This window comes from Miscanthus floridulus, chromosome 5 (assembly GCF_019320115.1).
Source record: "Miscanthus floridulus cultivar M001 chromosome 5, ASM1932011v1, whole genome shotgun sequence".
In the NCBI taxonomy this organism is placed as follows: domain Eukaryota; kingdom Viridiplantae; phylum Streptophyta; class Magnoliopsida; order Poales; family Poaceae; genus Miscanthus; species Miscanthus floridulus.
Window position 1 is genome coordinate 110,426,405 of NC_089584.1, and position 71,919 is coordinate 110,498,323.

Below are 71,919 nucleotides of genomic sequence, written 5' to 3' on the forward strand. Positions count from 1 at the left end.
GGAAAAAATCGACCCTCCATGACTCTTGTTAGCATGCTAGATATATGTCTGTGCGTTGCAACATGGGTCAAATTTTTTTTGAATTGAAGCTTGGTAATCGAACGTGAACGCGTGAGTTCTGATGCCTTCGTATCGGACGACGCAGATATGTGGATCTGCTCTTCGTATCAGAATCGTATAAGATGTGGACATGTAAGCTCCAAATAGAGTATAATTCATATCAGACATGGACGCGTGAGTAGGATCAGGGTTTGGTATCTCACCGTGTAGATGAGAGATTGAGATAGAGATCAACAAACAACTTCAATAGATCTAGCATGGGGGATCCAGCCCCTCTTATTTCCTCCTCTAGCTCCATTGATATCAAAAGAGGAGAAGGAAGAAAAACACATGATAATGTTAAACAATGAACTTTTGGCTTTTATAGGGAGTGTAACTTTGTTTCATAGCCTGCGTGCATTATATATACAATCTGTTGCAGGCATTCCCATCCTTCTTCTTTGGTTGTTCGTGTGCCTCTTCCCTTTATTAATAGGCGACCTACTGTATCTTTCTAGCCAAACTTATCTACAAGCTTTCTGAGAAATTGCAGAAGTGCAGGGGAGCTATAACCTATAAGACACGCTCACTACTTCAGCGGTCCTTTTCAGCGAATGAACGGTGTTATCATCTCGCACAAATCAGTATAAGCATTGGTATAGGCTAAATTTCAGCGAAACGAATAAGATATGCTTTTCAAATGCACTTCGAATTTTTTTTTACTTACTCCTACTTTCTCGCGACCATCGGTGTCTAACTGGCCGGCCTGAGTGATATATGGATCACTTCCGTACCAGTATTGACCGTGCTGCAACATAGGAGTATTTCGCCAGCGCCGGCGCCTAATATAAACTTCTGCCCAAAACCCGCTCCCAAAAAAGCATCAGGAGGAAACGTACGTGTAAGTGTGTAACCAACCCAAAAGGAACGGATGGTGGGCACTCCTGCGAGTACATGCTGTTTCGTTGCTTTTAACAAAGACTCCTCCTCTCATTGGGCCGCTCTGGGCGATGCAGTGATGATCATATGCAAAAGGCTGCCAGACCTCGGCTCGGCTTAAGAAATCTGCAGGGACAGTGCAGTAAAAGCAAATCCGAAAAGTACTTTAGAGAAAGCCTTGTTCCGGGAAAAAAAGGAACTTCAGTGAAAGTCCACCAACTAATGGCAACTTCAAAAGGCTGTGGCCATATTACCTTTTGGCTCGGAAAGTGAGTTGAAGCATAGATTCTCTACAACAAGCAGCACACATGAACCGTGACTCTCGCCGTTCTGGTGAAACGCGGCTACTACACGCCTGCAGCTTTTCGTCACTGAAGCCTGGTGAAGGAGCTTTTCATGCCAGCATTCATTTCAATCATTCATCGGTGTACAGTGTCGCAACCATGCAGTACTACAATTTAAACCTTTTCACACTCTCCTTCTGTCCTACTCCCTCTATTTAAAAAAAATACAGTTAAAACTTGTACCGTCAAACAAGCTCAAATTTAACCAAATATATAATAAATAATATTAATATTTATGTCTTCAAATAAAATTATCTAGTAATAGATACTAACTATTAATTAGCTAATTATTAGCAGAGGCTATTTGGAACCACCTCTAATATATTGGTAATTGCTAATAGGTGGTTGGCACATCATCTATTAGCAATCTCAAAGTTGCTAGTGCAACTAGCTAATAGTTACTAGTTAGGGCCTGTTTGAGACCGCTCCACGAGCTTTACTCCACAAGCTCCATGAAAAATCTGGAGTTTGTAGAGCACTCTTTAGGTGCTCTCATAACTCCACCTTTTTTGACTGAAACAAAGTTGTGCGGAGTTGAACTTGTTTAACTGAACGTAGAACGAGGCTAAAAAATGTGAAGTGGAGCAGTCCCAAACACCGCTTATGGTCCTGTTTGCACCTACTACTATTAATTTTAGTTACTAATTATTAACATCAATAGGTTCAAAAACACCCTTAAACTAGTCTCCTGGTTAGAATAAAGCAAAAGAGCGAGCACGTCAGTGCCCTTTCCCTGTCCCTCTTCTTTCTTTCTTTTTTCTAGGTTCCTCCATCCCACTTCCACCGTATCCAAGCATGTGCCACTATTTTACCCAAAAGTCCATGGATGCCCATCCAACCTTTTGGTCTTCTTTAAGCTTTTGGAATAAGGCCTGTTTGGTTCTCTAATGCATGGACTAAAAGTTTAGTCCACTTTAGTCTATGAACTAAAAGTGGACTAAAGTGGTGTTTGGTTTCTTGAACTAAAATGGACTAAAGTGGAGAGAGAGAGAGAGAGCAATAAATGAGAGGCATGGGTGTCCCCAACATCTTTTAGTCCATTTTAGTCCAGTTTTGTGGACTAAAGGACTAAATGATTTTAGTCCACTTTTAGTCCAAGTGTTTGGCTGTTTAGTCAAACTAAAATGCAGATTTTAGTCCAAAATATTTTAGTCCATGGGAACCAAACACCCCCTAATTTCAATGCAGGGTGCATGTTTAGCTCCGGGATTGTCCACGACTTATCTATCATCTTATCATCAGGGCATGTGTGATGCATCAATTTTTCTTCCTTTGGTACTTTCTTATTAGCTCCTAGCTAAGAAACTTTTTTCCTTCTAAAATGGCTCCATTTAACTAATTGAATGTGTCAACGAAGTCTAGCGTTAATTCTCATGAGAAACACTAGAGAAAATGACAAATCCTAAAAGTTTTTTTTTAAAAATCGAAAAATCTAACCATCATTTCGATAGACTCTAACTATCGTTGATAATAATAGCCACCATGTCTATTTTGATTTTCTAAAATTTACTCACCTCTGCTCCAAATCTATAGCCAAATTACCGGCCCATGCCATTATAAAACATAATACATATAAACTAACCACATAAATTATCCATCATGCCATTATGATAGATAATTTTAGTAATCCTCACAATTTGCATATGAATTACCACTTTATACCATTATGAAACGTAGACTAAAGTATCCCCTCAAAGTAAATTTTAAAGTATATCTAAGTACTAACATATGCTAATATGAAAATAGTTAAGTAACCATAAATTATGATTATACGTGTTTCTAAATTACCCACTTCTATTACTATCAATTTTTTTTAAAGCTAACTTAAACCATATATACATGTTGTAACTCAAACATTATGACATAGATGTATTAATAGTACAAATGTAAGCACTACTTTTTTTTAAAAAAAAATATGACACACATAATCTTTGATAAGAAGATTCGATATCTTGAGCAATGGAGGTGGTTAATAGGCCCAAGATGGCTATTGCCTCCGTGCATGGTTTTAAGTATCCAAACATATTCAGTTCCATTTCCACAAAGTCCTGCAAAAGAATACTATGTCTGGTTTATATATGCTTCCGTCTAACTAAAATGTAAAGCCTATGTATTCCATTTTGGCCAGAACGTTGGCTTCAAGTGTCAACGCGAACGCGACTTGTTTACTAAGAAACCGACCTACTAAGAAAATGCAAAGGCACCTTCCACACTTTCCAATGGATGGCTGCCTTTACGACATAAAACAATCCAAAACAAGAATCTATATTTTTTTTCTTTATCGTGGAAAGAGAGAAGCTTTTGCCATGCATTTTGCACTACCTTTGGCCCTATAAAAACGGCAGTGTAGTTTTTTTTTTTTTTTGGTGAGGACAAAAGAAGGTGTTGCTTAGGTTGGAAATAAAAAGCCAAACCATGTTGCCTGTTTCTTGTTACTCCAAAAGGCAAAAGCGATGCTATAGGATTTTGCACTTTGGTTATCGAGAAGAATAAAACAGCGGCCAAGGCGGAACAAGTGAACAACCCCTGAACCCCAACGCTTAAACCTTTCAAATCTTCTTTTTCTTTCAACCATGGACTTGTTCCTTGCGTTCAAAAACCTTGAACTAAACTTGTGTGATGCAGTTGGTAGATTATTGTGTAAATGGAGTTAGATGCTAACATTCTCTTTTTAGGAACGCCCCGTCTGTGCAAGCTTCAGCTTGTATGTAAGACTAGACTAGAATCCACAACCCGAAGTTAAAAGACATGCTGCTAATTTTTGCAAACAATTCAACAGGTCACAAATGTAACAGTACTAGTACTTGTTTTGATCAGTCGCACATGCATGTCATCATTTTGGACCACGCTGGAAGACATAACAGTTTCAATAACTCTCGGTGCTTCGCTCTCATCCAGCAGTCAGTGCACACTGATGGCTACTGTAGTGCTCAAACCTTTTCCTGAACAGCGGACTTGGGTCTTGGGCCAAGAGAAAATGTTGTTGAAATGTAGGTTCATACAGAAACAGTCGTCTACTAATGAGATCCAAATCAAACCTTGCTGTACAGTTGTACTCCTTTTGTACCGTCAGAGTCATACTGTTTAGAACATTAACGTTGTTATTCGTAGCCCGACTCAGCAATCTGCGTAGCCAGTGACATTCACTCTGTTCGCTTATGCTAAAATTTAGCTTACGCTGAAATGTTGCGAGGGAAAAACACTGTTTCATAACTGAAAAGTAGCTCAAGCAAACAGGGTGATTGATTAGACGTTAGAGAGCGCTCCCTCCATTCCAAAATAAATAACGTTTTTGACTTTTGCACTTCTCGTTTGACCGTTTGTCTTATTCAATTTTTTTTATGTAAATAATAAAATAAATAGCTAGTATTAAAGTATATCTAGTGATAGAATAAGTCATAACAAAATAAATAGTATTTATATAATTTTTTTAAATAAGACGAACTGTCGAACAAGAAAGTTAAAAAAACGTTACTGTTTTAGGGAGCGAGCATAGACAGAGCAGTACGTGCGCGGTGGGCATTTCATGCTGGCGGTCCGTCCAACAGTGCTCCCGCGCTAGCACTCGTAGTACCACTGAGCAAGCAGAGCTGTGACCCGTGAGCCTGCGTTATCTCCTCCGTCTCATGCAGTTCCAGTGGTAGAGCTTGTTTTTGTCTGGCTCCAGACAAAAACCAACTGCGGCGTGGGCGTCGTCGCCTCGGGTGCGTCCGTCCAGTCCATCGGAATCGGATCCATATCCATTGATGCGGTGCGGGCAAGGGCAAGAGAACGTGGGCGCGTCATCGCCAATAAATGGAGATCTCCGCCGCGGGTACGGCCGGGCCGGCGTCGGAGCTAGCGCGCGGAGAGCAGAGGCCAGAGGCAGAGAGCATGGCATGGCCCGGTCCGGCGGTCCCGCTGCCACTGCCACGCTCTGGCCGTCGGGTCCGGCTGCCTCTTTTTGCCGTGCAGCCGCCCGTCAGGCTCGGCGCAGAGGTAGCCTAGCGGCGGGATGAGTGAGAATCAATGAGTGAGTGAATGAATGAGGGGGACACGTAGTCAACATCTGAGGCTGCCGCGGATACGGTACAGTGCAGTGCTCCGGAATCCGGTCGCGGCCCGTCCGTCGTCGGTCTCACGCTTCACGATGACACGCTACGGTCCATTCCGCTCGCCGGGCGGTCTGGTCTGCCTCGTCGGGTCGGCTGCGCCTGCGTGGGCGCAACAGTCCGCCCGCCCCCAGGCGGTCTGGCTGGCCTCCAGGGCATCGGCTTCCGCGATGCGCCGGTGCCGCGAGACGGGGCCGCCGGGCGCCAGGCCCAGGCTATCCATCCATCGATCCGGAGGGAGCAGAGTGGTACAGTACCTGTGTGAGAACGGTCGTCGGATCTCCTCTTCGTGTGCTGCTGTGGTTTGGCATGAATGGACTGACCTGTAGACGTGTGCATCGACGGCACGGTTTGGTCATGCTCACCGTCGGCGCCTACCTACCTCGCGCTCGCCAATGATTTGGTCATGCTCACCGCTGTCCGCCGGCCCGGGACTGTACAAGTGCGATCGAACACGAGCGAGCGAGCGAGTTATGATAGTGTAGTGTGGCAAGTACGGGCGGGAGCGCCGGGGACCCCAGAGACTTGGAGCCATGCGAGAAGGGCCCAAGAGGGCAGGCCGCATAAATTCGAGCGCAACGGAAACGCACGACATTATCATTCCTAGACTAGATACGGGCACTCCTAGAACTCAAACCGTATAGGTAAAGTACAATGATCAACTTTGGATAAAGAAGCAATGGGGCTTCTCCCTCCGTCGATCCGTTTTATATTACATAGATCACTTTGTTTTATACTAAAAGCCCAAATTTGATATTAACATCTACAGGTTTAAATAAATAATAATACGTAGTACATTATTAGCTCTAGCTGATTTCATGTTGTAGATGCTAGTGTAAGTTAGAATAGAATTAGAAAAAAAAAATGAATTATGACAAAGCCCCTGTTGCGCGTGCACGTCCACGGGCTCCGGCCCTCCGCAGCTTCCAGGGGCCGCCGCGCGTGCGTGATACACGCCGCGCGCCTGTCTAGTCTCTACAGCCTGTCCGTTAGCCCCCAGAGTACGTAGTACTATTCGACAAGATACCGCACGACAGAGAAGATACAATGATCCAAGCAATTCAGTAGACTCCTCGGCACAAATATGCCAGCAGCCCAGCACCAAGCACAGCAGAGTTATTTCACCGTAACAAACAAGCTATGATCCAAAAGCTAGTGCAGGCTCAAGCAACATGGATGTGCATACATACGAGTTCGATATAGCATAGCGTATAGTAATACTACTACTGCTAAACAGGGAATCCCCCATATCCAGGTGTGCACCCCGTCTTGTTAACCGGTTCACGCCATGATCCCCTACGACTACGATAGATACATCAACTCAGAATAAAGAAGGCACTCTGGATTCCTGTTCTTTCAGCCGGTGTTCTGCATTCCGGCAGCGATGCCCTTCATGGTCAGGATGAGGGTGTCCTCCAGTCCCGGGGCGTACTCGCTCGTGGTGTTCAGCTTCACGAGCTCCGAAGCTGGCTTGCCCATGTCCATGATGTCCTTTGACAGGTGAGGCCCCGGGTTCACCTGGAAGCCAGGGTCCCTGATGCGCTTCAGCGTGTAAGCTTGGCAAACATTCAGCGCGGTGATGTAAGAGTCGCGGATGCGCAGCCTCTGCTTCAGGTAAGGGTCGCCCTCCAGAAGGTCTTTGTGCCCAGCAACCTGAAATTCACCAGGTCACAATGCACTGGGTGAGACAAGAAAAGGATGCGGTGAATGAACATCCTATACTCCTATTGCCAGAACCATTTTCTCCTTGTTTCTCTACCAGTTTGAGCTTTATCTAAACATTCTCTGAAGTAGTTGGGCATGATGTGGCTGAATTAATCTAATTATCTACTCATCCACACGCACAATGTTCAAGCCTGGTATGCAACTCTAGCAGTCCGTAACAGATGCAAGAAGATCTTAGACAATCACCTGTAGAAGAAGTTGCTTTGTTTCTTCATAGTTGGCTCTAAGACGCTTGCCAAATGACCACAAATCCTCTGAAACTAGAAGCTTGTCATACAGAGCCGCTATACCAGGGTCACCTTTGGCAAACACCATCTCAACCAAGTCTATTGTAACCCTGAAAAATGGCCACAGATTGTACATCTCTTGAAGGGTTTGAAGATTCCGTATGTCCTTATCCAAGACATGCTTGAATGCTGCGCCAAAACCAAGCCACACTGGTAGGTGGAACCGAGTCTGCGTCCAAGCAAAGATCCAAGGGATCGCACGCAGTGATTCAATGCCTGCACTTGGCTTTCTTTTCGATGGTCTGCTTCCGATATTCATCCTACCATATTCCATCTCTGGTGTTGCCTATTTGAAAGAAAGACACAAATGCCAGGATTAGTTACACAGAAAAATTGACCTATTACCAAAAAATAATAAATTTATAGGGTACATACAAGGAGTAATGACATGACATGACAATAAAAAAAACGATAACGAAACAGTATATCAACCTTCAGGACTAGCTAGATGAAATCCCAACTAACAAAAACAAGAGTGAAATGCCAAGGACTAAATAAAAGCTAGAATTCAAATCTCATAGTGGGCATATATAAAACAATATAAAGACAAGTGAAGGTGTGTAAAAAAGGAAGGCACAAGCAAAGAAAACTGAAGACTTACAAGGCGGAAATATTCAACAAAGCGTGGTTCTTCAAATACAATTGATCGGTATTCCTTTGTGGCAACAATAGCCATTTCATCCATTAAAGCACGCCATTCTGGTTTTGGCGAAATCGGAGGATGCATACCATGTTCAAGTGTAGCAGCTGTGAAACGTTGCAGGGTTCTAAAGCACAAATGCTCCTCTCCAAAAGATTGCTCAATGACTTCACCTTGAACAGTTACCCTAAGTGATCCATGAATAGTTTCTGGAGGTTGTGACAGTATAGCAAGATGGGTAGGGCCGCCACCTCTTCCCACAGTCCCACCTCGTCCGTGAAACATAGTTAACTTAACCCCATACAACTTAGCAACATTAATGAGCTCCTCTTGAGCCTTGTACAGTTGCCAAGCAGCAGAGAAACGACCAGCATCCTTGCCAGAATCTGAATACCCGATCATCACTTCCTGCTTGCCACTGATCCTGTTTCTGTACCATTCAACAGAGAACAGCCGAGCTAAAGCTGCTGGTGCTGCCTCAAGATCTGCCAGTTTTTCAAACAATGGCACAACCCTCAGTGGTTTTTTCACATGACATTCACGCTGCAAGAGCTCGACAGCAAGAACATCTGAGGGAGCTGTTGCCATAGATATTACATATGCACCAAAGCTGTCTGAAGGAAGTTCAGCTAATACGTGTAAAGTATCTAGAACATCAGCAATCTCATCCGACTTGGGAAGGTCAGGACCAAATAACGGCCTCTTTCCATTAAGTTCCGATAGTAGCCATTCTTGGCGTTTCTCCTCTGGCCATTTACGGTATGATCCAATGCTGAGGTATTCAGTTATAGCATCCATAACATCAGTATGCCGGTCAGATTCTTGCCTGATATCAAGTCTAACAAGGGATAGTCCAAATGTAGACACTTGCCGTAAGAAGTCAAGAAGGCTTCCATCTGCAACAGAGCGATCACCACAGGCACAGAGAGATCTGTAACAGAGCTCAAGCGGCTCCAAGAACTGCAAGAGAAAAAAGATTCAATCGAGACATGAATCCATAAAACATAATATATCCCGAAACAGTTACAAAGATCCTTTATCTTGGGGATGTTTCAACCTGTTACAGTACACCATAGAATGATAGAATCCAATCTTAATATAGCACTAAAAGTGTATGGTACAGATGATTTTTTTTTTTTTATCCTAGCCAGGAACATCAAATGAACACTACTGTTTTCACTTTACATACCTGTTCAACATCGGTGAAGGTTGCTTCCTCTTGAATTTCAGAAAACCCACTAGCTAATAAATGGCGTGCTCGTTCACGTGTGTTGTAGAGTTTATCTCTGACATCACTCAGAATCACACGGTAAGGTTCACTGGGAGGAACTTGTTTCCAGAACTCTGCATCCAGGAAGAACATGTCAGCATGCATCAATATCATGTCAGCAGCTGCCAAAAATGTCATACTAAATATCACAGTCTGCATGAAAATGGCAAGAATTTGTCTTTAAACAAAATCCATAGTGATATGGTTCTCTCTCCAATATATTAAACATAGTAGACCGACAGAAACAGACATCCACGCGTCTCAGAAACAAATCCAGAGAATGAAACATGATCCAAATGCAGCCTATCTATGCAAGAAAGCACATATATCCATGCAACTCCTGATGACATAGCTGTTTCTTGATATTATATTGCTTCATGATCATATTTATTAAGTTAACTACATTAGTTTTATTGCATGTTTCAAATCCTTAATGTTTCTGATTCTTTTTTTTTGTGAGGTAACCGTTTCTGATTCTGACAGCCCAAGCCTTTTGGAATATGGATTTGCCTGCCTATTTCCCCCCCAATTGCTGACTTGGGTTAGAACCACTTAGACTAGAATCCTGATCTGCATGTCTCAGATTAGTCTTCAGCAGCATAGATTCATGCAGTTTATTGTAAACCGTGAATGAACTATCAAACTGGAACCACACTTTATGGTTATGATGAGGATCCATATTAATCATAAGCAATATGATACTCCCTCCTTCCGGAAAAGAGTGCAATTCTAGCATTACACCAAGTCAAACCATCTCAAGTTTGACTAATTTTGTGCCAAAAAAAATATCAATATTCATGATACCAAATCATAGTATACTTACTTGGTGTCATAATTATTGATACTCTTTTCTATAAACTTTGTCAAACTTTAGATTGTTTGACTAAGAGTAGAACTAGGATTGCATTCTTTTCTGGATGGAGTAAGTATATAAAACGTATAGCTATTTCATCCATTGGAAGAACAGGTTGCGACTAGTTTGGTCAAATATTTTGCAGCAAATGATAGGCAAGGATGTGTAAGATATATATGTTTAACAAAAATATCATAATATAATCTGCACCTATATAGTGTTTTGTTGTATCTTTCTTGGAGGAACGGTATAACTCATCGACCTTTACACGTAACTCATCGCTGCAGCGCCACATAGATAACTGCATGCGATAAAATTAAATCTTGTGAGACTCATATCACTACAATATTAAAAAAAAAAGTGCCCTTATTTTTACCTCAAACATCAGGTCTTCTATCTGGGCATTATACAAATTAGCAGCCATCATTCTAGCCAACAAGCATACATCCCTTGTAACCTCTGGCGTCACTCTTGGATTCCCTGTCATGGATATCAGTTCAGAGTTATATTTGCACTTCTTTCTTGTGAACTACAGTTGCATGATTCGGCATATCATCAAATATACTATCCGAAAAAAAAGGAGAGAAAAAAAAGGGAGAGAGAATGCCATGTACCATCACGATCACCACCCATCCAAGAAGAAAACTGAATGATAGGGGCATTATATGGCAACCGCTCATTTATGCCAATGTTCTTAAGAGCAGTGTCGACCCTGCGTAAGAACTTGGGTACACCCTTCCATATAGTCTCATGAAAATAACTCATTCCAGCACGCATTTCATCTTGCGGAGTAGGAGGCGCCCGCCTGATTTCATCAGTTCTAAAGGCAGCTTGAATCTGTAGGTAAGAAATGAAACAGTATATTAGAATCATATTTAGAATCATATAAATATATATATATATATATATATATATATATATATATATATATATATATTTGGTGAAGGTGACAAAGATTTCCTGATTACATAGATAGTATTATACAACACTAATATACCAAAATATCTAAGCAAATTACCTCTCTTTGAAGTGCTTCATCAAGTTCCTGTTTCTCATCTGGAGTGATGTCCTTTGCATAAAGTTGAGTTAAACAGTTTCTTATCCTGCACATTGAAAGGTGAAGAATCTAAGGCATCGAAAGGCACATATAACATATGATTCAACATGCCTCAAGAATTTTTTTTTTCTATTGCTGTTGTTTCTTAAAAGGCAGATTACCGCAAAATCATGCAAAGAAGACTTGCACATTAAAAAAGAAAAAAAAAGTGGTCAAATAAACATCAGGTTTTCTATGAAAGCGGTATGTCAGTGTGAACAAACTGCATTGCTCTGGTGCATAGTGCGTAAAGAACAAACAGAACCAACATTTCTAATATTCAATTCCATCGATTAAATCTCATCCTGAGATCTAACAGTTCAGAAAGCTTCAAGACAAACCTGCCATGCTTTTGGAGCAGTGATCTCCGGACTGACTGAGTTGGATGTGCAGTCAGGACGAGGTCAACAGTTTGATTCTTGAGAGCATCAAATACCTCCAGAGGGGACTTCTTAAGCTGATGCATAAGCCTCTTTAATGTCTCCTCGATGTCTGATTCAGTTGTTGCTGAGTTCTCATCAACAAAGTCACCCTTCTTCAGTTTTATTCTCCTGCGGTATGCAATTTGTACCTCCTCAGCCAAGTTTGCCAGGATAAGCATGTGTGAGAATGACTTGGTTATGACAATGGAGTCTCCAGGATCCAAGCTGGTCAGCACATTCCCAATCTCATCCAGCATTTTGGGGTCAAGCTTATTCTCATACTCAGCAGCTAACTCGTAACATTCTTGCACCTGTTCACGAAAAGGGAAACTTTATAGCATTTGCAAAAAATATAAATTTCCATCGAATGTAGAGTGAGTTGGTGAACAAACTGGAATTGCTGTGTAACGAATGAGCACAGAAATCAAGCCACACATCAGAATGTTAATCAAAGATTGGCTAACAGATATCCCAAAAAAAGTGGGCAAGGAGAAGGGACAGCCTGTTCGGGAGGCCGTAAACGATCGTGGATTATTTACTGCTGGCTGGTTTGGTGTGAGAGAAAAACACTGTTCCCGGCTGGAAATTTACGATCGTTTACGAGCAAGCGAACAGGCTGACTTGAGTGGAAAAAGGATAATGTAAAATAGCATATGTGATAGGACGATGGCTCGATGCATTGAAAAAGGCAGCCTTTTATCATTTTACAACAACAACAACAAAGCCTTTAAGTCCCAAACAAGTTGGGGTAGGCTAGAGTTGAAACCCAACAGAAACAATCAAGGTTCAGGCACGTGAATAGCTGTCTTCCAAGCACTCCTATCTAAGGCTAAGTCTTTGGGTATATTCCATCCTTTCAAGTCTCCTTTTATTGCCTCTACCCAAGTCAACTTCGATCTTCCTCTGCCTCTCTTCACGTTACTATCCTGACTTAGGATTCCACTACGCACCGGTGCATCTGGAGGTCTCCGTTGCACATGTCCAAACCATCTCAACCGGTGTTGGACAAGCTTTTCTTCAATTGGCGCTACCCCTAATCTCTCACGTATATCATCGTTCCGAACTCGATCCCTTCTTGTATGCCCGCAAATCCAACGCAACATACGTATTTCCGCGACACTTAGCTGTTGAATATGTCGTCTTTTCGTAGGCAGCCTTTTATCATTTTACCATACTAATTATGAATAGAAAAGGCAATAACTCTAATCTGCAAACTAGCTCGTACCAGCAACAACAATAGTTCCAAGGGCATAATAACCCAAGAGTATCAAAAGGCCATAATTATAGTGCAAGTGATCCACACATCATGATAACCCCACCAGTTTTGAACATCATGGTGATGTACCAATTTCAAAGGCTAGAAAACACAAAGTGGGAACTAGTACAGTATTGATCAGCCACTGTAGAACAAATGGGTGGAGCCCCAGTGCTACTACGATTTGTTAAATGCAGCACTAATTTCCATCGCCAGAGTGCAATACCAAAACAGATGGGAAGAACATCACCATAGAAACACACAACGGACAAGGCCCAGATGCTCTGTCTGATTTCTCCTGCTATCGCTACCCATGCATGCATGACAGTATAAACAGATTTTCAAGCATGATCGAGCTATATACCACCTAAATCAATTGCCAGCACCGAAAAGAAAGGAACAAATAGCACCACGAGCAGGAATCAATTGGAGCATTTACATACCGTCTCCCTGATGTCCTCGCCGTGCAGGTCCTGTAGGATGTCGAGGAACCGGTCGAGGAGCAGGGCGTCGTACTCGACAAGCTTGTCGTCGTCGGAGAGCTTCTGCGGGGCCAGCAGCCGCAGCTGCGCGTCGATGGACGTCGCCTTGTCCACCGCATTGCGCGCCATCTCCTTCTCTATCCCCCAAGCACTCCCCTTCCCTTCTCGCCCCCTGCAACAGAATCCACACAGATCAAAACCCAGAATTCCAACCAAAAGAGAAGAGAAACCCCCCACAAATCCCTCCAATCCCACGGATTTAGACATGTTCTTGAAGCGAGAAGACGATCCACCCAGCCCTAAACACGCGGATTCCAATAAAGCACGGAGTTTTCTCCAATGCAAAAAACAAAAAGCACGATCAAAACCCACAGCAATCAACCGCTGTGGGAGCTAGGGACTTTGCCACTCCAAGATGGACAAATGCCTAAACAAGATCTAGGAAATAGACTGCAAACCTACTGGATCGAAGGGAGAGGAGAGGAGAGGAAAGCACCTCACCTTTTTTTTTCTGGGGCGAGGCCAGGAGGCAGGGACGACGGGGCGAAAGGGGAGGGAGATCAATCAACACGACAAAAAAACGTTCCTTGATGCTATACCGGGTTTCCTGGGACGGAGCGGAGAGGGACACCGGACACACTCTCTCTCTCTGCTGTGGTTTCCTATTTATAGGACGGGACGGGACTGTCGCTTGTGCTAGATGGATTCGTCGTATATACCTTCCAACTCGGACTGTGCTGGTGAAAGCCCATCAAAGTGGAGCGTTACTCCCCTCGGCCCTCGCCCACAGATTTCATGGTGGAGGCCCGTCCAACGCCACTAGTTGGCCAACGTTCACGCAAACAGAATTAAACGAATGATTTTAGACATCCCGTAATTTTCCATTTTTGACAAAAAAAATTCCGTAACTTTTTTTTTTAAAGTTTTTTATTTTTAGAAAAAAGGAAAGTTACAAAGTTAGACGCATAACTTTTACGTATAATTTATCCATCTAACTTATACACAGGCCTATCTAACTTATACACATGACTTTAACGTGATAAAGTTACGCGTATAACTTATACATATAACTTATTACGTGACAAAATTATACATATAACTTTTATGTAAAATATTTTGTGAAACTTATTATCAACATAATTTTTTAGGAGGTAAAAAATTATACACAAAACTTTTATGTATAACTTAGATATATAAGTTTTATGGTATACGTTATATGTCATAAGTTAATACACATAGATTATAGTAGAATTATTTACCTCAAGTGTACGTACCAATGATCCATAGCAACAAATTTGTAGTAATAAGTTTTATGGTTATTAGAAAGCATCTTCTATATATGCTCAGCATAACCGAGTGCGTATCATGCGACAAGATATCATGGGCAATTCCCACGATTGTAAGACATGCTTACATGCAAGCAGAAGCCATCCGAGATAGTAACAACGCTTTGCCCGGCGCGGATATCCAAGGGTAGAACCGTTGCGTGTTGATTATTGTTGATTCGGATTCTTTTGACAACTGCTCACCACGAGAATTGATAGGTTCCTCCACTTTGGGTATTCAAAAAAAAAGGAAAGAAAAAGAAAGGAGCAACATCTGTGATTCAAGTTCCCATTTCAGATAATCAGGACGACGGATCGCCATGTGAACCTTATCGGCTTTTCCACCTCCTTCGGAAGGTGCATGGATGATTATAAGTTGCACTTAGAAAATACGCAAAGAATGGCAAACATACCAGATTCTCTTTTCTTGGCAAGATTTTCAATCAACTAACGCAAGATTTTCTTTTTCTCGGCAAGGCCGTCGCCAACACGGTGTCCAATCCCTAGCTGATCTGGAGGTGCGAGCATAAAAGAAAAATAAAAAGCATGGATTAGTCATTTACAAATATATGAAAGAGCTACTCCCTCTATACCACAAAAAGATATGTAAGACAAATTTTCTTAAATTTAACTAAGTTTGTAAAAAATATTGGTAATATTTGTATCTTCAAATAAACCTATTATAAAAATATATTGACAGCATAAGGGACTATAGCCTAATGGTTACAAGAGCTTAAGTGACAGGTGACGACCCCGCCACCGGTGCCTGTGATAACTTCGTCAATCTCAATAATTTACCGGCTCAGTCTTTGAAGATACTCATAGGGTTGTAAAAGCAATGAACAATACCCCACGCTAGTGTCATTCTTTTCAGCTCTATGCTGTATGTCGAACAGAAGCTGTAACATTAGCTTGCGACTTTATACAGTGACATTAGCTGGGCAATTGGAGACCCTAACCACGATGATAAATATGCCGTGGAGAGCCTAATGGCCGACAAGAAAAGATAAGGAAACAAGAACTAGCCCTGCTTCATCTTATATTCTGTTCGGTTGGCTAGTTCGTATCGTTGCTGGTTCGTGAAGAAGTACTGCTGATTGGTTTGTGTAAGAGAAAAATACTACTCTGGCTGAAAATTTACGATCGTTTACGACAAGCCTCAGCCAAACGAACAGACTGTCACTCCTCGAATATTTTATCTGAGGCCAGCACCACCAAGTGATAAGAAAGAATAAAACTTTCAGGTCCCCTTTTACAAAGAGTGCAGAAATGATGACAAGCGGAGTGAATTAGGCAGCGTCAGTGGAGAATGAATAAAGAACCTAAAACCCATTCATTCTCTCCATTCTACCATTCTATACAATGGTTTGGGCAAGGACTCCGTATCACGGTATATTCATGCCATGCTGCTATACATGAGCTACAGCTACAGAATGAGCCGAAGGCTTAAATACACAACATATCATGCATTTCACAAGCACGCTAACTCTCAGCTTTGCGCCAATTGCCTCTCATGGAACATTTCCCCAAGTTGTTCATAAAGGTATTTTTGCTCCTCATAGGTCAGATTTCTTATAATCTGAATGAAAAGAAGGTAGACATTGGTTAGAATGACAAAAGATAACTTGCTTAAAAAGGGGAGAATCACTCAAGATAAAGAAAATTAAGTCATAATGATCCTCACCTGATCCAAGATTATCTCAACAGAGAAGTTCTGAGGTGCAATGAATGATTGGTGGTATATGTATGCAAACACTGCCATAACCATCTGGGGAAAAAGCAAGCAGAAATTTATGATAAGCTAGTGTACAGACTGGTATTAAAGTATGGGGTTTCTTCAGCTTGGCAGGATTTTTTTTCCCAACAAGTATTTAACAAACATCAAACACATTTATACTCAATAAAAGGTAACATGTATGCATAAAAGGAGAAATACAAAAACGATCCACAGAAATGAGGTTGCTACTCCTGCCATCATTAGGCTTAGACATTTGGTTAAACTGATTGTTCTGCTCATGGTTTAGATTAGCCACAGCACAAAGCCCTCCTCTTACATTATTTCAATAGAATGAGAATGTTAAAAGCTTGCAAAACCATAGGTCAGTAGCATTTCCCTAAAGCTAAAATGTTTCTTGAGGTACTTACTTGACAATCCATTCTATCAGTAATTCCACCATGCCCAGGTATGCTATCACCAAAATCCTACATTTTTTGTAAAAAAAAAAGATATATCATTTTGAGTAAAATCATTTTATTGATGCAAACAATGAAGTGGTGTATACCTTTATTTTGAAAGCCCTCTTGAAGCCACTCGCAAAAAATCCTCCAAATGGTGCTATTATTGATGCAAATAAACCTAGGGCTAAAGCATGCCACTGCACAGGCATAATGGCTAGTTCTTTCCATGGGAACTGTTAAGAGACGCATGTAATCAAACAGAGTACAAAATCAAACATCTAGAAACTCTAGAAAGATAACACAAAACAATGATGATGCAGTAGAGTAAATATCAGTAAGAGGATATTAGCTGGTAAAATGAATCGAGCAAACCTCAATCTGCCTTTTCAGTTGAGAACAAAGGGCGTACCCAGTGCAGAGAGCTCCCTCTCTATGCGGGGTCTGGGGAAGAGTGTCAGTGGCAAGCCTTACCCTCGCCTGTGCAATGCGAGGAGACCGCGACTCGAACCCGGGACCTTCCGGTCACAGGCGGTAAGACTCTACCGCTTGCATCAGGCCCGCCCTTCTTTTTCAGTTGAGAACATCAGAGTAAAATCAACCAACTAGGAGGAACTAGGTGGCATTGCATATATGAAGAAATAAGCACCCAAGTTCGAGTTTTAAGGAATTGACCCCGGTTGGTGAGTATGTACACCTACACCTCCCACCAACTGAGTCGATTTAGTTCTTTATTAGAATTACAATTTAGAAAGAAGCTAGGGGCCTGATTATGATTATTTGACCATGGTGCAGGCATATCAAAGTAACTTCTCCATTGATCTATCATCAAGAACTAGCCTTGATCTTATCATTGATTTCAGAGAATAACCAATTAAAAAAAAGGCAAAGCATTGTCTACTACTGTTCTTAAAATCTGTGCTACTCAGAACACGTGTGTGCCACCCATCACATACAACTCACTGTCTTATTACGTTGTTTATAATAAGATGTGTAATGCGTTGCATTGCAAGATGGCTATCTTTTATCCAATTGCAAGTTATTTAAACTGTGTTCTACACAGCAACGTTAATAGAAGAGGGGTTATATCAATGACACTCTGACAGAGTAAAATATCTACAAAAACCTTCCTGTTCGCTTGGGTCCAAAAGCTTTAATTTCTAACCCTCTCTGTCAACCTCTCCCTTCCCTCGAAAAAATTAACAGAAGAGATCTATGGTCAATCATGGCTATTTTCTGACTCCATAAATATGATATGTCATCACATATAGTGGCCATATATCATGGAGACGATATACGTTATATTTGTCAAAGTATCTATCTGAATATTCTGAGTGAACACAAATGTACTAGTATATTCTACAATATGCTATATCAGAAAAGGATTGCAGAGTTAATACAGTACTTCCATCCCCTTTTTTTCAAGTTCCATATACAATAAGAACCAGCCTTTTCCACAGCAATGCGCAGAAAAATAATCTGGAAGGAAAACTTTGTTTCTTTTGGAATGACTTGTTGATTAGGGATTATAATCAACAACCATGCAAAATGTCTAAGTGCAATACGAGCTAGTATAAGGTTGAAAAGACCATACTGCAATTATTTTGAGGAACCTTTATGATTGGGAACATTGCAAAGATGCCATCTTAGAGTACAAGAAATAAAATTAAAATGAATAAATTGAGCAAAAAAAAAAAAAAATCCTCACCCAATGTGGCACCCACTCTCCCAATGAGTAATGCTCTGGCTTAAACATTGGACCAGGATCACAATAAAGCCACCCAGTGGACAGATCCTGAAATTATTTGCAAAAAAAATTAGCAACACAACAGCAACTTAGCCATACAACAATCATATTCTGAAGAAAATCTACAACCTTTCTTGGGCATGTCAACCATTGGGAACGGCCCATTACATTTGCTAACTGCCACAGAAAAAAGGAAAGTAAGCAACACATCATCTTGAACTAAAAACAAATAGCAATTCTTTTACAGACAGAAATTAATAATGGATTATTATTAAAAATCAACCCCTTAAGGGTTGTATTCAGGTGTATTCCCAGGAGAACATAAACCATGAGTAGCCAAATAAATCTTCACCTTGCAACATGTTTTAACTTGTAAGGTTGATAATGAATTGGTTTTGTCCCACAAGTCATCTTTGGATCAAAGGCAGGTCTAGATTAATTGCAATGTCACCAGGTTCATTATCAGACTGCAATAGTTCGAGTGTCTCTGACTTTCAGTGTTTCTACCTTTACCGGTTTGGTAAATATGGAGGCATGAATGCAACATTGAGTCACAGAAAATGCGCTGAGGGTTTCCTGTTTTTTCTCTACGTAATGGACAAAAAATATCAAAGGCTTCAATACATATCAAAAGCTTCTGTGAGTTCCGCAAGGGAAAAGCATTTAGTGCACGAGAAATATATGAGTACATAATTGAAGTGCAAGTGATCAATGAGAAGGGAGATCAGAGTTTTGCTGGTGACTGATAACTAACAAAACAAAAGGTGGGTGCTTAGTAACCTGTAATTCAGTAACTGACCACACGTGCATACATACAGAAAAAAACATAAGTGGGCAATACTATAACACACCAGTAGGACCAGGGAAACATTTAGTGTTAGAAGATAGAAGTAAAGCCTCTAATTTAGACATGTTCCCAAGTAGGCCTATACTCCAAGACAACGTGCCATTACACGTGCATAAAAACAAAGGCGTAAGGCTATAAACAAATGTCATCATTTAAAAAAAAATTAAACTTTGCTATAAATTATCCTGATGAGAAATCGGGAATTTAACAAAGTCTCACCAGAAACGCAGAGATGATAGTTGTCACTGATGCACCAATAAAACCTTCCCAAGTTTTCTTTGGGGACAACTTGATTAATGGTGTTCTCCCAAGAAAGAACCCAAATAAATAAGCAAAAATATCGTTGATCACAATAAGTGAAGCAGGCAAAAGAAACCTGAGTAAACATAAGATTGTAAATGCACGGAGTTCATTAATTGTAGCATAATACAAATTACTTGTGTAAGTTAAACAATCAAGACAAGTATCAACAACAACAACAACAACAACAACAACAACAAAGCCTTTAAGTCCCAAACAAGTTGGGGTAGGCTAGAGTTGAAACCCAACAGAAGCAATCAAGGTTCAGGCACGTGAATAGCTGTCTTCCAAGCACTCCTATCTAAGGCTAAGTCTTTGGGTATATTCCATCCTTTCAAGTCTCCTTTTATTGCCTCTACCCAAGTCAACTTCGGTCTTCCTCTGCCTCTCTTCACGTTACTATCCTGACTTAGGATTCCACTACGCACCGGTGCATCTGGAGGTCTCCGTTGCACATGTCCAAACCATCTCAACCGGTGTTGGACAAGCTTTTCTTCAATTGACGCTACCCCTAATCTCTCACGTATATCATCGTTCCGAACTCGATCCCTTCTTGTATGACCGCAAATCCAACGCAACATACGCATTTCCGCGACACTTAGCTGTTGAATATGTCGTCTTTTCGTAGGCCAACATTCTACACCATACAACATAGCAGGTCTAATCGCCGTCCTATAAAACTTGCCTTTTAGCTTCTGTGGTACCCTTTTGTCACATAGGACACCAGACGCTTGCCGCCACTTCATCCACCCTGCTTTGATTCTATGGCTAACATCTTCATCAATATCCCCGTCCATCTGTAGCATTGATCCTAAATATCGAAAGGTATCCTTCCTAGACACTACTTGACTTTCCAAACTAACATCTTCCTCCTCCCGAGTAGTAGTGCCGAAGTCACATCTCATATACTCAGTTTTAGTTCTACTAAGTCTAAAACCTTTGGACTCCAAAGTCTCCCGCCATAACTCCAGTTTCTGATTCACTCCTGTCCGGCTTTCATCAACTAGCACTACATCGTCCGCGAAAAGCATACACCAAGGGATGTCCCCTTGTATGTCCCTTGTGACCTCATCCATCACTAAAGCAAACAAATAAGGGCTCAAAGCTGACCCTTGATGTAGTCCTATCCTAATCGGGAAGTCATCCGTGTCTCCGTCACTTGTTCGAACTCTAGTCACAACATTGTTGTACATGTCCTTAATGAGCCCGACGTACTTCGTTGGGACTTTATGTTTGTCCAATGCCCACCACATAACATTCCTTGGTATTTTATCATAAGTCTTCTCCAAGTCAATAAAAACCATGTGTAGGTCCTTCTTCTTCTCCCTATACCGCTCCATAACTTGTCTTATTAAGAAAATGGCTTCCATGGTTGACCTTCCGGGCATGAAACCAAATTGGTTCATAGAGACCCGCGTTATTGCTCTCAAGCGATGCTCGATAACTCTCTCCCATAGCTTCATAGTATGGCTCATCAACTTAATTCCTCGGTAATTTGTACAACTTTGAATATCCCCTTTATTCTTGTAGATCGGTACCAATATACTTCTCCTCCACTCATCAGGCATCTTGTTTGATCGAAAAATATGGTTGAACAGCTTGGTTAACCATACTACAGCTATGTCCCCGAGGCATCTCCACACCTCGATTGGGATACCATCCGGTCCCATCGCCTTACCTCCTTTCATCCTTTTCAACGCATCTCTGACCTCAGATTCTTGGATTCTCCGCACAAAGCGCCTATTGGTGTCATCAAAAGAGTCATCCAACTGAAAGGTTGTGTCCATATTCTCACCATTGAACAATTTGTCAAAATACTCTTGCCATCGATGTCGGATCTCATCCTCCTTTACCAAGAGATGCTCCCTTTCATCCTTAATGCACTTAACTTGGTTGAAGTCCCGTGTCTTTCTCTCACGAACCCTAGCCATCCTATAAATGTCCTTCTCTCCTTCCTTCGTACTCAAATGTTGGTAAAGATCCTCGTACGCTCTACCCTTTGCCACACTTACAGCTCGCTTTGCAGTCTTCTTTGCCACCTTATACTTCTCTATGTTGTCCACACTCCTGTCATGGTACAAGCGTCTATACCATTCTTTCTTCTCCTTAATAGCCCTTTGGACTTCCTCGTTCCACCACCAAGTATCTTTAGCCTCACGTCCCCTTCCTTTGGTTACTCCACACACCTCTGAGGCTATCTTCCGAATGTTGGTTGCCATCTTGTCCCACATATTGTTTATGTCGTCTTCTTCCTTCCAAGAACCCCCTTTGATAACCCTTTCCCTAAATACCTCTGACGTCTCCCCTTTCAGTTTCCACCACTTTGTTCTTTCAATCTTAGCTTGTTTATCCCTACGGGCACGCATCTGAAAACGAAAATCTGCCACCAAAAGCTTATGTTGAGAAACAACACACTCCCCTGGTATCACCTTGCAATCCAAGCATGCTCGTTTGTCCTTTCTTCTTACGAGGACAAAGTCAATCTGACTACAGTGTTGTCCGCTACTGAAGGTCGCTAGATGAGATTCTCTCTTTCTAAAGAAAGTGTTGGCTATCATCAGGTCAAAAGCTACCGCGAAGTCTAGAGCTTCCTCCCCCTCTTGATTCCTACTACCATACCCAAAACCTCCATGAACTGCCTCGAAACTTGCGCTTGTAGTACCTACATGCCCATTAAGATCTCCTCCTATAAAAAGCTTCTCACTACTAGGTATAGCTCTAACCAGGCCATCTAAGTCTTCCCAGAACTGTCTCTTAGCACTCTCGTCGAGGCCTACTTGGGGGGCATACGCACTAATTACGTTCAAGACCATATCACCAACGACAAGCTTGACTAAGATAATCCTATCTCCTTGCCTTCTCACTCCCACCACACCATTCTTGAGGCTCTTATCAATCAAAACTCCTACTCCATTTCTATTCGCGACTGTCCCTGTATACCAAAGCTTGAAACCTGTATTGTCCACCTCCTTCGCCTTCTGACCCTTCCATTTAGTCTCTTGAACGCATAATATATTTACACGCCTCCTAGTCGCGGTATCAACTAATTCTCTTAACTTACCTGTAAGTGACCCTACATTCCAACTACCTAAACGGATCCTAGTTGGTTCGACTAGCTTCCTTACCCTTCGCACCCGTCGACTCTGATGCGAAGACCCTTGCTCATTTTTCACTACACCCGGACGCCGATGTAGCGCGCCACTAAGGAAGCGACGACCCGATCCTTGGTTACTTGACACCATGCCCAGATCACGACACGGCGCGTCACGGTCCACAATATATATTTACAGATATGCATCACTGATAGGGGCAGGGCAACCATAAGATATTCTGCAACATCTAAAGTGTTACTAAGTCGTCCGACGAATCGCCGTTAGTCGCAATTAGTCAAGCTTATTGGTCCATGGACCAGAAAAATACACAATTAGGCACTCCAAGGCAACTAGTGCAATTAGAAATCTGATCGTCGAATTAATCAGAGATTAATCATGATTAGTCATCTTATTAGCTCAGGGACAACGAGCCAGGAGAGAAAATTGTGAGCTCGCCAGCTGGTCTTGGGGTTAGACACTGGGATATTTTATTTTGGCCCACAAGTAAATGACCATGCTTGATGCTTGCTTTGTTTACCAATTTATGATAGTATCTCCCTGTGCAGTTTGCCGTTGTGCACTGGTGCTATAGTCTAGTAGCAGTACTTAACTACTTAACACTTATAAGGTTGGCAAATAGGCTGCTCAGCTAGCTGACTAGCCACCGACTAACCGGACCTGATCGACTAATCGGGATTAGTCAGCTGATTGGTAATACCCATATGGCTAAGAAATTAGAAAATGCTGGATGTAATTACAAGCCTTTGCTATCACACAAGCTCATACAAGCCAATACAGCCAACCGAGAGCGTGGTACCAATGTTGCTGAAGTAACAAATGCAGACTGTAAATGCTGTAAACAGGCACAAATTGTCGGACAATGGAAGTGCAAAAGTTTCCTCTTAAGTTGAGAGGCTCAAGGTTACTATACTTTTTACAGCTGTAGAAAAATAAGGCAGAATTAAGTCCAAAAATTCTAATGAATCTGTAAGTTTAGAGCAGATGAAAGACAATTGCACAGATTCCTTTTCCGGAAGACAAGAAATTTTAAGATGATGGTGGAAATACCAAATAAATACATGTAAACTGAACAAAAGTAGCTAAGCACTCCATATATCCCAAAAAGTTGAAACTCTAAACAGGTTATTCATAAAGAAACGAATCACTCACCAGAATATCCCTTCAAATATGTTTGCTACAGTGAAAGCAGACTGTGCAAAAACCGTTAAAAGTATCATGTGCGTCCAGGCATACTGTTTGAACTGATACTTGTATGTCTTTTTCTTGAGAGTCAAAATAAACCATACAAACCCTGAATCAAAGGAGCCATAAATACTAACTTTTTGCTAGATACGAACCAGAAATTCATGATAAGCAGGTTATCTTTTATTAAAGCATGACTGCCAACTAGACTGTCAACACATGCAATCAAGTTAAATTCATGATAACCAGAAATACATGATACTTCCAAGATAACGAGTATGTATGCAAGTATGTAACAGTAATCACTTACGCAGGCATGTATGATCACTTAGTCACTTAGGCAGGCATGTATGATCACTTAGTGGGGAAAAAACAGACAGACATTTGCAGACTCAAATGCCCAGTATCCATCCAGAATAAGTAAAATGAGGTGGTATGTCCAATAATAAAATCTAACGAACATAAAATTTTCATCCACTAATGTTCATATGAAGAATAGCACAAAAGCCCCAACCATTAATTCTCCCATTAAAATAAAGTGGACAACTACTGACCGAACAATAACTAGCACAATTTGCGGAAAAACATTGAATCAATTATGGGATTCCTTGAACGAAAATCTAGCATAGTAGACTATAATATGTTAAATATTATTGATAGGAAAGGATAGGATATAGTCTGTTTTGTCCCCATCCACTCCAATTTTTAGGTTGTTTTGGTAATGTCCTAAGTTAAACTTCTCTAACTTTAACAAAGTTTTTAGAAAAATATATTAACATCAGCAATACCAAATACTTGAAATATCAAGAACATTTCATGATGAATTTTACGAAACTAATTTCACTTTGTAGATGTTGGTATATTTTTCTATAAACTTGGTCAAAGTTAGAGATAATTGACTAACGAAAACAAAAGCGGCCTACATTTTGGAAGGGGGAGTATAAGACCTTTTAACGCAAGATCAAACTAGAAAAACAGAATCACTTTGAATATTCCAAATTGAATATGAAGTTTTTGTAACATATTTACTAGCGGAAATTATTGCATGTTCCATGGGATACTGAGCCTACCTGCAATATAAAGAAAATAGCAGATAAACATCTGATACTTTATTAGGCCACTGACGACCTTATAAAGCAAGTGATCTGAAGTCACTGTATTCACAAGCTGCCGACTAAGAAAGCGCCCATAAGTGTACAGCATTGCCGTGAAAAAGAAGTGCCTACAATAGGAAATAACACTCATGCATAAACGACACAAGGAAAAAATACTGTTGAAAAGCATGGCAGCTGTGAGACTGACAAATTTCTGTTTAAACTTAGTAGAATCAAAATGACCCATAGCTTACCAATTCAGCAGCCTGAACCCTGGCAGTTGTTTCTCTTCACTGGATTTTCTGAGTAGGTTGAAAAGCTCTCTTGCCATGTATATTTGAATCACAACCACCATAGCCCAGATATATAGATGACCCATATAAATAATAAAGGCAAAGCCTCCAATCATCCATACTGTAGAATATGTACGGATAAGCATTGATTTATACTTGTTCTGATCATTGAGAAGCAACGGTTGTCCATTAGCTCTATTCCCATCTGTGGTAGCCTGAAGAAAATGATCATGATTAATTAATTACGAAAAAGAGCACCTGAAACAGGCTGCTGCTCTAGCTTGAACCATGCTTCAGTGTATTAGCTGAAATATAGAGAAAGAACAGAGCGCAATAAAGAGCAAAAGGAAGAAAAAACTACTAACCTCAGTTGCATGTTTGCGACGTCTTACACGGCCTACATGAGAAGCAGAAACATCGCTAGAGCTAGTGTCCCCTTGCATCACTGGTACTCCAAAGTTACTAAAAAGAAAAAAGAAAAAAGAAAAGGCAAACAGTCAATCAGACCAGATTTGATTATAAGATGAATACGAATAGTGTAGAAATCAACACATACGGATAAATCAATGGGCATTAGAATCAATTAAAATTCCTTGGAACAGAACGCTTGATCGATGCTCTGCTAAAATCCAACGGTACACTGACTGAACACCGGGCAATCAAAATTCATTGTAACAATAAATCCGAAGAGGTCTGAAACACAGAGCGTGTGGACAGCCGGTTCAGCTGAAACTGAACCCCAGGCAGTTTCGGGAAAAAGAACACAAACCAGTACCCAAAAGGCAAACTAATTTAGATGAATTGGAGCACCAATCCCAGGAAGGAATGTTTGGATTTCGGGGACAGCAAAGGAACTAACAAAACAAGCAATCATCCATCCAACTCCAATCAATCTAGGGTTCCTCACCCCACCAGCAAGGTGGGGTGTTTTAAACGGAGGAGACGCGCAAAGGCGGGCTAAGCGCGGCCCCGCCGGCGCCGGACCAGGTTACGGGAAGAGGAATGGAGGAAGGGGATTGGTGAGGACTGAGGACTGAGGAGGGACTTCGCCGTTTAGGGCTGCCGAGGCGGGTGAGTACTTTTTCCTCGGTACAGTACAGTCTCCCGCCGCAACCCATCCTTCCTATGGGTGTGGCACGGGAAGTGCTTCGTCAAGTCTACGGGCCTTTGCCTTGTTCCCGCACCGGCGCAACAGACAAGCACGTCGCTCTCGCGATTATTAATGGCTGCGCGCAACCGCTCATCTAGAGCCATCCCAAATCGTCTCAATTAACAACCGAGGCACCCTCCAGCTAACATAATTCGACGGGTGGACAGCTGACAATTGCGTCCGTGATGACATATTCCCCCAAAGCAACGAGTCGCCGCCGGCGCAACAACACCGCCGTGAACTAACCACCTTTGGCGCCAACAATCCAGAGCAAGCACGCCATAAGCTGAAGTGCTAAACCGACGCAGGAATCCTGCTGGCGCAACGGCGAAAAGTAGCGTCGCTGGGAGACGGTGATACCTCGAGGTCACCGGAGCCGGAGCAGGGGAGTACGCAGCAGCACCGCCGCCTCGCCGGCGACGGGGGCGGCGCGCGTGGAGCGGGATTCTCTGGAGAGAGCGCTGCGTGCAGGCGTGCTTCGGGAAGGGCGGACAGGGGAAGAGAAGCCTGCGAGAGAGTCGTGGCGCTCGGTCTCCCCAGCTGCTGCTTGTATGAACTTTCTTAAGCCCCTCTTTGGCACATGGTTCTCCAGCGCGGCTTGTAAGCTATCTCCGACGACAGAACTTAAAATATAAGACAGATATAAGGTTCGATAGATATTTGGTATCTTCTTTAACGACAAGACTTAAAAGAGAATTATTTCTGTAAATATGTTTTTAGAAAAGAGGATGTCTATATTTAGGTTGTGTCTCTCAAGCGTAACATAAATAGATCTTTCGTATAGGTACTCTGCTGGAGCCTAATTTTAGATCTCTTACTACCTATTTTAGATTTAGGTGCCCATATAAGTTTTTGTTGGAGACAGTCTAAGCTATCCCAATCATGAATGTCTATTATATTCGTTAATTAAGATGTCAGTTAAACAAAAAGTTGACACGACACTCCAAGTAAACAGAGAAAATATTTTTAAAATAAAAATCATGCTTATAAAATAACAAGACATGAAGAGGTACGATGGATTGATGATAGAGAGAAGACATGTGATTACGCAAAAAATAGTAGAAACTATCCATTAAGAATATATTTCCGTCGTCCTAAATTATAAGTCATTTCAACTTTCTTGAGAGGCAAAACATCTCAAGTTTCACAAAAATTTATATAAAATATTTATGATAGCAAATAGTAAGTACCATTGGATTCTCCATTAATTATATTTTCATAGTATATGTCGACGAAATCTGGTCGACAGTCTACCGAGGAGTATACCCACGGTAGTAGATGAATTGATGGGGGTGCGCGTGATATGAACTAGATAGTAATATAAGCACTGAGACATAAGATTTAGACTGGTTCGGCCGTCAGTATGACATAATACCTACATCCTATGTTCTGGTGTATTGCGTTGAGATGTATGTCGATGTCTACCAGGGGACCTCCGCCTCTCTTTATATACTCTAAAGAGATAGGGTTACAAGGAAAGTATCATATTTGATACTATACAATATCTTGCAATGCACGTCGATCAGTACCATGCATGCCTTGATCTTGTGGGTTGGATCATCTCTGATGGTGTGACCCATGTCTTGTCTTGTGGATACCGGGGGTCATATCCCACACAGCTAGTCCCCGAGCGCCTTGTATCCTTTGAGTAACGCTGTCTTGAACAAGTCCGAGCACTTTGACGTGAAGCCAATCAGTTTAACTGATGATCCAAGCAGTGGAAGTCGAAACTGACCAGTTAAACTGATGACCTAGGTGGTGAAAGTCGTAGCCAACCTGTGTAACCGGTGACTTGAGCGGTGAAAGTCAATGCCGACCAGTTTAACTGATTAGGAGACCTCAGACTTAGCTAAGTAAGGCTTACTAGAAGGATGTAAGGGGCTCAAGATAAAATTTGAAAATTCTTTCACTTAGGAGAAGTGTAGCCACTTAGACCCCGTCAATAAGAAGGGTAAATCAAGAAATAAGCACTACATTCACCGTTAGATGAAATATAGTCATTTAGTCCCCGAGCCTGCTGGAAGATGAAGAATGAATCTTGTAGAAGGGTCAAAGAAAAGAAATCTGAAAGCTTGCCGATGTCATCTAACATGTGCGTATCTAAGACCCTAAACGTGCTGCCCAAGATCAGCACCCTGATCCGAACAGCATGGAGCAGCTTGATAGCACACCGATGAGACGTAACAAGATTCGACCACCAAGGGAGTCCTCAACTTAGCTGACGATGCTTACACGAAGAATCCGAGCACCAAGGAGTCCCCGGCGTAGCCGACGATGTCCGAGCACCGAGGAGTTCCCGTCGTAGTCGGCGATGTCCGAGCCCCGAAGAGTCCTCGGCGTAGCTGGTAAGCCTCCAACGTAGCTGATGATGAAGCACGAGCGATGAACAGTCCGATCAACTGGTCAGCGGCGAAGTGAACATTGAGTAGAAACGACCGACGAATAGTCCGATCAATTAGTCGGCAACGAAGTCCATGAACCTATCGGTTCGACTAGTTGATCGGTGGAGAAGTTCGAGCACCAAGTAGTCCGATCACCTAGACGATGATCCTGCAATACAAATATGTAGAATGGGTAGTACATGTTGTAAAAAAATATGAACTCCATAGAAGAATCAACAATGATGATAAAATAGTGTATGCAGCTCGGTGATCAGTTAGTGTAAACACTTAGTGTTATTCTGAAGATGTATTTATATTTAATATAAATCGTCCGACCAGTTAGTGTGTAGCTGGGTCTCCAGCCCTAGCTAGCCTATTAACCATAACACGGAGCGCGGAGCCCGTGTGCGTGTAGGAAGAACAAAACGTCGCTAAGGAGCCGCTGTCGACCACCCATGACACAGAGGGCAAACACTCGTGCACGTGTAGAGAGGAGCCGGAGACAGAGCCGTCTCTAGGGACATCTGAGCGTCAACATGACTGTTCGGGGATTCGCTTTAGACCTAGCTGTATGTCATCTTTAAGATGGTATACATGAAAGAAAATCGTTTGGAGAGCAAACATGGAGAAAACAGCTCGGAGAAACATTATGGCGATATACAGAGATTAGAGAATATTTAGAAAAATATTAAAGCGTGACTTAGCTTTAGACAGAACGTCTGGTCGGCGGCGTATGGCGTTATCTGGTCGGCGTTGACGAAGTTGCCCGGGACTCGAGCTTTCCAAACTATCGTTATGGCATCGGTCGCGGTTGTAATGGCGTCGTTCTTCGCGGCGATCATCATTGCGACGCGACAGGTGGTCAGAGTAAGTAATCCGAGCGGCTCACCTAGCGGCTCGCTTGGCAGCTCGGACGGGCTTGATCTCATGTTGGAGCCGTAGTCGGACGAGTACGCGGAGCTGTAGTCGAACTTGGTCAAGGGGCGAAGCGTCGATCAATCTGCTCGAAGTTCAATCCGTACGTGGGATGCATGTGCCCATGCTAGCAAGGCTAACTTAGTTGTCTTGCATGCCTTGATGTGTATGTGCTCTTGTTTGCTGGTTGAGCATGACTTGTACTTGATGTCATCTCGTATGGTGCTGCGTGGTGTCGTTGCCGATGGCATCAAATCGGGATCACATGGAGAGGCTCTGGGTCGCCGGCTTTGCTTCTTCGGTAGATGCTTGCCGATCTGATCTAGCTGGAAGGCTCGCGCGGGAAGCACGGCGAGTCCCGCTGTAGGTCGTGATCGCTGCTGCCGAAGGACGTTGTCGCAAACAACATTGATCTTGAGGTACGCTATCTAATTCGCCATGGAATCAGCACGCACACGCCCTACGGTGGGCGTCACTGTCGATGAAATCTGGTCGGCAGTCTACTGAGGGGTATACCCACGGTAGTAGATGAATCGGTGGGGGGGGGTGTGATACGAATTAGATGGTAATACAAGCACCGAGACACAAGATTTAGACAGGTTCGACTGTCCGTATAACGTAATACCTACATACTGTGTTCTGATGTATTGTATTGAGATATATGTCGATGTCCATTAGGGGACCCCTGCCTCTCCTTATATACTCTGGAGGGGTAGTGTTACAAGGAAAGTATCCTATTTGGTACTATATAATATCTTGTGGTGCACGTCGACCAGTGCCGTGCATGTCTTGATCTTATGGGCTGGGCCACCTCTGATGGTGTGGCCCATGTCTTATCTTGTGGATACCGGGGGTCATACCCCCACAATATACCTATTTGATATCATAAATATTTGTAATTCTCTCAATAATTTTGACAAAACTTTAGATGTTTTGACTCTCCAATAAAGTTGGAATGATTTCTAATTTGGAACGGAGGGAGTAGTTTCTATATAGAGTGTCTATATAGTTTTTTTAAACAAATAGTGCCCATATAAATTAATAGGCACAAAACTACTTGTAGTTCGCATTGAGACTACCCTAAAAGTGAGTTTGACAGATCAGATAATGGCCCATTTGACCTAGTTGATTTGACCAAAAAAAAATCTACCCGATTCGTCATAATTTTTTACCTATAACCCCATTCAAATTAGGAAAAAACTAAGAAATAACCTAACCAATCAAGCCACCATTTGCATCGGGTCATGCTCGGGCAAAGGATTTGATCTGACATTTTTTTCTAGAAACCTGCGAGAACTATTTTCTCCTTTCAATCACCGCGAGGACTAAATCGGCCATGTATCCGTCTCCTAGCGAGGGAACGCACATCGGGGATTGGGGCCCAAATGCTATGCTATTTCTAAGCCGAGAGGATAAGGGTATGTTTGGTAAAGAGACATAGGAATTAGTAGGAGGTAATTTAACTTTTAGTCACAATTCTTTGTTTGGTTCCTAGAGAAAATAAGAGTGGAGCTCACAATGGAAGGTGACAAATCATGATGAAAGGTGAGTATATATTTATCCTTCATTAAAAGCATAATTCTCACGTCTCTTTTACTGATTAGAGCATCTCTAAGGGTACCTAATATTTTCTTCCAAAAAACATGAAGTTTTATAACTCCTAAAAAAAGTATTGGAATGAATAAAGAAGGTCATCGCCAAGAGTTTCTAATGATCCACTCCTAAAATATAGAAGACAATTTTACATCAGGAATCCTATACTATTTCTAAATTATCCTAACCACTTTTATATATTCTCTTTCTAGTACATTTGCATCAGGAACCATTTCCTACCTTTTATTCTTTCCACACATTTCCACTTTTAGATTGGCCGACAAACACGAGCGGGGAGAGAAGATACGCGTGACTGGAAAGCGCGTAACTTTACGTGAAACAGATGGTGTTTCTCAAGATCTAAAAGATTAAGAGGATGAATTAGGAGTTGTTGGAGAGGGTTTTTTTCTCATCTTGCTAAAAATAAGGATTAGAAAAGGATTTTGAAAACTCTTGGAGATGCTCTTGTTGGTCCTCTAAACTTTTATTTCTCCCACCAAAACTTCCACTCTCACAAAACAAACAAATAAAATAACTGAAATCCTACCTAAAACTTTGTATTTTCTCATTTTAATTACCATCAACTATACCTGACATAAAAATCATGGTGGCCCGTTGTCACACAAGCAAGGGAGCCAATAAATACCGTCGTCTATGTTAGGATGTATTCCACTAGGGTATGTTCGCTTGAACTTATCAACCGGCTTATCAGCTAAAATCTACCGTATTTTTCTCTCACAATAAAACAGCTTCAGCCGGCTTTAATACCAACCGAACAGTTATGTTAACTATTTTCAACTCTGACAAATATATAGAAGAATATTAATATATATGGTGTATAATTATATTTTTACATTAATCATTGAATATATTTTTATAATAAACTTAACTACAAATATAAATATTGATAATATTTTCTACAAAACTTATGAAAATTTGACTAGTATGAAACCCTATGTGACACTCTTTTAGGGATGGAAGGAATATGTTCTATGAACACCATGTCTACTTTAGTAAACAATTCTCTACCATAATAAGCCACCAGTTATTGGTAAACTTTAAATTTCTCAAAATTAATCTTTGATTTTATTTCATATGACATCACATTATTATGAAATAAAACAGATAACTTATGTATACAATCAAGTTAACACAGGCAGGGACACTCTGGATATTTGATATTTTCTACTCATTCATTATAATGCAGAAGAAGTTGTTGTTTTCATAAATATTTTTCAGAGGGTTTCATCAGCTTAAAAAAAAGAACTGTTTTTTTTTTCCGGAGAATTCAGGGCTAAAACTATTCTTGACAAGACAGAGCCCTGCAAAACAAGGCTATAGGCTATAGCATCAATCTGGGTGGTTCGCTGTGCTTGAGAAAAACAAAGAAAGTTGGGGAGCTGGAGAATGGCGGTGGAATAAAACGGGCGGACGGCAGGAGATCAAAGTACAATTCATCAAACCAGTACATGTTCGTTAGAGGCCATGGGAAATGGCCAAAGGGCTCCTTTTGAAATGCACATATTCGTTCCCCTTGTTTTATGCTGTCGCAAAAAAAAAAAGGCTACACTGGTTGCAGAATTTGCGTTGATTTTGCTAGTGTTATGCATGTTTAGAAGCAGCGATCACATTGGCACACAGCTGCCATCGGCGCCGCTAGCCATAGGTTAGCTCCAAGGCGACCGGCAGGCTTCGAGCAGGTTGAGGGCTACTTTAGCAGCATAGAATCCCGCCGGGTTCCATGTAGTTTTCCTGGGCCAGGAAAACGCGGGGCAAGCTCCCCTAGGCCAATTCCTGGTGTCATTTGAAAGTCCACAAAACGCGGAATTGCAACCCCAATCCCTTTGATTTCCACTGGGCAGGAAGCCACGAGTCATCAGGCCGGGAGCGCTTCCCTGCCCGTTGTCTCACGAGTCGCGACGCATCACGCATCACTGATCCTCCCCTACTCCGCCTCGATTGAGACCGCCCCTTCCGCCGTCGCCACCATGGATCGTCCCCTTTGCCGTCACCTCTGCTGTGTCTCCTCTACCAGCACCTCCGCCTCCACATGGTGAATCCCAAACCTCCTCCTCCATCCGCACCTCCATGCCTCTTCTAGGGTTTCTTCTCTCTGTTCCTCTCACTGGCCCTTGTAGATCCAGGTTTGGACAACAATTGGTTGTTTGTGTTGAACTGGAGGAACAAAGCAGTTGTGTGTCGAGGGAGCAAGGGCGGTGCGTTTTAGCGGTGGCGCTCAGCGGTGAGCAGGTGAAGCAGCTGCGTGGCAGAGCAGACTGCTGTCGCCGGTGCTAACTGAACTCGAGTTCAGTCATAATCTCACTCAGTTACCCCCTCCAACCTCTCTCTTGATTTCATGTGTAAATGATTTAGTCAGCCTTAACAAAAGTTATTTCTGGTACAGTGAGCTACTATATTGGTTTAATGATCAATAGCGAATTATTAGCAGTTTGTAAGATATAAGGTCCTAAAGTATGGTAAATTTGGTACATAATTAAGAATTCAATATTCGCCTTCAGAGTTAGCAAACTGTTGTCTCTTGGCAAATTTGAATAGCTTCAAAACTATTGATCTTGGTATGTTAGTTAACCTGAACAAGGCCATTTGATACACCAAGAAGATTGATACTATAGATTTGTTCAAATTGTTTTCAGATATGAACTTCATAGTTCAAAGCTAAGTTTCAGAGATATATCAAACAACTTTCTTTAGCATTTTTGTTTGGTTCAAATTATTACTAATATTAGATCTTTGATCAGCAAGGAATACATTATTTGATAGCGCCATACACAGTTCCAATTTATAATGATAAGCAGGTGTTTCTCCTTTCCATCTAATTTCTGTTGATAATTCTTTGATTTCATAATGATAACCCTGTTTAGATTAGCATCCAGATAGCAACTCAGACCTTATAATCAATCCATTGATAAACATTCAGTCTGACATTCTTGTTGTGCAAATAATTCAGCAAAATTCTTTCCATTGAGCTTCTCTAAAAATCATCTATGGTTAGCAACATGGAACATTTGAATTGCAATGTGCGATAGCTTAAGTCATCATGGTTTTTTAAGGGCATTGACTGTTGTGTGGTGTGCACTTGATTTTCCTTTTAATTTTGAAAGTAAAAGTCAATTGCACAATTACAAAGGATGTTGCAAGCTAATTCTAGTTCTATATGCCTATGTGATTAGAATGTTAGTTCTGAACATTCTTACACTTTTTTTCTCAGTTTAGGATTTTCATTCAACATATGGTTATCATGATATGATTTTGCAACATTACTATTATGTAGTCTCTACTCTAATTTTTACTCAATGTATTTGTAGGAGTTTAACAGAGAAACAAGGTTTACATCAAGATGTTGATCCAAAAAAATTGTCTGCAAGACTGAGGAAGCTGCAAAAGTGTCAAATTTTTAATTGATTATGGCAAATAGTCTTGGATTATATTATATTTTAATTATCTATGTATTTGTATGGAGAGACCTGTGACATATTTCGTCTTGCAGAATTTTCATAAAGTGCAGAGAAATGTTGTCAAAATATATTTTTTTGGTTAAATTTGAGTTTTGCATGTTTCAGTTTTTGGTTTCAGAAAGAATCTAATGTTTTCATTTGGACAGCATGCGTAGTTTGAATGTGACCTTTTTTTAGTTTTTGAGATATTTGTTATATCCTGAGATTTTTGCCCCTTGTTTAGCATGTTTTTTTTTTATGTTACTCACTTTCTTATTCACTAGCATTTTATGTTTTTGAGATATTTGTTTTATCTAACCGTATATACTGCTGATTTGTCCAAGCCAACAGTTATAAACCAACACATGAATACGTGATTATCTCTTTGGGAAAGTTTCCAAATAGCAACGGAGAAGTTACCCGACGGAGATCGCCTTGTCCAAGAAATTCCCTTCCACCCGATCACTTCCCCGGGTTAATCCTGCCGGCTGCCAAAGTAGCCCTGATTGACGTCACTGCAGCCTCGGGCCTGTACTCCCTTTGCCACCGCTGACCATTGACCACGTGACGCGCTGGCGCTGCAGGTTTGCTCAGTCAAGCTCATGCAGTTAAATATATATTTTTCTCGTTTTTTGAAGAATAATTTTAATTAAATTTATATAAAAATATTAATATTTATGATATATAATTAATATATTAGATAAATCTTTAAATCTAATTTTTTAATAAATTTATTTAGAGATATAAATACTGTATATATTTTTTATAAATCTAGTTAAAGTTGTGACACCGAAACTTAAAATGGCAAATGATAAGGGATGAGGGAGTAGCAGTTTAGCACTCCCAGCCCGTCAGCGCGGGGCGACTACCGCCTGGGCTGTAGACCTACTGTGTTGGACCCTAGTTTCTTTACGCCCCGCCGTTTTTTTTTGTATAAGGAGGCCAAGCTTTCGTGTACACACATGGGGGACACGCTCCCACAGCTCAAAAGCGTGCCACCATTATCGGGGTGCTTAAGGAAAGTCACGCAATAACTTATGCTCTGACATTAAAAAAAACTTATGCTCTGTGCGTCGGTTCTCTCCGCTTTCGGTGTGGAGTGGAGCACGAATATATGGGCATATGGCCAATGACCGTGGGACTTGGAGGGAGACCGACGGGACGTGGGAATAATGAATAATCGAATCCATGCCATCGTTGCCCGGTTCGTTTAGCTGATAAATCATAATTGAAAGTATCGTTGACCGATTTATTGTGAGAGAAAAATATTATTTTACTAAAAAAAAAGTACAACTTATAAATCAAATGAATAGAACGATGGTTTCCTTTGTCACGTGACAAGGGCACCTTTGGTGTTCCTACGTTCCCCAGGTGCTACTTCACCTGCTGCTACATATCGTCCAACCGTTGCTGCTACTAAGCAGCAGCTCAAATGTGTGCAGCTGCAGGCTGCAACCCGAATAGCACAACCGATCAGGCTGCAATGGGAAGGCGTGGCCGGGCCGGTGGCCTGGAGAGATTCGAGACATGGGGCGGGCTCACCTAGGGCAAAAACTACCATAGTTTTTATAGATATTAATTATACCGTCACTTGAGCGTTTTAATGACGTGGCAAAATAATTATTGAGGAAAGAGAGCAAAAATCATAGAAACCAGGTCTAACTTAGAAAATACGAGAATCAAGACATGAAGGTATTTGATTGGTAGAGAATAGAGAAAAAATGTATATGATTAGATAAAAAATTATTCTGTAGAAACTATTTATTAGGACCATAGTTTTTATTTGCACTGTCTGTAAAAATTAATAGGTATAGAAACGAGTTTCTAACATTACAACTGCCCTCGCTGGTTCTCAACGTGTTGGTCTGCTTGGTAGCCAATTTTTTTTGTTTCCCACAGAGCACACGCCGTGCGCATCTGTCGGCGTCGGCGTCGGCGGCGGTGGCCGCGGCGGCGGGAGCGGCAGACACGATGGGTGCGCGCAGCAGGTCGAAACGACGGGGACGGGCGTCTGCCGGGGGCGCCGACATGATCAGCTGCCTCTGCGACGACGTGCTCGTGCGCATCCTCGAGCTGCTGCCGGACGCGCGGGACGCGGTGCGCACGGGCGCGCTCTCGCGGCGCTGGAGCGGCCTCTGGACGCGCGTCAACTCCCGCACCTTCGACTCCAGCTGGTGGAAATTCAAAAGGGCCAGCATCGGCGACAAAAGGTTCATCGACTTCGTCCACAACGCCCTTGCCCAGCGCGCCAAGACCGATGCCGCCCTCGAGCAACTGGCGATCTCGTTCGCGATCATGTCTCTGCAGACGGGAAGGCAACTAAACCGCTGATGCTGCGGTCCACTGACGCTGCGCAAGAGTGGATTTTGTACGCCATGCAAAAAACGGCGAAATCTTTCGTCCTTAAACTGCAGTTGTTACCTATATGGAATTGGTACGGCCTTGAGACCAACAGATGCAATATCTGGCAGGTGCAACCCATGATGGATCTCTTCAATCTTCCTAGTTTAGCGAAAGCTAGAGACCATGCATTGTAAACTCGAAGGCGTTAAGGCTCCAGCTCCCCGTCACTGCAGTGTTCTCCTCGCTCGTGGATCTCTCACTTCAAAACATTGAGCTCGTTGCTGGCAGTGGCCACCTCCTTGCCCGCCTCCTGTCGTCGGCGTGTTGTCCATCACTGCAGAAGCTACAGCTGAGGAAGCTTAGGCTCCCTGAACTGGATGAGCTTCTTATGTACCCTTGGAGCTGTTCATGTCAAGCCGACCAAATGCACGAGGCCCTGTGACTCTGAAACTGAAAACTTCTAGCCTCCGGATTCTTCACGTAGAGGACTACGACTATGGTCCTGTTTGCTTCGCTGATCGAAGGAGATCAGCTTCTTGCCTAATCAACCTGGCCATATCCAAGTTGACGGTGAAATGACATGCGGGGAGACTCAACACTTGTTGGAATATCCGCCCTTGCCTAATCAACCTGGCCATATCAAAGTTGACGGTGAAATGACATGCGGGGAGCCTCAACACTTGTTGGAATCTCCGCCCCTAAGCTGGTAGAGATCAGCTTCTTGCCTAATCAACCTGGCCATATCGAAGTTGACGGTGAAATGACATGCGGGGAGCCTCAAGGTTGAGTTGTGGTCGCATGGATATAAAGATGACATTAACGGCGTTAGCATTGGCCTACTCCGGTGTTGCACGTGATTCACATGTCTTGAGGTGTCTCTTCAAGTAGCAACAGTATGCATACAAAGTAGTGTTTTAAATCATCGGCCAGTAAATTTCTAGTTTACGCGTTTGACCTGGATGGCTGTGTTCGGAGGACACAAGAATTTATACTGGTTCGGGCGGAACGTCCCTACGTCCAGTCTGCTGCTGCTCGTGTTACCAGCACTTGGTTTGTAGTAGGGGTTACAAACAGGCGAGAGATGGAGAAGGTCCCAGGTCTCTGGTGAAAAGAGTGAGTCTGGTTGAGCTCTCTGTCTACTGTCGAGCGCCTAAGCCTTCAGCCGCTTAGACGTGTTGGATGTGTGAGAATGCCCCCCTCCTTTTTTCCGTGGGGCGCCCTGCTTTTCCTTTTATAGATGAAGGAGAAGATACATGTTACATCAGAGAGAGAGACGAGGAGAGGAAGGCTTTCGGATTACAACGTCTCCCATCTCTTTTACGCGGGTCCCGCTGGCCCTGTAGATGACGACGGGGGTGGCTCCACGTCACGGCCCTGTCCGTCACTGGCGTCGTACGCGGGCGTCGTCAGCCGGTCGTGGCGCTCTATCCCGCCCCAGCAGACGGTATGGCTCGCTAACGCCTCTGCTGGAGGCCGTACGGGGAGTAGGTAGCACAACACCGACATGCCTGATGCTGTTGGTGAAGTGCGTCCCCAGACGTGGCCCATCGGGGCCGCGGGTCACGTCAAGACGCGTCTGCTCCCCTTCTAGCATCAAAAGTTTGACCCTGGACTCGTACTTTTAGACCCGTAGTGGTTGGGGGCGGTGTGGACCTTCGTTGGGCGAGGCGGAGCCTACGCTCTCGGTATCGGGCGAGGCGGAGTCCGCGCCCTCGGTGTTGGACATCATAGGGCTCTCACCCAAGGAGTCGGGCGTGACGGGGCTCTCGCCTGAGGGGTTGAGCGAGACGGAGCCCGCGCCCTTGGGGTTGGGTGACCCAGATCCCGTATCCTTGAGGTCGGGCGAGACCAAGATACGCTCTTGACTATCCAAGTGAGTTAGCATTCGCGGCCAATAGCTTTCTTCTTCCGGGTATCCCTGATACTAATACCCGATAGTAGCCTCCGAGACTGCGGAGGAGTAGGATACTCCTTCGAAGGCTTTTTTGGACGGAAAGATTCTGAGGATCTTGATCTCCCTTTGTGGGCCGCGGGATGTCTTGGTATGGTCGAGATTCCTTTCCGTCGTGTTCGGACTCCTCGAGAGCATGTAGCTACGCGATTCGGGGGATCAGAGATCTCTCTTGATTCTGATTCCTCCCTAGGATCCGACCGATCCGCCATTATTATGCAACCATGTATTCGGTCTCCTTGCAAGTCCAAGTCTTGAGTCCCCACGCGCAGCAAGGGTACAGTCGAGGGGTCAGCTCGTCTTAAAGTCGTCCTCCCTCAAGCGTTTTTTGATAAAACAGAGGGGCTAAGTCGTGCCATGTTTTCCTCGATGGACGAACTATGGTGCTCAGTGAGCTATTAACGGGCAAGTTTGAGTGGGGTCTCGGCTTCCCGTTCATGGGGGGTTTGGCATGGGTCAGCTGGTGATCAACTCTAGGTTCCTGACGGCCAGTCCATGTAGTTCTCGGGTCCATTCGACCAGTCCCGAGGGCTCATTGACTTTCTTCGAAGAAAAACCATGGACCGTGCTCTATCAAGACTTGAACATGGGTCGGGATGCCCGCCATGCTCGTGCGTCTAGGTACTGGCCGCTAGCGGGCCCATCCCATTCCACCCCTCACTCTAAAGGTGCCCGGAGCGGTTGTGACCCCGTCGGTGGGCCAACCTTCGAACTCCTGGGCCTTAATGAGCCATGGGAGCGTTTTCAGCTCCGTATCCCTACTTACCTGTGGCGGTTTTCAGCCCATCGAGGGGGCAAACTGCTGTCTAGTGCGCCCTTCGAGGAGCGGGCGGGGGTGGTGTGTGCATGATTCCTAGAGAGGCGAAGTGACAGGGTGTGGCGGGCACGTTGATCTAGGCGGATGGTTCGCTTCTCGTCTCACCCCTCCTTATAAATAGTGGGCTCCTCCTTCATGTTTTGGCGCACCAAACTATAATCGTGCCTTCTCCGCCTTTTCGCCACCATTGTTCAGATCTGCTGCCTCTGCTAGTCCGCCGCCAGCGCCCTAGATCTGTAGCTTTCGCTTCTCTGCCATCGCCAAAAAGTCCTTGCTCATCCATCTTCACTTTCCATGGAGTCGTGGTACCGCTCTGATGTCACTTACGCATGAATGGAGGGCCTCGTCAAGCGCGGTCTTCTTTGTGGGTGGACTGACATGATGGAGTGGCTGGTTCTTGGCCACGAGGAGGTGTCGATGCTGCCCGATGGTTAGATCATCTCCTTCATGCCCTTCCACTAGAGCGGGCTCATGATCCCCCCTCATCTGTTCTTCCGGGGGCTGCTGCACCACTACCAGGTCGAGCTACAACTACAACACCTCAATCCCAATGGAATCTAGCACATCGTGGCCTTCATCGTGATGTATGAGGGGTACCTAGGGATCAAGCCGCACTTCGAGTTGTGGAGGTACTTCTTCACCATCTCCTTGCACAGAAAGAAGGACAGAGCCAAGGAGATCCCGGTGTCAATGGGATGCGCGGGCATCCACCTTCGGGGGCAGCGGGCGGCCGAGTACATGCCCTGCCAGTTGTCCAGATCCAACAAGGGGTGGCACATGCAGTGGTTCTACTTGAGGAACAACCCCGCTGCCTCCTTGCCAAACTTCATCAGGCGCTTGATTGAAGAGGCACCACCGACGTGGCCGTGGGGGCCACCCGATAAGGAGAAGAAAAGGACGCACGACATCCTCAAGGCCATCGTGTCGCTGAGGAGCCACAACCTTTGTGGGGTCGGCATCATTGGAGCATATCATGTGAGGAGGGTGGCGCCACTGATGGTGCGCGCCCTCCCGTTGTTCGGGATGGTGCCCGTCATGGAAATCAATGGGATGGTGCTCGCTCAGGGGCCGCTTCACAACAGCGAGATTGTGTAGCGTGTCAAGGAAGCAATGGACGAGTCCAATGCTGTGTTCCTAATCTTGAGACATCCCGTGATGTGGTCGGAGCTAGGCTTTATTGAGCTACCAGCGGATTTGGGCTTTCAGGCCTCTGTCGCGAAGCTGTCGGAGGATGCGGCCATGAGGGCGGTGAACCATCCTATAGATGAGCAGAGGAAGAAAGAAGAGGACAATAAGGAGAAGAAAAGGCAGGTGAAGGAGCGGGCAAAATTACAGCGAGGGAAGCGACACCAAGGCTCATCGGAGGAAGAAGAAGAGGATGAGGGAGGTGATGGCTCTAGGTCGCCCATCTCGTGGGATGATCTAGCCGGTGGGGATGAGGACCCACCTTCGCCGTAGGTGGGGCCCATCCCATGGCATCTCCTTGAGCATGAGGGGGAGGACTCACCCTGGAGACGGCGGGAGCGAGTTGCCCCGCTCCGCCCGGGCCTTCTATGGCGCCCCTGGAGCCAAGGGGAGCCAGTGGCTCTGTCTTGTCTGAGTCTCCTAAGCAAAGGGAGGGCTCGAAATGATAGTGCGATGAGGAGTCATAGCTAGGATCAGGCGGGGTGGCCCCAAAACATCAGCGCCCAATGGCATCAAGGTAAGCTGAGAGTTTTTCGTTCTTTTGTTTTTTGATGAATTTTTTGTCGCGAACTAACCGTCGTGCCTTCCACAATGTTGGGGCATGGGACCCTCCTAAAGCTAGCGCTGAGGAAGACTCTCACCCTTCAGCGGGCGTGCCAGGACCCGTCTAGTGCCACACCGAAGAGTGGCGGGAGCGTGGCCGGGGCGACCACAGGGTCGATCGGGGAGGCGCAGCTGTCGACCGTGTCTATGGGAGGGCAGGCAGCAAAAAGCGTGTCTGAGGCACCCATGGCAAGAGCAAGGCCATCGGACGTGGCTGTGATGCCACAGGCGAAGACAGTGTGGCTAGAGCTGTCATCTACACTGGCGGGTGCGTTGATGATGGGGCAACCAGGGCTGTCGTTTGGGTAGACGGTGACACCCATGGTGGGACGGATGGAGGAGGCCACGCCTGGTGCACCCTCGGTAGGCACAACCATGGGGCATGCTTCATCATCCAAGTCGCCCGCCCGCCCACCCCCTTTACTGCTGGAGGGCCCACTCTAGAGGAGTTGCCATCGCGAGAGGGGTCGGCGCTACCTAGGGTCAGCGCATTAGCATCTTAGCCTCTAGTCTGGGTTGGCGGTGACCCTCACACATGGGGAGGACCCCAGATCAGGTGGGCTGACCATCATGACCCTAGGGCGACGCTCTTCACCCTCGATGATGTCATGGAGAAGAGGGAGTGGGGGAGCGTCCACACGGAGGTGGTGATCGCGGTGCATGCCCTAACCACCACGCTGAGTTCGCTGCAAGCTATCATCGCTCTGGTTGGCTAGGTATAGTGCATCAGTGTTTCCAACATTCATCTTTCCTTTTCTTGCCTCTTAACTCGTACCCTTTTCACAGGTTCTCATGGACCGTAGCCAGGAGAAGTCTGTGTTCCTTCGCCATGAGAAGGGCGTTTGGGATCGCCTTATAGTGGAGGAGCAACTGCGAGCCACTGGGGAGTGGCTACATGAGGAACTAGCCATCCAGCTCACTGCCGCTTGTTAAGAAGTGGTCGAACTTGCCCCCATTTGCCAGGAGTTGGCCGACCTCCAGATCAAGTACATGGAGCCTCATGATGATGCCCACAAAGTTGGGGAGAAGCTCCTTGACCTGATCGAGAGTACGCGCATGGATGCCACGGAGATCGAGCCGCTATAGAAGGAGCATGACTACGCCCAGCAGCAGATCAACCTCCTAGAGGGTGAGCTCTAAGGGGAGAAGGATCTAAAGGCCGCAGCAGAGGCAGTGACTACCTGACTCACCATAGAGGTCAGCCAGTGCTAGGAGAAGGCCCGGAACTTGGAGGCTGAGGTGGCTCGGTGGCATGATGAGGCACGCAAACTCTAGGCAGACATGGATGGTAAGCCCCTAGTCTTCCTTTGCTGTCCTTCTCTTTAGGTTCCATGGTAGGCTTTTTGACATGGATGGTGCGTGTTTTGGGTAGGTCTTGATCACTATAGATGGCCAACGGGTCAGCCTGGCCTGGCCTGACATGGGCCCGTGTCAGCATGACCCGATAGCCAATGGGCCTAGTCTTCAGTCTAGGCACGGCCCTATGGGCTGATTTTCATGCCAGGCCAGCCCGAGAAGCACAACCATTTTCACAGGCCATGCCAGCCCAAAGCCCACTGAGTGGCCGCATGGGGAGGCAGGGCGAAGGTGGCCACTGGGGCTGGGAGCGGTGGAGCTCTGGATCTTGGGGGCAAGAGTGCCCTCCCTCAAGCGATGGAGAGGAGGAGATGAAGAGGGGCCGAGGGGGTGAACGAGATGGAGAGGAAAGAAAACAAGGGAGGGAGTCACCAAATCTGCCCGCCTATGCTCTCCTAGCCATGCACCACCGAGGGAGAGTGAGTAAGGGAGGGAGGCAGGGATGGGGAGGAGGTGCCACACCAGCGTCGAGGCAAGGGTGGGGAGCCGGATCCATAGTGGAGAAGACCCAGCGTGGCTAGATCCACAGTGGAGATCCAGTGCCGCCGCGAAGGCGAGGGATGGTGAGGAGGACGATGGATCTCGGGGCACTGGATCTACATTGGGCGGAGCTTGGGGCTAGTGCTAGGTTTTTGGGTGAGGCATGAGGGAGAGGTAGAGAGGGAGTAGCATCGGTGCTAGGGTTCAGGGTGAGGTGAGGGAGCGACGCCAGTGCTAGGATTCGGGGTGAGGCATGAGGGAGAGACGGAGAGGGAGCAGTGTCGGTGAGGTGTGAGGGAGAGGCAGAGAAGGAGCGGCGGGGTTCGGGGTGAGGCATGACTGCGTGAGGGAGAGGTAGAGAGGGAGCGGCGTCGTTCCTTGGGTTTGGGGTGACGGGTGAGGCGTGAGGGAGCGGCGCCGATGGCCGCTTATATATGAGGGGGGGATAAGGATGGCAATGGGTAAATCCCCATCGGGTATGGTCACCTCAGACCCATGCCCACCATAAAAATTTGGTACCGCCAGAATACCCATACCCACTATGGGTGGGGAATTTTCCCCGGACCCATACCCGGTCGGGTAAATCATACCTGGTGGGTCACCCATACCCGCCAATAATTTATTCACGCACATGAAAATCAACAATTCAATAGTCGGCCGGTCCACCCTAGCTATCACGGCTAGTACTCATTTTTTTCAATCTGTATGACATAATAAGAATGAATGTTAATAAAAAAATATATGCTATAAAAAAATATTAAACATAACAGATGTGGCAGGACATGGGAAACAAGCAAAATCTATCAATTTGTTCTATTTGACCTGCTTACATATGGCAATAGGGGAATTGGTAATTGCACAACACGGCAGTACAACTAAGGAGCTAGGATAGCTATGTCACTAAAAATAGGAAAAAATAACGTCATTTTAGCAGTATACTAACTGAATGCAATGCTATATTGCCTATATGCATGCATCGTCATGATGTCCATAGTAAAATATTTTTGTATGTCAAGATGAAATAAAAAATTTAGGCATGCCAATAAACAAAACCTAAAAGTAAAGACATGGTGATATGGTGGGTTTGACAGACATGGCAGGATATGCTTTGGTTCATTTAAACTAGAAGAAGCATATAGTCAGAATAAATACAATCTGGCACTAGCACTATTGTTCTTGGGTTTACTTACATCAGTGGCTGTAGCAACTTGTGGCTAGTACTAGGAGGCCGAGTATTAGTTACTGCACCACCTCCACCTGAATTTGTGGCTGTAGAAGAGGAGCGGTGGTCGGAAAGAGCAGCAACACCTTCCCGAGATGAAGCCAGAGAAAGAGGGGGTCGGCCATCCTTTTGCTTCGTCTTCTCCACGGCCGTAGTAACTCTGGTCCTTTTCTTCTCCTTGGTGGTGGTGTTCTTGGACTTGTTTGTATGAGCAGCGTCGTTCCCATTCTTGGGCTTGGATGCAAGAGTACTGGCGGTGCTAGAGCCATTCTTCAGATCCACTGTAGGAGCGCCGGCGGTGACTTCAACTTGGACCTCCGGATCTTGTAGCTTCAGAGTGTTCACGGCATCGACGAGCTCGGGATCCGGCAGCTTTAGGTGGTCACCATGCTCTAGGACCTCCTCAAAATCCCTTGACGCCAGAGTGAAGGAGTTGGTTAGTGGGGGGGAAAGAGGCAAAGGAGCACGGAGGGCCGAGCGCCTCTACAGTGCTGTGCTTGCAAGTGCAAAGAATGTGATATGAAGGGGATTAGGGGAAGGGGAACAGGGTAATCACCATTCTTGCTCGAGTTGCTCCATCGCCGGCATGGCGTGGTGAGTTCCTAGTGCTTTGATGCGATGCGAATACGCGAGATGCCAAGACGAGGTCACGAGGGGCGGGTGGGCAGCATAGTTTTTTTTCGACGGTGGCGGCATTTTTTTTGGCAAGTGGTGATTGCGGTGCTAGGCTGCCAGCGCCGAGACGAGGTAACGACGCGCTTTACTCACATGCCTATTTTTTAGTGGCGGAAGGCCAGGTGCTGAGCCTCCCTCGAGTGGTCGAGGGCTCCAGCGGCCAAGTCGCCAAGTGGGACCGGCGGGTGAACCTAGGGTTTTACATGGGCTGGTGGGCTTATTTAGTTTTGGGCTGGGTATTTTTCACCCATGGGTAAATAGGTACAGGGATTGCTAGAACATACCCATACCCGCATACCCGATGGGTGAAGGGTTTGGTCCATTTACGTACCCGTGGGTAGTGTGTTTAGTCCATATTTAGACCCTAATAGAGTAAATACCCGTCGGGTATCGGGTCATGGGTCCCCATTGCCATCTTTAGGGGGGGGGATAGCGGGGAGCGCGTGGGCCATGCTGGACCTTAGGGAGGGGAGGGGGCATGGGGAGGCCATGGCTGTAGGCCAGGCCGCTATTGGGCCGGTTGCTCTATAGCGGGCCGTGTTGTGTTGGCCCACGTGCCTGGGGTAAGGCCTGGGCATGGCCTGCTCCTCCGAGCCAAGCCATCCTGGGCCTACTAGCTGCCAGGCCATGCTGTGCTTGGGCTAGGCCGATGGGCTCAGGCTTCATGGCCAACTATGTTGATCACAGGCTCAGGGTAGAGGTGACAAAGAGCCACAACCTAGAGAAGGAGCTCGGTGAGGTGAAGGCCACCCTCCTAAAGGTGAGTGATCAACACGATGCCCTACGTGTCATCGTCCAGCTGGTCTATGATGACCTCAAGCTAGCCCTAGCGTAGGAGATGAGCTTGCTCATGGTTTGTGCCATTTGTATCATGGATCGAGCGTGCGAGATGGCAAGGGACACACTCCGCACTGACGTTCATCGGTCATTTGCGATCACTCGTTCTTACTATGAGAACATCGATCTAGAGACAATGAGCTAGGGCTTCACACCTGGTTACTCTGACACTGAGCTAGAGGACATCGAGAAGGAGGTGGCCCCTCTGGCATAGGACTTATCTACCAAGATAGATGATGAGATCATCCTCTAGAAAAATTAGCTAGTTAGGCCAAATAGTGACCTTGTAATAAATGGACAGATTTTAATTTTTGCTATGGTTGAACAATCTTTTGGTTCTTCATCCTTTTTTTTATAAAAAGATTAATGTGTTCTGACCCTTTCCATGGTTAAGGCTGTAAAGCTTGGGATGCGGGTGAAACAACTCTGATCACGCTGGTGAGAAAAAATGCAGCAACCACTAGGGCGTAGGTTTCATACAGTCCAACCAGTTTTTACTCAGGGTTTGTTTCCACAGCCCTTACTTTGAGATCTTAACATAAGGGAGGGTCGGGCACAGAGAATGTCTCTGAGTAGATATACTCTTATCAGCCCCCGGGTGATGCCTGACCCCCTACCGTTGCCGAGGTCGGGTGTCACTAAAGATAGAGGGAACGATAGTGAAACCGATAAGCGAAAACATTTTTATATTTCAGAAATATCATTCTTAAGTATATGCATAGGCTAGGGGTAAAAGCGATATAGCTGCTCAATGTTCCATGTGTTGGCGAAGACCTTGCCATCGATGATCTTGAGCTTGTAGGTGCCTGGTCGGAGCACATCGCGTATGGTCCCTCCCACAGCAGAGATAGCATGTGAGGGTTTTTATTGCTCTAGACGAGGCGGAGTACCAGGTCCCCAACATTGAAGGCCTGACCCCACACCCAATGGTTGTGGTACCAGCGCAGCACCTACTGGTACTTGGCCAAGTGGAGGAGGGCAACGTTGCATGCCTTGTCGAGCTGATCCATGGTGTCCTCGAGGGACACCTCGGCTCCCTACCTGTTGTATGCCTTGACCCTTAGTGCCCCATAGTCTAGGTTGGTTAGGAGGATATCCTCAGGACCATAGACCATGAAGAAGGGTGTGTAGCCGATGGCCCGACTGGGGGTCGTCCTCAAGCTCCAGAGCACCACGGGAAGCTCCATGACCCAACGCCCACTAAACTTGTTCAACTAGTTGAAAATCCTAGGCTTGAGACCTTGTAAGACCATGCTGTTCGGACGCTCGACCTACCTGTTCATGTGGGGGTGCGCCACGATGGCCCAATCAATGCAGATGTGGTATTTTATTGCAGAATCAGAGGAACTTCTTCCTGGTGAACTATGTGCCGTTGTCTGTGATAATGGAGTTCGAGACTCCAAAGCGATGGATGAATAACACGGCCTGCTCGGACTTGATCACAAAGATTGGCTGAGCCTCTATCCACATTGTAAACTTGTCTATGGTGACAAGCAAGTGCGTGTAGCCCCCTGATGCTCTTTTGAGAGGTCCAACCATATCGAACCCCTAGACCGTGAATGGCCATGTGATGGGGATTGTTTGGAGTGCTTGGGTCGGTAGGTGGGTCTACCGGGCATAGTATTGACACCCTTCATAGGTGCACACAATCTGCTCAGCGTTGGCCATCGTGGTTGGCCAGTAGAAGCTCTATCAGAATGTGTTTTTGACCAGGGTTCTGGGTATGGCATGATGTTCGTAGACCCCACCATGAATGTCCTTCAACAGTTGCCTCCCTTGTTCGATAGGAATGCAATGCTATAGGATCCTGGTGTGGCTTTGCTTGTAGAGCTCCTCCTCGACAATGATGAAAGACTTGGCTCGGTGTGCGATCCACTGGGCCTCCATCTTGTCTATCGGGAGCACTTCAGAGAGAAGCCAATCGAGGTACGGGGTCCTCCAGTCAGTTAGAGGGTTGGGCTCTACCACTGGACCTTCGTCAAGCTCCATGACTTTGGGGTCAGAGGGGGTGGGCAGTCGGTCAGCCCCTGAGCCCAAGGCAAGTAGCTTGTCCTTGATTTGTCCTTGTTCCTCCTAGCGGACCTAAAGGCTTGTGTTGATCACCAGCGAAGACACCTGCTGACACCGGCTCTCAGCTGGACGCCATCTTCACCAATGTGTTAGCCACCTCATTGAGCCTCCTCAGGATGTGATTGAGTTCGAGGCCATCGAGCTTATCCTCTAGCTTGTGGACTTCTCGACAGTAAGCAGCCATCTAGTGTCGTGGTAGCTTGACTCCTTTATGATTTGACCAATGACTAGCTATGAGTCACCTCGGATGTCAAGCCGTCGGATGCCCAACTCAATGGCAATGCGTAGGCCGTTGATGAGTGCCACGTATTTGGCCACATTGTTAGAGGCAGGGAAATGGAGGCGGACCGCATACTTCATGTGTATCCCAAGGTTCGAAATGAAGACTAGCCCCATGCTAGCGCCTCTCTTCATCAGCGACCCATCGAAGTACATCGTCTAGTACTCTTGGTCGATGGCTGCTGGTGGCATCTAGACCTTGGTCAATTCCGTAGGGCATACGAAATGCCTTAACCCATTAGCTCGAGTGCCCACTTGGTGATTCTCCCTGTGGCGTCCTGGTTTTGGACGACCTCACTGAGAGGGAAGAATGTCATGACCATCACCAGGTGTGACTCGAAGTAGTGACGTGGCTTCCTCTTGGTGATTAGGACAACATACAAGAGCTTCTGGATTTGCTGGTAGCCAGTCTTAGAGTTGGACAAGACCTAGCTAACGAAGCATATGGGGCACTGCACTTTGAAGATGGGTCCCTCTTCCTCCTGCTCTATGACCAGAGGGACGTTGACCACTTGTGTGATGGCCATGATATAGAGCAGGAGTGGCTCTCCATCAGTTAGGGGGTTAGGATCGGTGGTTTTTGTGAGGATTTCCTTGACTTTATCGAGTGCCTCCTGAGCCTCGGGAGTCCACACAAACCGATCGGTCTTCTTTAGAAGTCAGTACAGTGGGAGGCCTCATTCACCGAGGCATGAGATGAAATGGCTAAGCACGACGAGGCACCCAAGACTCGCTACACTCCCTTTAGATTCTAGATCGGACCCATCGTTGTGATGGCCAAGATCTTCTCTGGGTTGGCTTCGATGCCATGCTCAAAGATGATGAACCCAAGCAGCATGCCCCTCGAGACCCCAAAAATGCATTTTTAGGGTTGAGTTTGATGTCATTTGCTCGTAGTTTTGTGAAGGTCTGCTCTAGGTCATCTATGAGCTGGTCGGTCTGTTTGGACTTGACCACGATATCATCTATGTAGGCCTCAATGGTTCACCCGATGAGGTCTCCAAAACACTTGAGCATACATCGTTGGTATGTAGTGTCGCACCCAATTTTACATAGCAAAACTAAGTACTCATATATGTGCACCCAGGATGTTCAAACACACTCATATATGTGCACCTAGGATGTTCAAACACACACAAATTGCAATAGCATCAAAGTAAAGTACTTATTACATTGCATATCTCATCACAATCTTCTTTGGTCTACCCATCTGTCTAAGGATGATAAGCTGAACTAAAGTTCAACTTCATATCCATAGACTCATGCAATTTCTGCCAAAAATGTGATGTGAACTGTGTACCCCTATCTGAAACAATCTTCTTTGGTATTCCATGTAAACATACAATCCTTTCCATGTATAGCTCTACCAACTTTGCACCAGAATAAGTTGTCTTGACAGAAATGAAATGTGCTACTTTTGTCAGATGGTCTACTATTACCTAGATAGAGTCATATCCTATGTATGGGGTAATTCCACTATGAAGTCCATTCCAACTTCTTCCCATTTCTACTTGGGTATCTTCATAGGTTGTAGTAAACCTTCTGGCCTCTCATGCTCTGCTTTTACTCTTTGGCATGTATCACATATGGCCACATGTTATGCTATATCTCTCTTTAGTCCATACCACCAATATCTCTCTTTAAGATCAAGATACATTTTAGTACTCCCCGGGTGTATGGAATAGGCCGAGTCATTTGCTTCCCTCAAAATAGACTCCCTAATAGACTTCACTTCTAGAACACAAATCCTTTTTGCCAAACCATACCATTCCTTGATCATCCATGTGGAATCCTGGGGCTTTACCAATCACTATATATTCAGCAATATCCTTGATCCTCTCATTATTCAACTATCCCTTATGAATCTCCCGCTCTAGAGTAGGTTCTACCTCTGACTCCATGGTGTTAGCCACAATACCCGAATTTAGATACTCGAACTCCTCACACAACTCTCTAGGTAACTGAGTTATATAGGCCATGTTCACATAACTCCTCCTACTCAAAGCATCTGCTACAATGTTAGCCTTTCCCAGGTGATAGTGTATCTCTAAATCATAATCCTTGATTAACTCTAGCCATCTGTGCTGCCTCAAATTTAGATATGTTTGTGTGAATATATACTTCAAACTCTTATGGTCCATATAAATCTCACACTTATGACCAATCAGGTAATGACTCCAAATCTTGAGAGCATGTACCACAACTCCTAACTCCAGATCATGAGTCAGATAATTTAACTCATGTTTTCTCAGTTGTCTAGATGCATAGGCAACAACTCTACAATCTTGCATTAGAACGCAGCCTGGACCTTGCCGTGAGGCATCACAATAGATAGAGAAGCTTTTGGTAAGATTAGGTAAGACTAGCACTAGGGCAGAAGTCAGTCTCTTCTTCAACTCCTCAAAACTGTCCTGACATTGCTTAGTCCATAGAAATTTAGCATTCTTCTCTAACAAAGCAGTCATGGGTTCAGCTAACTTAGAAAATCCCTCGATGAATCTCCTATAGTACTCTGCCATAGCCAGAAAACTCCAAATCTCACTAACATCGTGAGGTGGCTTCCAACTCAACACATCTCTAACCTTCTTGGGATCTACTGCTACTCCCCCATTAGAGACTATGTGACCAAAGGAAAGATACTTCTTTTAGCTAGAACTCACATTTGCTAAACTTAGCATAGAGCTAATGTTCTCTAAGCTTCTGTAACACTAACCTCAAATGTCCCTCATGTTCTTCTTCATTCTTAGAGTAGACTAATATATCATCGATGAACACCACGACAAACTTGTCAAGGAACTCCATGAATGCTTTGTTCATCAAATACATGAAGTAAGCAGGTGCATTCTGAGACCAAAGGACATGACTGTGAACTCATATAGTCCATATCGGGTCACAAAAGCAGTTTTAGGGATGTCAGTACATCTTATTCTCAACTGATGGTATCTAGATCAAAGGTCGATCTTGGAAAACACACAAGCTCCTTTCAACTGGTCAAACAGGTCATTAATTCTAGGTAGTGGATACTTGTTCTTAATTGTGACCTCATTAAGTCTTCTGTAATCTATGCACATTCTTTATGTATCATCTTTCTTCTTTACAAACAGTACTGGTGCACCCCAAGGTGAAGAACTAGGTTGGACATAACCCTTATCTAGCAATTCCCTTAATTGTTTCTTAAGTTCTACTAATTCATTCACTCTCATTCTATAAGATCTCTTAGCTATGGGTGCAGTTCTAGGTAAAAGTTCAATTATAAACTCAATGTCTCGTTCAGGTGGCATACCTAGTAACTCCTCAGGGAAGACATCTGGATACTCATTTACTATCCATATATCCTCTAGGGTTGTGTCCTCTAATTGATTAACCCGGTAGATTTCCGTGGCTGACTGTGTTGCCACATACTAAACTTTCCCTTCGGATAGAGTGGTAAGATTCATAGAACTATTCCCACAATTAATGACTGCCTTCTGGGACCTTAACCAATCCATACTGAAGATGACATCAATACCAGATGAGTCTATGACTACAAGGTTAGCTTAAAATTCTACCCCCTTATGCTGAGACTAGCAACTAAGCATATCCAATTGGCTTTCATTTCCCCTCCAAGCAAGTTTACTAACATGGGTTTCTTCATAACACATACATGAATACCATGCTTCTTTATGAATGTATATGCTATGAAGGAATGCGAAGCACCAGAATTGAAAAGCACTGTAGCTGAGTTTGAGTTGACCAGAAATATACCGATCACTACATCCGGTGCCTCCTAAGCTATTTCTGCAGTCACATGATTTGCCTTCCCCCAAACATAATTCTGCTACATGTTAGTCATCTTCTTGGGGCATCTGTTGAAGTAATGTCCTGACTCTCCACAATTGAAGCATCTATTATCATTAACTGCATTTGATGCCTTTGGTGCACCATTCTTCTATGGAGCATTGGGGGCATTATTCCTCACAGGAACATTGTTGGATTACGGCTGGCACTAGGCTGGTGCCTTGTACTGCTGCTGCTGCTGCTGCTATGCACACTGTGGTTGCTGGTTGCGGTTGACTAGACCAGACTGTGCTTGATAGCGCTACTGTGGTTGAGCCTATTGAGGATTGGCATAGAAGCGAGAGTTGCTCCCGGATTGCTATCCTTGAAACTTCCTCTTCTTGTCCTCCATCTGGCGGCGCTTGTTCTCTATCACCAAGGCCTTGTCCAGCAGCTGCTGAAAACTAGCAAAAGTATGAGACAACAGTTGGTACTGGAGACCATCATTCAGACCCTCCATAAATTGCTCCTGCCTCTTCTCATCCTCGTCCACCTCAGTAGGTGCATACCATGACAATTGTATGAACTTATCACGATATTTAGCAGCAATTATGCTCTCCTGCTTGAGAGCCAAGAACTCCTTCTTATTCAGCTTCATCAATCCAGTAGGCACGTGGTGAGAGCGGAAGGCATTGCAAAACTCGGGCCAAGTGATGGGATTAGCTTCAGTACGACCGAAGCGGAATGAGTCCCACCAATCAAGTGTAGCTCCTTGCAACTATCCAGAGGCATACAGAACCTTTTCCTTGTCATCACACTGTGCAATCTCAAGTTGCCTCTCGATTGCACGTAGCCAGTCATCAGCTTGGAGTGGGTCAGTCGAGTGCTTGAAGACAGGTGGGTGTCCTTTCAGAAACTCTCCCCTCTTATCTCTGACTTGAGGGGGTGCATTCTCATTCCCATGCCCCATATTTTGCATGTTCTGGGCCATCTGCTGAAGCAACTGGTCTACATCATCATCACAGCTGCTCCATGGTGACTGGAGGTGGTGGTGGTGCTGGTCCTCGCCTCCCTAGTTGTTTCTCCTAGTGTTCACCATCTGTAGATGCATCATATAAGTCTATATGTCCAAGCATATAACCTTTAAAAGATAATGGTCTAATACGAGTAGGTGCCACAAGATCAAGACAAGAGATATATGTAGGGTATACTAGAAGATAATTGTTCTGAACTTTTCCGGCGAGTTGTACAAACAATAGTGCAGTAAAACAAACATATCTCACTCTCTATTTATCATCTGATTGATTATTTTACCTTTATGGAAAGCTTATGAAATTTTCTACAACTTTTGTTTAGATCACTTTTTTATATTCTAACGTTTACTTAGTAAAAACAGATGACAAGTAGTACTGTTCCAGAATTGTAACAGCACAGAAACCTCAACTTACAATAGCTGTATCTCATAATTTATAATGGTTATTGAGGTGATTCCAAAGCCAAAAGAAATATGTAGAAGTCTACTTATCTTCATAAAATTTTCATGACCAGTGGACATCTAGAACATGAGGTATGAACTAATAAAGATGGAGCTCAGAATGATACATAATTGACAACATGATAAAACGAAACCCAACCATTTATTCATATTATCCTTAAACCTTAACCTTGAACTAAATGACCGTGGACATGCCCACAAATCATCACAATCATATCAAAAATCCAAATCAAACATTATTCATTATGACAATCATCCAACCACACAAGTATCAATTGTTCAACCATTAAAAGAAAGAAACTAAACACTCTCTCGCGTATCTACGCGTGTTTATTACATATTCTTTGAAGGACTTCCTCCTATGGGGTCGATGTTGTGCTGGTGTGTTGGGTGCTCCAAGTTTTCCTCTATTCCCTCAGGGGTGACTGAGCAGGTACACCTGGTGCTTCCACATCTGGACCTCCTGATGTTGCTTTAGTATAGCAATTCTCACGGGCAAGCTGCAGGTACGCCTTCCCCATGACATCTAACTCATCCCAAGGCCTAGTCCAAATTAGTGTTGGTCTAAGCCAAGGCATAACAGGGTAGGCCTCAGCCTTAGGTTCACCTCTCCAAGTGGTGCAGCAATGGTTGCAAGTAGACTGGCTGCTCCGACGACAGGGAACATAACTGTCCTCCTCCCAGGTTGAGATGTCGTCGAAGTGTCGGTCCGTGGTTGACCACCAATGCCTGACAAGTAGCATCTCTGATGGTGATTGCACATGTGGGAGCCATGCTGTGATGGCACGGTGGATGTAGCGCACCCGAGTCCCCTCGTGGATGTACACTTTTGTCTCCCAAAAGCGGTGTGTAGTCGGGGTGGGTCCAATACTCCGTCCTGAACTAAACAGTGCATCTAGTGTGGTAGCAGCGTACGAGCGAGACAAGCTTGGGGTGGTAGTAGGCATCTCCTTGTAGATCATAGTGGATCTCTGCGGTCCCACCCTTGAGTCGTCAATGCATCATGATCATCATCACCCCCATTTCCACCATCTCCTCCATCTCCATCGCCATCACCACCATCACCACCATTACCATCTCCACCATCCCCACCATCATCACCTTCATCATCTGAATCACAACTGTCAGAATCATCTCCATCGTCAGGGTCACCAGCTCCCTCCTAACCATTCTCTTCCATGGGTTCTTCCTTGGACTCCTCTATCTCAATGGGCTCCTCAAATATTGGGCCCCTCTTCTATTTCTTCATCCATGGGATCTTCTATCACGTCCTCTAGAGGTTCCTCCATAGGCACCTCCACAGGCTCCTCCTCCTCCATGCTCCTTAGAGCCTCCACCAGATGTGCAGGAACACACTTGCCAAATGTGAACCTGGTCCTCCTGGTGGGCATCACGATGGTCCTCTTGCGGGGTGTCAGCTTGGTACGGGCCATCTATAAGAATAAAAGGTTGTGTATTAGAATAAAATAATTTTTGCAACAGATAAAGAATAGAATATAAGCAAAAATTGCATAGCAAATTAAAGGTAGTAAAATAAAGATAATGTGATCCTAAAAACATCCTATTTATAACTAGGTTGATCGTCCTACAGTCAGTTATAGCTCTGATACCAATTTGTCGCACCCAATTTTGCATTAGCAAAACTAAGTACTCATATATGTGCGCCTAGGATGTCCAAACACACACATATATCACAAATTGCAATAGCATCAAAGTAAAGTACTTATTGCATCACATATCTCATCACAATGTTAATACAAAGTTTGCTCAAGGGCAATATTATTACATACACAATGGAATAACTAGCCCAATCTACCACAGGGACTCCAACTGGTGAACGTCTCCCTAGTAGTCCTAGACATCCTCCGAAAACTCTTCATATCCATTGTCTATTACCCATCCGGGATCTTCATTGAATGTAAAGCAAGTGTAAGCTCACCATGCTTAGCAAGTATATCAAAGGGATGTATGAGGCTCAAAAGGCTAGACACATGGTTTGACTATGGTTCGCAATTTTAGTGATCAAGTTTTAGTATCCTGAATCACTACTTTAAGTGAACAATCCCAATACCCAAGTGATATTAATGTATAATCAATTTTATATCAATTCCCAACCATCCATAGTAACCACTAATCATGAAGGATCCAGACCGCTCGTATCCGTGAGCACTGACTATTATAACAAGGTCAAATATTTCTATAGAAATTGTACAACTTTACCCACCGAGCCATGATTCCCAATGCCTGGGGTTTGCAAAGCCCACTACACCTCTACCTAGGAAGTGTGGAAGGGTTTCACTATGTAATCCTTAGCTAGTTGCACTAACAAGTCATAGCTGCTAAGGTTTCAGCTGTCTAGTCATATGTGGCCCTCCTCTAGGACGTGGCATGCATCGGGCATGCGGCATGGTACACACACCCTAGTAGGTAAGGACACATATAAACTAGTGCCCCCTCTTGCCCTTATGGAAAGCTACAACTGAGCTAGTACAATCTAGTTAACAGATTAAAGTCAGAGCCATATGACACTTGGGGTTGTATGACACCTCCTGGGTGGCCGCTTCAGGATTAAGTCCTTAGGGAGAGGCACTAGAGTACTCAACCCCAGTACTCTAGCCCCCTATCTGTTGCTAAAAAGCATTCATGTTATCACATTGCACAATGTCTTTAGTCATGTTTAACTATTATTCTATGTTAAGCGCTGCAACATCTATCCAAAATGCATACCCAAATCCCTAGGTAACAAGGATATGTGGTACAAGTAATCATCTAGGTAAAGTCCTTAAAGGTATATCAAATTAGACACATGCATGAATATGAAGTGTAATAATTCATAGGTACAAGTGGCCTTTGGTACACTTGCCATCTTCAAAGTTATCCTAGAGGTACTGCTGATCTTGTTGTGGGTCCTCAGTCACCTCAAATTGCACACCCTCTAATCATATTCCAAATCATCAATCAAGCATCAGCCCAATCATTACATGCATACAATAGACTTCTATTAGAACAGTACACCAAACAATAGAAACATAAGTTTAAAAGCTTATAAAACTATTCTATGTACTGCTACGAACACGTGAGCGAAAGAATCACTCAAATTGGACTTAAAACACAAAAGTTATGCATGAAATAAGGTGCAATGGCATTTATGTAAATAAACTGAGCTTATTTTTGAATTAAAACAATAAAAATATGAATTTACATGGTTACTGGACTGTGTGTACTATTTCTAGAAAATACATGGACCTAAACAAATAAAAACAGGATTAAATTGTATTTATTTTGAATTGGACTGGATGCAGGTTAATTCACCAAAAACAGAGGGGCTTTTCTAAAAAATGTGTGTGGCTTGACTACAGGTTGACCACACTGCTGGCTGGGCAGCCATGTGGTGCGCGAGCATTGGTGCGGTGCACCACATGTGTGGTGGATGCGCTAACGCGGCACCAGGGGCTGGGTCTATGGGTCCACGGTGGACCAGTTATGATCTGAATGGGTACGTTCAGATCATGGCCGTTCATAACAGATTTGACACCACCGATTGCATGGGAGGACCTCTGTCGGCCACACAGTACTGCCAGCGAGCCCACCATGGCCGGTGGTGAGGCAAACACGGTGACGAATGCTAGTACAGTGATTCCGGCCATCCCGAGACAAACCGAATGCACATATGTGGACTACAGGTGCTCGCGAACATGATGGAATGCAAACTGAGGTGGGGAACGCGCCGAAGTGCCGATCTCGTGGCGGCACCATGGCTGGCAATGTCTGGATGTTGTCGGTACAGCGTTCTAGAGCACAAAATGATGAATGAAGGGCATGGGAAGGATGAGGAGCTCACCGCGAGTCGGGAAGAAGGATGCGCAACGTCTGGGAAGGGCTCCAAAGGCATGTTGTCGATGGCGGCAGTGGCTAGAGAGAGAACCACAGCATGGGTGAGGGTGAATCCAAGCAATCAAGACCAAAACAGCGAATTGAAGGTACCTATAGTTGTGGGGGAACACGGCGGAGCTTCGGGTCACGTCGACGACGGCGATTGAGGTGCAAAAGCATGTGAATTGCGGCGGCGGTGAGATCTTGAATGTGAGCAGAGGAAAGGGGAGAAGGAAGGGTCGGCGTGGTGCTTTATAGGCCGGATGGGGTATGGTGGATGGAAGGGGAGCACGGTGCTCAGGTGGGATTGGTCGCCTACCTTGCATGCACGACGACGGTGGCTTGCGATGCTTGGCAGCACCATCGGTGGGCGGCGAAGGAAGGAAAGGAGCGCTGGGGAAAAAGGAAAGGAAGGGGAAGGGCGCGGGCGTTGATGTGCGGGGCTAGCAGCGCAGCGAGAAAGAGAAGGGAGGGCTTGGGGGCCTAGGTGCACGGGGCCAGCTGAGCAGGCTAGGGTGACGAGCTAGGCCGCATGCGTGTGCAGTGCAACACAAAGCAGAGGAAGGGCGCGGAGCGGGTCACATGCAGCAGGCCAGTGTAGGGGAGAAAGGAAGGAAGCATGAGGTGGGAAGGAGGGAAGGGAGGGGCGAGCTAGGCCACCAAGTTGCCCGAGTCGGGAAAGGGAGAAGGGAAAAGGGCTGAGCCGGTTCCTAGGGCTGGGCTAAAAAGGAAGAAAAGAAGATTTTCCAAAAATTAAATTCTTTTCCAATTCTAGCTTTCAAATCGAAGCAAAATTCAAATGGAATTTGAATTCAACTTCAAACCAACTAGCCCTACACTCAACCAAAAACAATATGCTTCGGCATGAATGCAACAAACATGTTTCTAAACCTTATAGTTTATTTTATTTAACCAAAATTTATTATTTGGCCTAAGTTAAAAATACATAGAAATTTAAATAAATGCTCAAAATTAATTGCTAATTTGTAGTTGAAATTTTTGGGTGTTCCATGTAGCTCCCACGTTTTTAGACTAAAATGCATCATGACATAGCAGGATGACCCGAATAGGGTGATGAAAGAAGTCATGAGCTGGTCGGACTCTTTCATGGTGACCCGATGGTACTCGGAGTACGCATCAAGTTAGCAGAGGGTTTCGCACCCTAAGGTTGAGTCAACTACTTGATCTATACATGGCAAAGGAAACAGATCCTTTGGACACATCTTATTGAGACTCGTGTAGTCACACACATTCTCCATTTCCCATTCTTTTGTCATACAAGGACGAGATTGGCTAACCACTCGAGATGATACACTTCCTTGATGAATCCATCCACCAAAAGCTTTGTGATCTCTTCACCGATGGCCTTGCGCTTCTCCTTGTCGAAGTGGCGCAGGTGCTGCTTCACTAGCTTAGAGCCTAGCCTAATCTTCAAGGCATGCTCGGTGACTTCCCTCGGGTTGCCTGGCATGTCTGAAGGTTTTCACATGAAGATATCTCTGTTAGTGTGGAGGAAGTCGACGAGCGCACTTTCCTATATGGAGGAAAGTATGGTGCCGATGCGCACCACTTTGCCCTCAGAGCTACTAGGGTTTATGAGGACCTCCTTGATGCCCTCCTCAGGCTTAAAGGATCTGGCCAACTACTTGGAGTCAGGTGCCTCCTCAGTAGTCCCTTCCTTGATGATCATGAGCTCCTTAGAGGTGATGATTATCGAGGCAAGCTTGTAGCACTCAACCCCGCACTCGTAAGCACGCTGGAAGGTGGTGCCAACGGTGATGACCCCACATGGGCCTAACATTTTGAGCTTTAGGTAGGTGTAGTTGGGGACGACCATGAACTTCATGAAGCATGATCATCCTAGGATGGCATGGTAGGTCCTATGGAATCCAACCACCTCAAAGGTAAGGATCTCCATCCTATAGTTGGTTGGATCCCCAAAGGTAATAGGTAGGTCAATCGACCCAAGCGGTATGGCTTGCTTCCCTAGCACGATGCCATGGAAAGGAGCCTCGGTCGGTAGGACATGTGGCCAGTCGATGCCTGTTGGGTATAGATATTAGGGATACCCAAAGCAACGAAGTTAGCGCCCACACTGTCTTCCCTAGATGGCTCAAGATGTATTAAAAGGTCTCGCCCAACCCAAGGCCATGGGCTCCATCTCGCCTGACCTTAAGGCTGTGGGCTCCGTCTCACCCGACCCCTTGGGTACGGGCTCCATCTCGCCCGACCCTAAGGACATGGTCTCTGTCTCGCCTGACCCCTTGGGTGTGGGCTTTGTCTCACCTAACTCCAAGGATGTGGCCTCCGTCTTGCCCAACCTCAAGGCCATGGGCTCCGTCTCACCTAACCACAAGGCTGCGGTCTCCATCTTGCTCGACCCCTTAGGTGAGGGCTCCATCTCGCCCAACCCCAAGGATGGGTCTCCATCTCACCCGACCCCTTGGGCGCGGGCTTTGTCTCGTCCGACCCCAAGGACACGGGTTCTGTCTTGCCCGACCCCTTGGGTGCAGGCTCCATCTCGCCCAAGGCCATGGGCTCCATGTTGCCCGACCTCGAGGACATAGGTTCTGTCTTGTCTGACGGGGACCCATACCGCCACTAACCACTCTAGGTCCAAGCGTATGGGAATGGGTCAAAACTCTGATGTCAGGGAAGAAGCTGGCACGTCTCGATGTAACCCGTGGCCATGATGGGACATATCTAGAGATTCACATCAAGAATAGTGTCGAACATGTCGGTGCTGTTCTGCTTAAACCTTGTACGAACGTTGACAGGCGCGTTAGCTCACCACGACGTCCACCGAGACAGAGTGGAATGCCATGATTGGTAGATGATGCCTGCACATGGCGCTAGTGACAAACAGGGCCATGACATGGAGCCATCCCTGTTAACATCTACAGGATCAGCGGGACCCACATGAAGGAGAAGAAGGACTCGACAACCTAGGAAGCCTTCTTCTCTCTCTCGTTCTTCTACTTTTCCTCCTCTGTAACCCAAGCTTTCCCTTTGTCTATAAAAGGGGAAGCAGGGCACCCCATGGTGGTGGGTGGTTGAAAAACATGAGATCAGAACACAAGAGTACGACATGAGCACACAGCTAAGCGGCAAGCGAGCTCTCAGCACCCATTCACTCCTTCCACCAGAGACTTGGGATCCTCTCTCCCTCTCTCGCCTGTTTGTAACCCCTACTGCAAACCAAGTGCTGGTAACATGAGTTATAGTGAACTAGACATAGGGATGTTCTGCCCAAACTAGTATAAACCCTTGTGTCCTCCGAGGACACCATTCGAGCCAAACATGCAAATACAAATGTACTCATCGATGGTCCGAAAACACCGACAATTGGCGCGCCAAGTAGGGGCTTTTGTGTGTCTCAATGTTCACATCAGGACTCGAATGGCTAGTCACGGTGTCACCTGGGTCCCGGGCATGCACGTGCACTTCAGGAACCTAGACTTCATCATTTCAACAGAGGGAGAGTTGGTGCAGGTTCCCGTCGTTGTCCAACATCTCCACTCCGTCAACCTCGACATGATCATTGAGGCGCTTGAGGAGCTACAGTTGCACATACTAGAGGGCCACGCCCTCGGGAGCGACTAGCTCCTCGGCTTTGATTACGGAAGGTTAGAGCACCATCTCGGCGCCTTTCTAGGACCCCGACCATCCTGGGGGGACCTACGTCGGATCACCTTCTTGTTCTCCAATGTTATGACATAGCTTGCTAGAGGAGAGCCACTCTCCCAAGAATACCTCATCCGGAGCACCCCGACAATTCTCCTATTCGGTCTGTGCAACACCATGGAGACTGTTGGCCACCTTGTGGCACAACACATGCCCCTATCGGATATCTATACCTAGGTATCTAAGCCAAAGGATTAAAGAGCATCACGTCACCTCATCTGACGGTTAAAAACACAACTACAACCTTGTTTGACTCTGAGGGCGAAGTTTCCATGTCATGACCCCTAGGGGCCAGGCCACGCCTCGTCCGACGCTGAGGATGGGGTTTCTACCATGTCCGACCCCCAGGGCCAGGCCTCACCTTGTTCGACGCTGAGGATGAGGTTTCTACCTCGACCGACCCCAAGGGGCCAAGCCCCACCTCGTCCAACGCCAAGGATGAGGTTTTTGCATCGTCCAACCCGTAGGGGCCAGGACATGCCTCGACCAGTCCCATAGGGAGGGCCCTGCCATGTCTGACCCCTATGGGTTAGATTCCATCTTGCCCGGCTCCTAGGGAGAGATTTTTGCCTTGCCCAATCCTTGGGGATCGGATCCGCTACCAGACCAAATCCATGGTCCTAGGGTAGGGCTTGAACTACTTCAACCACTCAAGGTCAAACTTCTAGCATTGTGTAGGGTGTGGTCACATCTCGGCATGACCCATCCTCATGACATGTCATTTTGGGGAACTCACAATCGCCCATAGTGATGGACGCACTATCACTATGCTGCCAACTTCCTACCTGACCACCATCCAACGTTAGGCAACCAGCGTTAGTTGACTAGCACTATACCACTAGCCCCCCGCATGGCTTTCTATCAGGGGACCCTCTGACCATTCTGTCTGCTCAGATGGGATGGAAGACAAGAATGGCACATGATGCCTACACATAAGCTGCAGCGGCCAACAGGACCCTGGTACAACGCCGCTGCCACCATGATCTATAGGATCAGCAGGACCCACACAAAGAGGAGGATGGTGCACCTTTAGGAGCCTTATTTCTCTTTCTTTTCTCCTCTTCCCTTCGAGTGTAACCCCTGCTTTCCCTTGGCCTATAAAAGGGAAAGCAAGGCGTCCCACTAAGGGGGTGGTAATTCATCAGACAAACATACCGCATCACCCCAAAGACTTGGGAGCTACCTCCCTCTATTGCTAGTTTGTAACCCCCTACTACAAACTCAGTGCTAGTAACATGAGTACCTCAAAACTAGACGTAGGGACATTTAGTCCGAACCAGTATAATCCTTATGTCCTCTTAGCACACCATCCGGGTCAGATGCGCAATATATAAATTTACAAGCCTGTGCTTACTCGAAACACCAACAGTTGGCACACAAGGTAGGGGCCTTTTGCACGTTTTGACATCAACACCAGGCCTTGGATGGCTGGTCACGACATAAGCTGGGTCCCAAGCGCACACGTGCACTTTGGGGACCTAGAGTTCATCATCACAGTGGAGGGAGAGCTGGCATGACCGCCCATCGTCGCCCAACCCCTCCACTCCACCGACCTTGATGCGATCATCGAGGCGCTTGAGGAGCCATGACTGCATACGTTGGAGGCCCGCACCCCTAGGAGCATCCAGCTCCTTGACTTTGACTATGCGAGGTTGGAACGTCAGCTAAGCGTCTTCCTAGGACCCCAACCGTCCTAGGAAGACTTGCGCCACCTCACCTTCTTATTTGCCAAAGTCATGACGTAGCTTACCGGGGGAGAACTGCTCTCCCTAGAATACCTCATTCAGAGTGCCTCGATAGTGCTCCCATTCGGTCTCCGCAACGCCGTAGAGACCATTGGCCACCTTATGGCGCAACACATGATTCCGCCCCCCATGAGCAATGAGTTCGTGGGGGTGCTCGAACACGTCATAAAATCTTTCCATGACCTCCTCATAGAGGAACCAGAGTCGCTCTCTGACTCTAACTCCAACAGGGGGAGCCATCACCCCTCTTGTGAATGCTTCATGACAGGTACCCCCGAGGGACATGTCAAGAGCATCTATGAGGAGGAGGCTACCCTGACCAACAACATCGACAACTAGGTTGAGGGGGTGCAGGAGCCCCACCTTGCCTACGAGTGGAGCAGCAAAAGGCTCAACACCTAGAGCTTGAGAAAGCATGACTCTAGCTCAAGCAGGAACGTGTGGAGCTCTATCGTGAGATCGAGCGCCATGGTGATGGAGGACGTGACCATGCCATGGCCCATGAGGTGAACCGAAGGACCGTTGAGGATTATCAGGTGCTCCCACACTTTGCATGAGCAAGCCAAAACATCATTGCTATAGCAGCCTTGCTTAGGGGGCTTCCGGAGCCCATGACACCCAAGGATCGATGGGCCCACCATGAGGTTCGAATGCTGCTCGAGCGAGCAGCTACGCAGCAGGTAGAGAGCTTGATGTCTTGGTGATGGGAGCTCGATGCCAGCCAACGCTCGCCCTTCATGTGGCCTAATAGGGATGCATTAGTCCACCAAGCACCGCATAGCGGCAGGCTACGCATCATGGTTCTGGTGCAGGAGCGCCTCGCCCGCAACCATGATGCACGTGACACCCTTGATGCCCACTAGTGTACCCGCAATGATGCAGGGGAGGGAGCCAGTCATGGTTACCACCCTCGATGGGGTGGATGATATGACCACAAGGAGGACCAGAGTCATAGCCCCAAGCTGATGGGGCACCAAGCTTTCGGTTGGCATATCCTCAAGGCAGCACTCCCACCCTGGTACCGCCCGCCGACTAATGTCCTAAAATACTCCGAGGAAACAAACCATGGCCTGTGGCTTGAGGATTTCTAGCTCACCTACTAGGCCGGCGGTGCAGTCAGTGATGACTTTGTCATCCACAATCTCCCCTTGTTCCTAGCTGACTCGGTGTGAACATGGCTAGAGCACCTTCCGCCCAACTATGTTCAGAGTTGGGTGGGCCTAAAACAAATCTTCATAGGGAACTTCCAGGGCACCTATGCATGCTCTAGAAACCCCTAGGACTTGAAGAACCACCGATAGAAATCAAGTGAGACTCTCCACGAGTACATCTGACGCTTCTCTTGGTAGTGCAATGAGCTTCCCAATGTCGCCGATGCTGATGTCATCAGAGCCTTCCTATCAGGGATCACCTATGAGTCCCTAGCCCACAAGTTGGGACATAAGGGCGCATAGACTACCAAGGAAACTCCTCGACATCGCAACCAATCACACTTCCGGCGAGGAGGCAGTTGGAGCAATTTTTGATCACTCTAGAGGCAAGGCGAAGCGGGATGAGGACGCCGATGAAGGCCCCTCCGACCGCTCCAATAAGAAGAAGAACTAGAAAGGGCACGGAGCTTCACTCATGGCTGCCATTGCCGATCGAGCGATGGCCGAGGGCACCCCTGATCACTTCTACAAGGTGCTCGAGGGGCCATGCCTGAACCATGCCTTCCCCATCAAGTACATGTATAAGGACTACTCCCTCATGAAGCGCTTCTTCTCTGGTGGCTCCAAAAAGTGGGAGCAGAAGAAGAAGGCCGAGGTGGAAGCTGATGACACTAGAGAGAAGGATGATGGTTTTCCATCACTGGATGGCTGCCTCATGATCTTTGGTGAGCCAGAGGCATACGGCTCCAAGCACTGATAGAAGCTCACACACCAAGAGGTCTACGAGGCCAAGCCCACCATGCCTATTTTCCTCAAATGGTCAGGGTCTCCCATAACCTTTGACCGATCTAATCACCTAGATAGCGTCCCACACCTAGGTAGGTACCCGCTCATGGTCAACCCTATTGTCAGCACAAAGAGGCTCACCAAGGTACTAATGGACGGGGGCAGCGGCCTCAACATCATTTATGCTAAGACTCTTGATGCCATGGGCATTGACCGATCGCGCATCCGACCAAACAGGCCACCTTTCCACGGCATCGTGCTAGGAAAGCAGGCCATACCGATTGGGCAGATCGACCTACCCGTCACCTTTGGGAATCCATCCAACTATAGGATAGAGACCCTCACCTTTGAGGTAGTCGGGTTCCCCCCTGGTCTACCACGCCATTTTGGGGCGACCATGTTATGCAAAGTTCATGGTCATCCCCAACTACACCTACCTCAAGCTCAAGATGTCAGGCCCATGTAGGGTCATCACCGTCGGCATTTCCTTCCAGAGGGCCTATGAATGCGAGGTCAAGAGCTGTGAGCTCACTTCGGCAACCCTAGCTTCCGAGGAACTCATAGCCATCGAGAAGGACATCACCAAAGGAGCGCTCGACATGAAGTTTGTGGCTAGATCCTTTGAGCCTGCAGAGAACGTCAAGGAGGTCCTCGTCGACCCCAACAACTCCACCGACAAGACGGTGCACATTGGCACTGCCCTCTCCCCCAAGTAGGAAGGTGCGCTCGTCCACTTTCTCCGCACCAATCAAGACATATTTGCATGGAAACCTTGGATATGCCAGGAATTCCAAGGGAAGTCACCGAGCATGCCTTGAAGATCTAGCTAGGCTCCAAGCTAGTCAAACAATGCCTTCGCTGCTTCAATGAGGAGAAGTGGACGCTCATCGGTGAAGAAATCACTAAGCTCTTGGTGACCGGTTTTATCAAGGAAGTATACCACCCAGAGTGGTTATCCAATCTCATTCTTATAAAAAAGAAAAGGGGGAAATGGAGAATATGTGTTGACTACACGGGCCTCAATAAGGCATGCCCGAAGGATTTGTTTCCTTTGCCACTGTTTACACCAAAATTTGGTAAGCTTATCCTAGAAAGGAAGAGATCAGCCGATGATGTCAAAAGCAAGAAAGTCTCCTAATTAAGAGATATTTAATATATTTAAGAGAGACATAATGTCTAGGTGCATATTAGGATGATAGAAACAGGGACACGTATCAAACAAGGAAGCTTCATCAGTAAAAACTCTACATAAGGAAAGTTAGAGTCCATGTATCTATATTTCTTTTTGGTATCTAGTCATGTTCATTTAGGACTCTTATTAGCCTAGGGTATAAATATAAACCCCCGGCTATTGTAACAAGACACAATCAATCAAATACAAGTTACTTAATTTTTTGGCTCCGGCCACCCCTTAGGAGTAGGAGTAGAGTAGATCTCGATGAGTTCTTCAACAAGTATGGCTGCATCTATCCGGTCAACCTCCACTGCTTGTCTGTAAGTACTATCATGGCTTATACCTCTGTTCGTACGACTGCATCAATCTGGTCGACCTCTACTGTGACTCTGGTATAAGTTAGTTATCAACTCTTGTCTAGTTCAAGTACAGCTGCATTGATCCGGTCAACCTCCACTGCTCGAACTAGATTAAGGTCAAGTTATCGGCTCTATCTAAGGGTGGTGTTCCTTCGGATAGATTCATTAATTTACCGATATTGCTTATTGCTTCCATTATCTATTTAATTATAGCAATATCACTTCGCTTGATTGGGATTGATCTAGATCAGCCTTATATCCTTTTTAACCCATCGTTTGTTAATCTAAACTGATCTAATCTGCACTTTAAACGATGAGTTATGTTTTATCGACTGTTTTACATCAATCTTGATCATGCATAGCGTGCGGTTAAGGCATGTTTATTCTTGAGTAGATCTATTGGCTAGCGAAAACTATTCCATGGCCCGTTATCATGGCCTGTGTGATTCTGCCTCACACCCCACTATTAGCACCGTGGAGTGGGGATCATTATTTGGTAGATCTATTCCTAAGAGGGCATGACCTTAACTGTGCGCTATGCCTGAATCGGCTGTTTTAGCCGATATCGAGCGCTTTCACGAATAGTTCGCATCACAAGATCATTGAAGTAGCGATAGGTTGAAAGATGTGTTAGCCCCATGATCTTATTATTGTATTACGACCTGCATGATTTTGCCTCATGCCCCACTGGTCAGAGCGATAGATGAGATCTAATTTGTTCATTAGATTTATTTCTATTAAATGGTTGAATGATGATGAACTGTTTCTTTCATAAAAAGGGGTTCGGTTACTTACAGTCATTGGCTTAGCATGAACTAATTATTGTTATATCTTATTGGCATTGACTACCATTTGTTTAAACAATGATATTCATCCAGAGTGATAACCGATTCTTCTTACACAACCCCATGAGCTTTAATCGATTTATTCTTATGAATATGCTGGAATTGACTATTTAGTCGATCTCCTTTCATATTGGCTCTCAGAGCCACACATTCAGGACTGTCTGGCAATACCGGCACGTTCCGCCCTTAATTACTAATAAACTTTTTCTCCTTGTCAATTGTAGGGTCAAATTGACTGGCATGTCTCAGGAGGAGTGTGTAGGATCGACCATCCCTATGCTGAAGCTCGACTGATCCTTAGCTCCATCGAGCGGACCCTTCTGGCTTGCTACGTGTGTCCTCGGCATGGGATGAAATTCCGTGTCGACACATGTTTCTGGCATGCTCGGTGGGACCCCACAATCATCATGGCGGTTTACAACAACAACGACATCCTTATGTTGCATTATGAAGATCTACCTAATGGGGATAAGGGCATGATCAGCAAAGCTATAGAAGAGTTTTAGAATAAGTGTTTATTGTCCTACACCAAAACACATGACAACATAATTATTCAAAAATTTCCACTACCAAGAGTTCTACTACATGGACAGACAGATACAACTGAAGATAAAGACAGGCATTTCTTTAAGGAAATTGTAGACAAATCTGTTCATGATGTCATATCAAGCCATAATGAAGCTTTATTGGACATATTCCACAATGCCATGAGAGAGGCGATTAATGGGTTTCCAGTTGGTCAAGGTGGGCCGGCTTATTACAACATTCTAGATCCGTCGACCTAAGGGACTAATCAAGTTGGTACTAGCCATCAAGATGCAGCACGAGCTGGTAATGGTGATGTCCAAGCAGTTTAGGGTTCATCTAAACAAACTCGAGGAACTACTACAAATCAGATACAGTATAATCCTGGACCATCAGTATAGCATGTGCAATAGTCGGTGGGGCAAAGTCAGAACCAGGTGATCAATTTTGGCACATTAGGTCACATACCGTTGTTGGCTCAAAAAATAGCACCATTAATTCAAAGGATCCATAGAGATATAGATCCTTATGTCTACAATCAGAGACTTCAAGCAGCAAGCCAGCAAAGGACCCAATAGATCGACTTTCCATAAGGCTATCACTATGGCATAGATTATAACACCCTTCACATAATGCCAAATCTAGGATATCAAGGCATGCTGGATTTCAATCCATAGATGGGTCAGCAGGTGTAGAGGAATCCAAATCTGCAAGCTGATGAATTATTACCGAGGGTGACCGAGATGATGAAAAATCAATTTGGTCTAAAGCCAAAAGTGCTGACCTTTTCATACAAACGCCCATATCTAGAATGGTATGATTTGGTCGCTCTTCCCACAAATTATAGGCTCCTGGAGTTTGCTAAGTTCACTGGCTAGGACAGTACAAGCAGATAGAACATGTCAGTCGGTATCTTACACAATTGAGCGAAACATTAGTTGAGGATGCCCATTGAGTTTATTTCTTCTCTCTGTCCCTATTAGGGCCAGCCTTCACTTGGTTTTCATCATTGCTAGTCAATTCCATTGCCAATTGGGCTTACCTAGAGAAGAAGTTTCATACATATTTTTACACTGGGACTGAGGAAAAGAAGATAACCAATTTGACAACTATAAGGCAGAAAACTAATAAATCAGGCACTGAGTTTCTTTAGAGGTTTCGAGAAATGAGGAACTTATGCTTCTCCTTAAACTTGGCTGATGATCAACTAACTGCTTTAGCTGTTCAAGGAATGCTGCCAATATGGAAGGAAAAGCTGTTAGGATAAGAATTTGACAACTTGGGTCAATTGGCTCAACGAGTGGCAGCGCTCAATAGTCAATTCTAGAGTATGCACAGAGATACCCAATTTCAGAAAAGTACCATAGTAGCTTAAGCTTATGATCCATACTCAGTTGATGATGGCTATAAAGATGAAGAAGAAGAGGTTGCTGCGGCTGAATGGAATTGGGGCAAGAAAACAGTAATGGTGCCAAATCCTTGGGGAAGAGGAGTCAAGGAGAGCTATGACTTTGATGTCACCAAATCAGACACGCTCATCGATTTCTTACTTGAGAAGGGGCAGATCAAGTTGCCCGATGGTCATGTCATATTGCCCCCTGATCAGTTAAAGAATAAGAAGTTCTGCAAGTTCCATAATGCTACTTCTCATTCCACCAACGAATGCAGAATTTTCCGACAGCATATACAGAGGGCTATCCAGCAGGGGAGGCTCAAATTTGATACGCCTCAGAAAATAAAAGTTGATGATAATCCTTTCCCAGGAGATCAAAACATGGTTGATGCTGGGCTACTCAAAGGAAAGACTAAGGTTCTAACATCAACCAAATCAAAAGAAGCTAGAACAGTCGATCTCAAGATGCAAATATCGGCTGATGAGTATAGAGAGATTAGAAGACATCGTGCCGAGCAAAAGAGCCAATACGAGTAGGGGGAGACGTCAAAAGCAGGGACGACAAACCATGAGTTACATCTCAGATTCTGTTGAATAAGTGGTAGCAACTGAAGGAAATTGATTATCAGCGTTGGTTAAAGGATCAAGAATACCAGCGTCAACTAGAAAGAGAGGGGTATGAAAGGAAACAAGCCGAATCACATTGGAATTGACCTTTCTTTAGACATTGCTGGAATGAAGGTTTAAAGTTGCCTACTAGACACGACTGTCCAGAATGTAGCAATCAATATTGGGAGTTTAGGTAGCCTCAAACCAACCGCCGGTCTATCCATGCTCAAGATGCATATCATCATAATAACATGGATCGGTGCTTAAAAAAATAAAAGTTTTCATAATCGGCTAGGAAAAAGAGTTGTTGACTAGGACTGAGCTGATTATAAAGAAGAAGGCAACGAAAGAAAATATGTTTGACAGGAAGGCCAGTGGTGTCTAGGAGGTTTAACAAGAAGCCAGAAGAGAAGGGTGCAACGCCTAAGGAATAAAGAGATGGAACGGGCTCAGGCATCTGGTAAACCTCAAGTATGGCATACTAAGCAAACAGCCGATAGAAAGTAACCATCGGCTAATATCCAAATGGCTTTTCTGTTGCAATCAGAATTCAGAGCTCCAGCAGATTAAGAACTTTATTCGGATTTCAATGAATAGGAGTATGAGGAGATAGTTGCCAAGTTAACGGTTGTACAACAAGCAATATTTGACAAACCAGTCAAACATCGGCACTTAAAAGCTTTATATATGAAAGGTCTTATTGATGGGAAGCCCATGAACAAGATGTTGGTGGACGGAGGTGCTTCTGTCAATCTTATGACTTACACCACTTTTCGTAAGCTTGCCAAAGGACCAAGAGATCTGATGGAGACTGACATAATGCTTAAGGACTTCAGAGGTAATACGTCTAAGAGCCCGGGGGGCAATAAACATCGAACTAACAATCGGGTGCAAGACTCTGCTAACCACATTCTTTATCATTGATGGAAAAGGGTCGTACAGTTTGCTTCTCGGTCGCGATTGGATTCATGCGAACTGCTATATACCATCGACCATGCATCAATGTTTGATTCAATGGCATGGAGATGATGTCGAACTGGTTCACGCTAATGAGTCCATGAACATCGCAACAACCGATCCAGTCTTTTGGGAACTAGGAGATTTCGAATGTTTTTCTAGCAAGTCATGGGAAGGAGGCTTCATTAAGATCAGCAATGTGTAACACCCTAGGTGTTAGCCTTGCATAAATTGACTTGCATTGCATGAGCATGAGCATGAGCATGAGCATGAGCATCAAGCATTCATATTTAAGCTTTTACAATTGAAACATTTGATTGAAACATATGCAACATTGCTTGTTATTTTATGTTTCTTTGTATATATGCATATGATCATGAGTGAATACATGTAAATGGTTGATGTGAGTCACTAAAACATATTAGCTACACTTAGGTTAACAAATTGAACCTTGTTCATGAAAGTCACCTTTCATGATCAAGCACTTAAGTAATGTTATATGTGTTGACCTAGATAGCCCTATGTGTGACCAAGGCATGAAATGAGTGTGTGACCTTACAAATAGCTTAAACATGTTTAGAAGATCATGATGAACAACTTTGGTATTCATGGTTAGGGGTAAATTGGTCACTAAGCCATAGTTGAGTGTATACCATCATTTAAATGTAGCATGTTTGACCAAGTTTGAACTATGTGATAGAGACCTTACATGGAGGTGGTCACTAAAGCAAAGTTG

General features: G+C 45.1%; 3 protein-coding genes across 6 annotated transcripts; 1 reads left to right on the forward strand and 2 right to left on the reverse strand.

Moving 5' to 3' along the window:
* Positions 1–6,455: 6,455 nt before the first annotated feature.
* Positions 6,456–15,322, reverse strand: LOC136450465 (phosphoenolpyruvate carboxylase, housekeeping isozyme). 3 transcript variants are annotated; one of them, XM_066450910.1, is made up of 11 exons: positions 15,182–15,322; positions 13,405–13,615; positions 11,626–12,017; positions 11,207–11,291; positions 10,803–11,025; positions 10,565–10,668; positions 10,399–10,489; positions 9,255–9,409; positions 8,027–9,025; positions 7,325–7,711; positions 6,456–7,066 (listed from the first exon to the last, which is right to left on the reverse strand). In XM_066450910.1, the coding sequence occupies exons 2-11, from the start codon at positions 13,570–13,572 to the stop codon at positions 6,770–6,772; spliced, it is 2,901 nt and encodes a 966-aa protein (XP_066307007.1). In that variant the 5' UTR covers positions 13,573–13,615; positions 15,182–15,322; the 3' UTR covers positions 6,456–6,769. The 3 variants fall into 3 exon arrangements, with proteins under 3 accessions (XP_066307007.1, XP_066307005.1, XP_066307006.1); XM_066450908.1 differs by lacking the exon at positions 15,182–15,322 and adding an exon at positions 14,858–14,950; XM_066450909.1 differs by lacking the exon at positions 15,182–15,322 and adding an exon at positions 13,945–14,077.
* Positions 15,323–15,987: 665 nt separating this feature from the next.
* On the reverse strand, positions 15,988–27,188 carry LOC136450467 (phosphatidate cytidylyltransferase 1-like). 2 transcript variants are annotated; one of them, XM_066450911.1, is made up of 12 exons: positions 27,030–27,188; positions 25,885–25,981; positions 25,481–25,734; positions 25,203–25,354; positions 24,100–24,241; positions 19,757–19,913; positions 18,820–18,867; positions 18,652–18,738; positions 17,051–17,179; positions 16,914–16,970; positions 16,453–16,536; positions 15,988–16,347 (listed from the first exon to the last, which is right to left on the reverse strand). In XM_066450911.1, the coding sequence occupies exons 2-12, from the start codon at positions 25,960–25,962 to the stop codon at positions 16,258–16,260; spliced, it is 1,278 nt and encodes a 425-aa protein (XP_066307008.1). In that variant the 5' UTR covers positions 25,963–25,981; positions 27,030–27,188; the 3' UTR covers positions 15,988–16,257. The 2 variants fall into 2 exon arrangements, with proteins under 2 accessions (XP_066307008.1, XP_066307009.1); XM_066450912.1 differs by lacking the exon at positions 27,030–27,188 and adding an exon at positions 26,076–26,655.
* Positions 27,189–65,427: 38,239 nt separating this feature from the next.
* On the forward strand, positions 65,428–66,037 carry LOC136455113 (uncharacterized). The gene is made up of 2 exons (XM_066455266.1): positions 65,428–65,673; positions 65,732–66,037. The coding sequence occupies exons 1-2, from the start codon at positions 65,428–65,430 to the stop codon at positions 66,035–66,037; spliced, it is 552 nt and encodes a 183-aa protein (XP_066311363.1).
* The last annotated feature ends 5,882 nt before the right edge of the window (positions 66,038–71,919 follow it).

Excerpts from the sequence above, each read along its gene's own strand:
- LOC136450465 (XM_066450908.1), bottom strand. Across the intron at positions 11,292-11,625 it reads CTGCTCCAAAAGCATGGCAG|GATAAGAAACTGTTTAACTC; the intron begins GTTTGTCTTGAA and ends TTCAATGTGCAG. Across the intron at positions 9,026-9,254 it reads CCTTCACCGATGTTGAACAG|TTCTTGGAGCCGCTTGAGCT; the intron begins GTATGTAAAGTG and ends TTTCTCTTGCAG.
- LOC136450467 (XM_066450911.1), bottom strand. The coding sequence starts at position 25,962 with ATGCAAGGGGACACTAGCTCTAGCGATGTTTCTGCTTCTCATGTAGGC. Across the intron at positions 25,355-25,480 it reads GGGTTCAGGCTGCTGAATTG|GCACTTCTTTTTCACGGCAA; the intron begins GTAAGCTATGGG and ends TTCCTATTGTAG. Across the intron at positions 24,242-25,202 it reads CTATTTTCTTTATATTGCAG|GGTTTGTATGGTTTATTTTG; the intron begins GTAGGCTCAGTA and ends CCTTTGATTCAG.
- LOC136455113 (XM_066455266.1), top strand. The coding sequence starts at position 65,428 with ATGGTCAACCCTATTGTCAGCACAAAGAGGCTCACCAAGGTACTAATG. Across the intron at positions 65,674-65,731 it reads TAGAGACCCTCACCTTTGAG|TTCATGGTCATCCCCAACTA; the intron begins GTAGTCGGGTTC and ends TGTTATGCAAAG.